We start from the raw sequence: 72,089 nt of genomic DNA, 5'->3' as shown, positions 1-72,089 counted from the left end.
TAACCCTACCGGAATGCTAGAGTAGTAGTCAATAGCATAGACATGGTGTCTAGGCTAGAGGCTACCTTCATTTGCCTCGTACTCTCCGGTTGAGGGGTAGGTGGCAGGTGGTGATAGCCCTATCTATCCCTTGTAATGCCCCACATTCTGGTACGGCATAGAGCTAATAGCCGGTATCGCCTGGCATACTAGGTGCACTCTGGTGCCCAAAGTAACCAAGTAGAAGTAAAGTTTATCTATCCTTAGGTCCTAGAACCATAGGAATCCATCACTATCCTCATCAACTCTACCCTTGTGTACATTAGGATGCCTACTCCTGTTTAGGTTTTATTCTTTATTCGTTATTCTTTATTCCTTATTCTGAGATTGGCTTGTGTGTATCACACTATCCATATATCTATCCTGGTTTACCCCTGCTATTAACTTTGGTATACTATATGACATGTCATCTTGTTCATGTACCTAATAGAGTCTTTTACACCTATGCCTTCCCTGTGGAAAATACGATACCCTGAATACTTTCGGGTGAAATGCTACAATGATATATTCGTGTGCTTGCGGAATATTTCTACAAATGTTTAAAAATATCATCAAGGTATTTCTTAGCGGCATCGCTAGGACTTACAATCCTGGTTATGACATTAAGAAATGCCATCAACTAGGTCTCATAGTCTCGGTGTGCCGTTGTTTGATCCGAGGTGCCTCAGGGATGAGTGGCTAGATGGTATCATTCCTAGCTTAGAAAGCAAGCACAGAGTTAGCCTAGACGCCCTGGAACATCAATGATGGTAAGAACTAGTGGTAGTGTAAAGCTCTATAGAGTTTTTGGTTGATCGATCGATACATATGCTGCCTTTTTATGGCTATGGACCTTTCCTATGTTACTACTTCACTTGACTAGAGAGAGGAGTCCTTTCTTCTTCCCCCTGGGTTTGTTGGTTTCTGGCATGGGCCGTTGAGGCAAGCACGAGCAAGAGTTGTTCTTGCCGCTAGAGAGTGAGAGTGTGGTGAGATGTGTGTGATGGGATGGGTGAATGTGTGGATGAGATGGGTTAAAACTTGATGAGTAATTATAAAATATGGATGAACCTACATAGCAAGAGGACAGCCATATCTACCCCTTTTGCTCTACCCTTGCATGCCACTTACCACAAAGCAAACACAAAGCATAGGGTGGGAGCTAGTGGCTAGTATAAATCATATTGAAAGATATTTGGCAGGTTTGGATGTCGTCAATGATGACAATGTAGATTAGAAGGACTGTGTGGTCTCATTCCTATGCTCAAGTTTGGTTGAAGAGATGAAGATGAAGTCTATGCTCGCTGATGATGTACGCTTGCTCTGATGATTGCCCATGAAGGAGGAGCCTTCACCCGCCAACGCACTATGTCTACTCTGATGAAGCCCCATGTGCGTTTCCACCAATACAATGATGTAATGAGGTGTGTTGCCAAGTGTTGTAATACTTTGTAAACTTGTACTTCTGTTATGTATGAATTGTGATATCAGTTGTTATTTGATAATATGATGGCTAGACCTTCTGGACTATCATATTATAATTTGTATCTATGGATTTCCCCATCATGGAAACTTAGAAACATTACAAGTACCTTGGCTAGTTTCTTGACCATTGATGGTGTTTGGAGTTGGCCCTAATCTGATGTTTGCATCTAGAAAAAGAAGAAGTTTGAGGTCAAGGGACATGTGAATAAGAGCCAAAAGGTGTAGTCAAGAATTAACCTTTGGCTTCCTAGTGAGTAGCTTGAAAATCTTCGGCAAGAGCGTCAACTTGGCTTCTATGAGCGCTCCTAGCATCTTCCTCTTCTTGATCATCAACCAGCTAAATAACAAGTAGTTAGTAAATAGGCAACTGGATTTAACATTCAGGAGATTGGCATACCCCGTTTGCCGATTTGCTTGGAGAACCTCCCTTATGATCTAACCTCTAGTTTGGAGCTATAGAAAATCAATTTTAAAAATATAATGAATCAAGCATTCATATGGCTAGTTCCTAGAAGATACCTTAGTTCCTCTTGATGATGAGACATGTGGAACCCCTTCTTCGATTTCTCCCTCAATGATTGGCGAAGAAATTGCCTAAAATGAAGATGGTTAGTCAAATGCAGGGCATTCAATAGAAGGAGCATAGAAACTCACTCTAGTAACGACATTAGCAAGGATCAACAAGGGATGCTCATCAGCTGTTTCTTCGATGGTAGCCGATGACATACCAACCCCTATCGCTCCAAAGGCCTGGACCAACGAATTTTCCATGAGAAATACGCAACGATCATTGGCTTCAGAAGGCCTAAAGTCAACAAACTTGGGCAAGGTAGTTTTGGGGCGTGTGATAAAGTCACCTGGGTAGTTGATGGTGTCGTTTTTGAAACCTTTCATGCCTTCTTGTGATTTGAGGATGAAGACTTGTCACACCCAATTTTAAGAACAAAAGAGGATGTATAAAAGTCTTATGTGCACCCCAGGAACGGTCGCACACATAAGTAGACAAATTGTAAATTGTACCATCACAATGTTTATTACATAGCGAATAAATATTCAACACATAGTCTCAAACATAAATATAATAACTACTAAGATAACTCTCTTGCGGAAGCTCCAACAGGGACGTCAACTGGTGAACACCAAGCCTAATACTCATCACGGTAATCTTCAATCCATTCCTGATCTGTTACCCATCCGGGATTTTTCCAACATAAAAGGTAAAGCAAGGCATAAGTACATGTCATACTTAACAAGATAACTGAGGGTTCATGAGGCTCAAGTAGCTGACACTGGTTTACTGCGGTTAGCATTTAAGTAATCATCAAGTTTAGCAATTATTAACAACAAGGTAGTACCATAATTCCCATAACACATGAACATTATACTGAGACATCAATTTGCTTAAAGACAACTTAGTTAAGCACAATTAATCAAGAGCTCATTTATGGTGTAAGAATCCCTTGGCCGCTCGTGACCGTGAGCACGGCTAGTATACCAGTTATTAACTCTGCGCAGAGGTGTACACTTTCACTGTGAGTCATGTTGTTCAAATGTATGGGTTAATTACGTCCAAACACCGAACACCATATAAAGCTACTCAGAAGTTCGTCTAACCGGGAAGGGCCGCAGGGTCATCGGATATAGGAACCCCCCTTCCAAAAAAAAAGGCCGCTTCCATAGCAAAGCACAACAGGATAGAGGCTGTCCTATACCCAACTCGCAGTATCCTCTAAGCCTGCTAGAAAAGGTCTCCCGAGCAACTAAAGCCAGAGCCATGTAGCCCTCACAGCTGTACTTTAAGTCCCGGATGATCACTTACAAACAAGTCCTTAAGGAGAGGGAATTAAACCCTCCTGTCATTGCTAGCAAGTCATCTTAAATTGTTTAAAGCTCAATTATCCGTCAAGTATCAAGATCATGGTTATTATTTAGCGCTAGCGTAACACTACCCAAATGCATAAATCCAGGTTTTCAAGGTATTCAAGATCAAATTCTAGGAAATCCTACCATAGGTAGCAAGGAAGACACATGCATATGTATTTTAGTGAGCATCATGAATAGGACAACAAGGAAGGTCCTTAGCTATACTTGCCTTGATCAAAGTTCTCCTAAAGGTCTTGCTGGTCTTGCTGGTCGTAGAAGTTCTCTTGTTCACCAACGTAAACCTCACCGTCTGAACTCGATCAACAACACCAAGCAGCAACATACAATCATCCGAGCAATCATACATGAGGCAAACAAATAGATTTAATTAGAACAGTACACCACCAGCAAGAAAAACAGTTTGAAAAGTGTATGAAAACATTCTACACGTCGCTACGATCACATAGACGCGAAGATCAAGAAAAACGGGGCTAAAACATACAAGATATGGATTTTCTAAGTTTTCCTATAGAGAAATAATTAATTAAACATAAGCTCGAAATTTAAAAGTTTCAAACTGTACCAACGGTGATACTAACACATAGACTATGAGATTATGAATCCAACGCAACTTGAACGGATAAAATCGGAGTTAAAATGAGCATTTTATAGGCATTTGAAAACCAGTGGCAAAACTGTGAATAATGAAAACGTATTTTGAATCTGTTAAAGGAGAAACTACGCTTTCCCAGGATGAAAACGGAGAATCTAGAATACACAAAGGACTGCGGGTTCTATAATAAAGTCTTCCAGGGTCTCTTTAACAAAATTACCCCGCGAAGGGGTATCAGCCGATCAGGACCGTTAGATCTAGAATAGGTGGCCCAGATCAGAAGGGCGCGTCGGCTGGCCGGAGAAGAAACCCCCGACGGCGACGCCATGGCCGGAAAAGACAGGATCCCGCCGGCGTTACGGGTCCGGGCGACTCCGGCCATCATTTGGCTCGGAACCGGGACCAAACGGAAACGGAGCTCGACGCGAGCTTACCTAGGTAGAAGATGGAGGCGATGGCGGTTCGTGGACGGCGGAAGGCACGTGACGGCGGACGGCGGCGGCTGTGCACGCTAAAGCCGAGAAATAAGCAAGATTAAACCCTAGAAAAGGTTGTGGGAGATGCTCGGGGTCATGGGGAACACGTTAACAAACCTTTCGGGACGTAGAGGAGGTCGTCTAGGGCAAATTGAAGCTTGGGGCGGCGATTTAGGGCTACGGCTCGCGGGGTGCACGAGCGAGGACGGCGCGAGCGACTAGGGCTACGGAAAACGGATCATGGGCGCGGAGACTCGGTATTTATAGAGGCAAGGCGTGGCGCGGACGCCCAGGCGCGTGGACTGCGATTCGGTCAGACTCGAGTTAGACACCGAGCCGGAGGAGGAAGATGAGGTGTGGGCCCCAGCTGTCGGCGGCACACAGAGGAAGGAGGCGGCTGCTGCTGCTACGCTCGCGTCTAGGTTGGCATGCGGCCCAAGAAGGAAGGGAAGGCCGGCTACTGCGCTGGGCCTGGATTGCGCTGGACCGAAGGGGAGGGAGCAGGCCGACTGGGCCAGAAACCAGGCAGAGAGAAAATTTCCCTTTTCTTTTTTTTTCTAAGTTTTTGAATCCTTTTTCAGATGAATTTGAATTCCCTTTTTAAACTAGAACAAAATCCAAACCAAGTCAACACAAAATATGCACCAGCATGAATGCTCAAGCATGTATTTAACTTTGATATTGATTTCATTGTTATAAACTTAATGTGGTTTAAATGCTCACATAAATAAAAATAAACCAATTTAGCCAATTTAAATTTATTCAAATTCTAGGGTGTTACAATTCTACCCCCCTTAAGAGAATCTCGTCCTCGAGATTAGGCTGTGCTTACTCAAACAACTGCGGGTATGTCTTCCTCAACTCATCTTCTCTTTCCCAAGTTGCCTCTGCTTCTGAATACCGATTCCACTGAACCTTGCACATTCTAATTGTCCTGCTTCTCGTAACTTTCTCAGCTATATCCAAAATCTTAATTGGAAACTCCTCATATGTTAGATCATCTTTAACAGCAAGTTCCTCTAATGGTATTTGCTCCTCAGGCACACGCAAACACTTCTTAAGTTGAGAAACATGGAACACATCATGCACTCCTGATAAACTTTCAGGCAATTCCAACTGATACGCCACTTCTCCACGTCTCTTTAGAATTTTGAAAGGACCAACATACCTTGGTGCTAACTTTCCTTTCATGTTAAACCTTTTTACACTCCTCATTGGTGATACTTTTAAATAGACATAATCTCCTTCTTCAAATACCAAGTCTCTTCTTCGATTATCTGCATAGCTCTTCTGACGGGTTTGTGCCACTCTCAGATTCTCTCTAATCTTTCTTACCTGCTCTTCCGCGTTTCTAAGCACATCTGGTCCAAACACTTGACTTTCACCAGTCTGATTCCAAAATAAGGGTGTCCTGCACTTACGCCCATACAAAGCTTCAAATGGTGACATCTTGAGACTCTGTTGATAGCTGTTGTTGTATGAGAACTCTGCATAAGACAAACTCTTATCCCAACTAGTACCATACTGCAACGTACATGCTCTCAACATGTCTTCTAGTATCTGATTAAGTCTTTCTATTTGCCCATCTGTCTGAGGGTGATAAGCAGTACTGAAGTTCAACTCTATACCCAAAGAACTGTGGATTTGCTTCCAAAAGTGAGAGGTAAACTGTGATCCTCTATCAGACACAATTTTCTTTGGAACCCCATGCAGACACACTATTCTTTCCATGTATAGCTCTGCTAATTTTGGCCCATCGTAAGTAGTCTTAACAGGTAGAAAGTGAGCAACTTTAGTCAATCGATCCACAATTACCCATATCGAATCATAACCTTTCTGGGTACGGGGTAATCCTACTATGAAGTCCATACCAACTTCTTCCCACTTCCACTCTGGGATCTTCATCGGTTGCAACAATCCTGCAGGTCTCTGGTGCTCAGCTTTCACTCTCTGACATGTGTCACACAAAGCTACGTACTCAGCCACATCTCTCTTTAATCCGTACCACCAGTACTTTTCCTTAAGATCTAGATACATCTTAGTACTTCCAGGATGAATAGAGTAAGCTGACTCATGTGCCTCCCGCAGAATTGCATTACGAATAGATTTCACTTCAGGCACACAAATCCTCTTCCCAAACCACAAAGTACCATTCTCATCTATAGTGAATCCGGGTGCTTTCCCAATCACTACGTTCTCTGCGATCTCTTTTAACTTCTCATCCTCTAACTGACCTTTACGTATCTCCTGCTCTAACGTAGGAGTCACTTCTACCTCCATAATGTTTGCAACTATACCAAGATTCAAGTGTTTCAACTCTTCACATAACTTCTCTGACTCAGGTCCCTTGATACAACTATTGTCATATCTCTTCCTACTAAGAGCATCGGCCACCACGTTTGCCTTACCAGGATGATAGTGCACTTCTAGATCATAATCCTTGATTAGTTCCAACCAACGACGTTGTCTCAAATTCAGATCTGTCTGAGTGAATATGTACTTCAAACTCTTATGATCGGTAAAGATATCACTCTTATGCCCAATCAGATAGTGTCTCCAGATTTTTAAGGCATGAACCACAGCCGCCAACTCCAAATCATGAGTAGGATAATTCAACTCATGTTTCCTCAGCTGTCTAGATGCATAAGCAACAACTCTACCCTCTTGCATAAGAACACATCCCAATCCTTGACGAGATGCATCACAATAGATAGAGAACTTCTTATTTAGATCAGGCAAAATCAGCACTGGAGCTGTTGTCAATCGCTTCTTTAATTCTTCAAAACTAGCTTGACACTTACTAGACCACTCAAACTTAGCATTCTTCTCTAACAGGGCTGTCATGGGTTTAGCAAGCTTGGAGAAACCTTCAATGAATCTTCGATAATAACCAGCTAAACCAAGAAAGCTACGGATCTCACTTACATCAGTAGGTGGCTTCCAATTCAGTACATCCTTCACCTTGCCTGGATCCACTGCTATACCACCATTAGAAACAACATGTCCAAGAAAAGAGACTTCTCTTAACCAGAATTCACACTTACCACGCTTAGCATATAACTTTTGCTCTCTAAGCTTCTGCAGCACCAATCTCAGATGTTCAGCATGATCATCTTCAGTTTTAGAGAATACCAATATATCGTCAATGAATACTACCACAAACTTATCAAGATACTCCATAAACACCTTATTCATCATGTACATAAAGTAGGCAGGTGCGTTGGTCAAACCAAACGACATAACTGTATACTCATATAACCCATACCTTGTAGTAAAAGCTGTTTTTGGTATATCAGTATTCCGAATCTTCAACTGATGATAACCAGAACGCAGATCAATCTTAGAAAACACACAAGCACCTCTCAACTGGTCAAACAAGTCATCAATTCTAGGCAATGGGTACTTGTTCTTGATAGTTACCTCATTAAGAGATCGATAATCCACACACATACGCTGTGTTCCATCCTTCTTGTCAACAAAGATCACAGGCGCTCCCCAAGGTGATGCACTAGGATGTATGAAACCTTTCTCTGACAACTCTTTCAATTGTTTCTTAAGTTCTTCTAATTCATTAACCCCCATTCTATATGGTCTCTTAGCTATAGGTGCAGTACCAGGTAATAATTCAATTATAAACTCAATGTCACGGTCAGGTGGCATACCTGGCAAATCATCGGGGAAGACATCTGGAAACTCCTCCACAACACGGTCCTGGGGATTAGCATCATCATCTAGTTGATTCACTGTAGCTGTTGGCGGTGGTTGCACTGTCACACCAACACTGATTCGATCCCCCTTTGGTGTTGTCACTGCTACAACTCTCTCCTGACACTGAATCACAGCTCGGTGTTCTTTCATCCAATCCATACCCAGAATCACATCGATCCCGAAAGTTCTCAACACAATAGGACTGACTGAGAAGTCTACCCCCCTTAAGGTAAGACTTGCAGAAGGGCAACAATGTGCAGCAGGTATTGATCCCCCCGGTGAGTTTACTAGCATTTGGGTCTTCATTGCAATTAAAGGTAGGCTATGTGTTCTAACAAATGCTTGTGAAATAAAGGAATGCGAAGCTCCAGAGTCAAAAAGAACATTAGCGGGGATAGAGTTAATGTTGAACGTACCCATCATAACTTCTGGTGCTCCAACCACAGTCTCAGGCGCCACATGATTCACTCTTCCAGTGTTGTACGCGGGCTTCTGGTTGCTATTTTACTTCTGAGGTGTCTGTTGATTCGGCTTCTGAGGGCATTGGTTAGCATAATGTCCCACATCCCCACATCGAAAACACTTATTGGGAGTACTAGGTGCACTGCCCTTCATCGGGGTGGTGTTGGGCGTTCCCTGGCGTGGAGTCTGATTGCCCATTTGCTGCGGTGTACGCTGGTTCCAATTCTGCTGTTGGTTCTGAGAGCGTTGTGGAAACTGACCACGGTTCCATTGACTGACTGGACCTTGATACCTCTGCTGATTATTATAGCGCGGGCGTGTGTTGCTTCCTGAGACCTGTCCCTTCATCTTTCTCTTCCTGTCCCTCTCCAATCGCATATTGTCAAGCACAATAGCGCGATTCACCAACTGCTGGAAATTAGCATATGTGTTACCAGCCAACTGCAACCTGAGATCATAGTAAATTCCCTTGAGGAAGAGACGTTGCTTGTCTGCATCCTCCCTCACGTCATTAGGAGCATAGCGAGCCAACTGAGCAAACTTGTCGTGATACTCACTGACAGACATAGAACCCATCCTGAGAGATCTGAATTCCTCCTGCTTGAGCTCTATCAAACCATCTGGGATATGGTGTGCCTTGAAATCCCTCACAAATTCTAGCCATGTGATAGCAGGAGCATTGTTGGGACGAGCAGACTGATACGACTCCCACCAAGTCTGAGCTGCTCCCTGAAGCTGTCCCGATGCATACAACACCTTTTGTTGATCATCACACTGAGCGATGTTGAGTTGTTTCTCCACTGCGCGTAGCCAATCATCTGCCTCCAAGGGGTCAGCGGCATGAGAGAAAACCGGAGGATGTCCTTGCATGAATTCCCTTCGCTTGTCTCTTGGTGGTGGAGGTGCTGGTGCTCCCATAGGTTGGTTCTGAAAGAACTGCATCATGGACTGCATAAACTATCCTTGCATTGCCAACACCTCTGCTGCGGTCATGGGTGGTGGTGGGGGTGGTGGAGCACCTCTCCCACGTCCCCTATTTCCTCCACGGCCAGACATCTGCAATCCAACACGAAACATCACCAATATGTAAGATATAGGCAATTCTGAAAATTTCTGGACGTGATGCAGAATCAGCAGGTCAGAAAAACTGTCATAACTCGAGTTCCAGTCATCCAAATAAGATGATCTTTATACGGTTAGAAAGCTTAAGAACTTATCTACAACTTTCATTTAGACCACATTTTCTGATTCTGACGTTACGTAAATCAAAAACAGACCACAACAGAAACTGTCCTCAGATTCCAGACAGCACCAAAGTTCATATTGTGACAGTCGTAACTCTCAGATACGAATAGAATAAAAGGTGATTCTTGTGCCATTGGAAAAACACAGCAGTCTATGTACTCTCCGTAAAATTTCATGACCAATGCTCGAGCAGGTGAAAAGTTATAACCAAAACATCACTGACTGTTCCAGAAAACAACAAGCAAGGAGACAGGATAGACCAACCCGAATTATTTATTAAAGCACTTTTATCCTTAATATTTTAGCTAAGGAACTCATGGACATGCCCACAAAGTTCCCGCACTCATCACAAAGATCCAAATCACACATAAATCACAATAATAATCCATCTAGCACACCATTAGTTCACAAACACTTAAAAGACTCGACTCGACTCACGATACTAAATACGTGCCTATTACAATGGTTTCATAAACTTAAGGGGCGGCATTCTTCTTGGTGGAGGGCTCATCTAACTTCTCAAACAGCTTAGGATGACCTAATTCAGCGTTAAGGCCATCAATCTCTTTCTGGTATTCTTTGATCATATCTTGTGCCTCCTTCAGCTCTTCTTTTAACGCTCCCACCTTATTTGTGAGTTCACGGTTTAACTCAACGGTGGCCTCAAGAGTCTTCGATCCTTTTACCACGACCTCTATGGTCCAACTATTTTCCTTCGGAAGATAACATGGGTAATACAAGAGTCCATCGTCCTTCTTATCATCAGAGAGTCGACCACGGTAGTAGGCAAGTGCAATGGAAGCAGCATCCTCCATGCTTCTTTCCGCGGTAGCTCGACTGACATGGTGGGTGACAACTGCATCAATCTTGCGAATATTCGGGGTCTTGATCAGTAACCGAGTATCCCAAGATGAACCAATCAAAGGATGGCTGTGCTCCGTAGTATGATACTCCAGAGTGGCCTGCAGGTCTGGATAATAGTACTCCAACATCATTGTCAGCAAGTCATGGTAGAAGGCATTGTCATCAGGCTTCTTGATGCTTAGCTTGTCAGTCCAACCTATACATGGCAGTGGCTGGAGTACTTCATCTTCATCATCATTGGTCAAGTCTATGGCCTCCACACGTGCTGGGGATTGAGCTATCGGAGTTGGCGAAGAATGGACCTCTTCACCAACCTCATTCTTCCAGTTCTTCCTCTGGACGTCCTCTCTAGGCTCCATTGGCTCATACACAGCACGCTGTGGTTGAAAGCATCCAACGTACAAGCGGGCAGACTTACGGTCATGTGTCATCTACAGAAGTTTCAAATTAATTAGAATAGAATCAATTGATTTTATAATAGAATAAGACAAAAGAAGCACAAAACTTAGCAAATAACAAGATGGAGGTGGAAAGCATGAAACAAGTGAAGCAAAGGAACCAAAAACGACCATTCTAACTAGGCTTGCGTCCTACAGTCAACATGGCTCTGATACCAATCTGTCACACCCAATTTTAAGAACAAAAGAGGATGTATAAAAGTCTTATGTGCACCCCAGGAACAGTCGCACACATAAGTAGACAAATTGTAAATTGTACCATCACAATGTTTATTACATAGCGAATAAATATTCAACACATAGTCTCAAACATAAATATAATAACTACTAAGATAACTCTCTTGCGGAAGCTCCAACAGGGACGTCAACTGGTGAACACCAAGCCTAATACTCATCACGGTAATCTTCAATCCATTCCTGATCTGTTACCCATCCGGGATTTTTCCAACATAAAAGGTAAAGCAAGGCATAAGTACATGTCGTACTTAACAAGATAACTGAGGGTTCATGAGGCTCAAGTAGCTGACACTGGTTTACTGCGGTTAGCATTTAAGTAATCATCAAGTTTAGCAATTATTAACAACAAGGTAGTACCATAATTCCCATAACACATGAACATTATACTGAGACATCAATTTGCTTAAAGACAACTTAGTTAAGCACAATTAATCAAGAGCTCATTTATGGTGTAAGAATCCCTTGGCCGCTCGTGACCGTGAGCACGGCTAGTATACCAGTTATTAACTCTGCGCAGAGGTGTACACTTTCACTGTGAGTCATGTTGTTCAAATGTATGGGTTAATTACGTCCAAACACCGAACACCATATAAAGCTACTCAGAAGTTCGTCTAACCGGGAAGGGCCGCAGGGTCATCGGATATAGGAACCCCCCTTCCAAAAAAAAGGCCGCTTCCATAGCAAAGCACAACAGGATAGAGGCTGTCCTATACCCAACTCGCAGTATCCTCTAAGCCTGCTAGAAAAGGTCTCCCGAGCAACTAAAGCCAGAGCCATGTAGCCCTCACAGCTGTACTTTAAGTCCCGGATGATCACTTACAAACAAGTCCTTGAGGAGAGGGAATTAAACCCTCCTGTCATTGCTAGCAAGTCATCTTAAATTGTTTAAAGCTCAATTATCCGTCAAGTATCAAGATCATGGTTATTATTTAGCGCTAGCGTAACACTACCCAAATGCATAAATCCAGGTTTTCAAGGTATTCAAGATCAAATTCTAGGAAATCCTACCATAGGTAGCAAGGAAGACACATGCATATGTATTTTAGTGAGCATCATGAATAGGACAACAAGGAAGGTCCTTAGCTATACTTGCCTTGATCAAAGTTCTCCTGAAGGTCTTGCTGGTCTTGCTGGTCGTAGAAGTTCTCTTGTTCACCAACGTAAACCTCACCGTCTGAACTCGATCAACAACACCAAGCAGCAACATACAATCATCCGAGCAATCATACACGAGGCAAACAAATAGATTTAATTAGAACAGTACACCACCAGCAAGAAAAACAGTTTGAAAAGTGTATGAAAACATTCTACACATCGCTACGATCACATAGACGCGAAGATCAAGAAAAACGGGGCTAAAACATACAAGATATGGATTTTCTAAGTTTTCCTATAGAGAAATAATTAATTAAACATAAGCTCGAAATTTAAAAGTTTCAAACTGTACCAACGGTGATACTAACACATAGACTATGAGATTATGAATCCAACGCAACTTGAACGGATAAAATCGGAGTTAAAATGAGCATTTTATAGGCATTTGAAAACCAGTGGCAAAACTGTGAATAATGAAAACGTATTTTGAATCTGTTAAAGGAGAAACTATGCTTTCCCAGGATGAAAACGGAGAATCTAGAATACACAAAGGACTGCGGGTTCTATAATAAAGTCTTCCAGGGTCTCTTTAACAAAATTACCCCGCGAAGGGGTATCAGCCGATCAGGACCGTTAGATCTAGAATAGGTGGCCCAGATCAGAAGGGCGCGTCGGCTGGCCGGAGAAGAAACCCCCGACGGCGACGCCATGGCCGGAAAAGACGGGATCCCGCCGGCGTTACGGGTCTAGGCGACTCCGGCCATCATTTGGCTCGGAACCGGGACCAAACGGAAACGGAGCTCGACGCGAGCTTACCTAGGTAGAAGATGGAGGCGATGGCGGTTCGTGGACGGCGGAAGGCACGCGACGGCGGACGGCGGCGGCTGTGCACGCTAAAGCCAAGAAATAAGCAAGATTAAACCCTAGAAAAGGTTGTGGGAGATGCTCGGGGTCATGGGGAACACGTTAACAAACCTTTCGGGACGTAGAGGAGGTCGTCTAGGGCAAATTGAAGCTTGGGGCGGCGATTTAGGGCTACGGCTCGTGGGGTGCACGAGCGAGGACGGCGCGAGCGACTAGGGCTACGGAAAACGGATCATGGGCACGGAGACTCGGTATTTATAGAGGCAAGGCGTGGCGCGGACGCCCAGGCGCATGGACTGCGATTCGGTCAGACTCGAGTTAGACACCGAGCCGGAGGAGGAAGATGAGGTGTGGGCCCTAGCTGTCGGCGGCACACAGAGGAAGGAGGCGGCTGCTGCTGCTACGCTCACGTCTAGGTTGGCATGCGGCCCAAGAAGGAAGGGAAGGCCGGCTACTGCGCTGGGCCTGGATTGCGCTGGACCGAAGGGGAGGGAGCAGGCCGACTGGGCCAGAAACCAGGCAGAGAGAAAATTTCCCTTTTCTTTTTTTTCTAAGTTTTTGAATCCTTTTTCAGATGAATTTGAATTCCCTTTTTAAACTAGAACAAAATCCAAACCAAGTCAACACAAAATATGCACCAGCATGAATGCTCAAGCATGTATTTAACTTTGATATTGATTTCATTGTTATAAACTTAATGTGGTTTAAATGCTCACATAAATAAAAATAAACCAATTTAGCCAATTTAAATTTATTCAAATTCTAGGGTGTTACAAGACTCCTGTAGGATAGCAGGGGCTACTACAGTCCTCTTCACAGCTATTAGTGAAGGAGCATTACTTCCCATTCTTAGGCTTGGACACTAGACGAGGTATTTGAATGACTAGTTGCTTCTACTGATGGTTGAGGGAATAGAATCAATGTCCTATAGAAGAAAGTGAAGATGAATGGGTTTGCCAGCCAAAATAGGAATCGACTAACGACATGAAAGTTTGCTTACCTCAGCATCAAATGGAAAATTTGGATTCAGTGTTAGGCAATAGGGAATGGCTGATTGGTAGAACAAGTGTTGAGTCCATTCTTGCCACCATTCGTTGAATAGGTTAGAAGCAAAGGGGGCATACTTCCATATAGATAGATCTATCCGAGGCAGAGCTTCTTCAAATTTGAGAATCCATATGAATTCGAGACCCTCAGTTTGGTCCTCTCTCGGCTTTAGTTTATTAGCGAAAAATAGCCCGGGAGGTAGTTGACCAAGGCCAAGTTGACGAGCCATAATCACTGGATTATAAAATTCATGAGTTCAGCGGCTTCTCTCGGCCATGCCTAAATTCTGTTGGAAGCAGTCCTGGCTCTATTATACATTGGAAGATGGCCATGGAGGATGGATCTCTGCAAGCCAACTCAAACCTGAACTTATAAGGGTTCATGAATTCATCGATTAGGGAGTAAGTGAACCAAGTTAAGACATTAGCAGAAAATCCCTTGTAGAATCTTTTAAAAAATTCATCGATGTCAAGAGGGATGCTGATTGCCAATGTTGTCTCACTGAAAGATGAATATCCACGAAATCTTTGCCTTGGTCTAATAACTTCTCCTGATCTTCTAAATAGTTGAAGGAAGGGAAGCTCAGGTTTCTCAGGTCAACAGCCACCATCTTGTGCATGTATAGGTTAAGCCACAACTGTAATAACCACTAGGGTCCATTGATTGTACCAGTTGGCTTATTCTCTAGCAGACTCTTGGATACCTAGTCGATCAGATGATAAAAAGACCCTAGCAGATATTTTTCCACGAGGAATGTCAACACCATTCGCTAAACACTCTGCTAGATAAAGGTTATTGCTGGTTGGTGCACAAGATGACCCATAGAAGACATGCTTCTCCAGCCACATGTTCAAGAATGCTACATGCTCTTTTTTGCTAACGTTGCCGGGTTTCTTATGAATGGCCATATAGCCAGTCCATCCTCCTCCTTTCAAATTTCCCAGTTTGTGGGACAGTTTATTAAGAAGATTTAAAGGTTGGAGAGGGCCAGTGATCCTAAGGCCAATCAGCATGAAGATGTCAGCTAATGTAATTGTCATTGGGCCTTGACCAAAGATGAAAGCATTAAAAGCATTGGACCAAAAATAAGATACTGCTTTTAGTAGTGGTTCGTTTCTCTTCATGGGAGATAATGATAAGGTAATACATTGATCCAAATCATAAAGAACCTAGCTGGCTCATTCTGCATCTGCTATCCTATGGTACCAATCTCTCCATCCTTTAAGGGGAAGCGGCCAGGCTCTAAAAGTATAATCACAGGCTAAAGAATTCATGACCCATTTTTGAATGGGAGTCTATTGGTTTCTAGATTGATTATTTTAGTTGGGTCAAGGTTACCTATCGATCCAAGGTAATAGGTATGGAGAACATCAGCTGACGGGATTAAAATTTTGTTCCTAAGCTCCTAAGAACATATCGAAAAGTAAAATCGGAATCAAGAGGCAGTTGAAAGTCATGGAAAATTAGAAATTATTAATCCATACCTCTAGAACGCTGTTGACGGTGGCCGCTTCCTCAAACAAGTTGTCGCTTTCGAGAATATGCAAAGAACAGTGGAGCGCTTCAGTGATGAAGTTCTGATTTGCTAGGGTTTAAGGCTCAAAGAGACTGTGGCGGTTAGCAAGCGAAATAAGGAGGAACAGAAGCAGAATGGCCAAATAAAGGAGACAAGGGCAATTTGGAAATTTATGACAAGTTTTAGCCTACATTGAGAAATCAGAATGAATGATTGGAAGTGCGGCGTGTGCAACGGTCATAAGAGATAATTATGGAATAAAATCATTTTATCCTAAAATTGGGGGCATGTGTTGACACCAAATTCATTGAGAGAAGCCAAGACGTTCACAAAATTGGCTAAGCAAAAGTTACCATCAGGATTGGCCAAGTGGCATAACATCGTCATTTCAAGAATGGGCCTTATCGATGGAAGATGGCGGTAACCCGAAGCAAGAAGACACATTGGACTTTGTAGAAGGAAAAGATTAGAATTCAAATTATCTTAATTTACAATGTTTGTTTTCTTTTTCTAATTTTGTAACTGGTCTTGTTCGACTAGGACTCATAGTCAAGTCTCGGATATAAATATTGAACCCTGGCTAATATAATAGACATCTCTATGATCAATCACAAACACATACCTTTCCTTTTTGGCTTATGCCAACCCTAGGAGTAGGAGTAGTGTAGATCTCGGCGAGTTCTTCAGGCAAGCAGGCCTGCATTAGTTCGGTCGATCTCCAGTTTGTTTGTGAGTACCATCACGACTTATACTTTTATTTATAAGGCTGCATCGGTCTAGCCGACCTCTTGTAAGCTTTGGTATAAGTTAATTATCAACTTTTATCAGTAATTGTAAGGCTATATCAGTCCGGCCGACCTCTTGCGACTCCTGGTACAAGTTACTTATCGATTCTTATCAATATTTGTTTGGCTGCATCGGTCCGGCCGACCTCTTACAAATCTTGAAACGAATTAGTTATCGAGGTTGAAATGGATCGGCTTTATATCTTATCAAACTACCGTCTCGTCGCTTTATCTCGTTTAGATCTCACTTTGACGATGGTTTTAGCTAAATTAGTCATTTTATTCCAATCTTGATCAAAGGTAGCATGTGGCCAGGGCATGTTTGATCTTAAGTAAGCTTGCTAGTTGATAAAATCTAGTCTAGAACTACTATTATGGCTGCCATCGATCCGGTCGACCCCCACTATTAGCACTATAGATAAAAAATTATCAATCAACAAGTTCGCTTATGGTCAAACATAGCCTCTGACTACATGCTATGTTTGCATCGGCTATTTAGCCGATCACTTGTGCCTTCACGTGTATAACGCGCTTTCACGATCCCATTAAATATGAGTAGATCTATCAATTGCTAGTCTTTGATCTAGGGTCCTACCGTCAATGCTGCAACAGCTGATTTGATTTGTTGGCGATACAATAGATTGGGTTTAGTTAGTTTGTAGATTTATTTATATCCAATGGATGAATGTTTGCACGTCGTACAATATAAACCACTGCAATCTGCTATTTAGCCGATAGCCTGCTCATTGAAGAAACATTAGTTGTTTTAATGCTTGTATTTGTTTTTATCCTGATTAAAAGCTAGCATGATCCTCAATTAATGTTAAATGCTTTCACACCTATCTTTTATACTTTTGCATGTTTTCATGATCATCGGCTGTTAGGATGTACACAATTAATACCTGATAATCGCTGATAATGCTCATTTTATTTGCATTACATCATGAACTTGCTAGATATCGACTCTTTAGTCCATAACCTCACCTCGCCGGCTACTCAGCCACATATTTGGAACTATCTAGAATAAACATCAGCATGTTCCACCTTAAATTACTAATCAATCTTTTGTCCTTATCAATTGTAGGGTCAAATTAACTAGCACGCCTTAGGTCATGACCATATGGTCCTGTGTTACCCAAGCCCTAGGAGATCTCAAGATCTGCTGCGTGCGGCTTCTCCTGGCTTGCTGCATGTGCGACGACGAGGCGACTGTTTTTGCCGTCAACACAAGGTAACAATGTAAATGCGGAAGATTAACTGAGGTAGAGATGCAAACTCCTATTGGTGACTCTAGGTATTTTTACCGAGGTATCAAGAAGAGTGTAAGCTTTCCCCTAGTTCTCGTTGGAGCCCCTCGCAAGGGTCAAACTTCCGATCGAGTAACTCCATAGATAGCCCGAGGCCATTCCTATGCGCAAGTAGGTCTTCGATGTGCCTTGCGGCAAGACTCTCACGGATGTTCTCCGTCGTCTCCACTATCAAGCTTTCGACCGAAATGTCGTGGGCCTTGTTTCCTCTGGTACACGGTGGCAGCCACACTACAAATGTGATTGGTGTGGTCTCACAAGACTACAAGCCCCACCAAGTAGAAACACGGTGCGCAAAAAGCACCTTCTTCTTCCGAGGTATGAAAACCTGACTAACTACTAAACCTAAGCCTAGGCAAGTGCATAAGCATAGTCTAACTAGCCTAAGCACTTTGCAAAGTACCTATGCTAATCACCGAGTGATTCTTTAAGCACTTATATGAGAAAGAGCACTAGAATGGAGTAGCACCTCCCTTTGATATGATTCTCAGCTCCTACACACTTCATTTGTCCTATTTGAGCATATTTTTATAGCCCCAAGCAATGAGCTAGCTAGCTTGGAATACTCCACTGCGCACCATCGGACCAGACCAGAACAAACCATCGAACCAATGCCTGTTAGTGTTCGACGCTTTCTACAGGTGGCCGTTGAAGCTAGCCGTTGCTGCTCCTAGCTGATCGTTGCCGTCTCGGTCTCACTAATGGCCGGGCCCTTATCCTTGGACGGTCCGACACCTTCCTCTAGACTCGGTCCGATGCCCAACCCCTCTCGAGAGCTCTCTAGAACCCGTCGGACTGTGCACCCTGTTGGTTCGACACTGGCACTGTTGCTAGGGTCCGAAGCCTCTATTTCCTCTCTACCCCGTGAATAGTGGGACCATTTGGTTTGACACCCTGTCCACCTTGGGTCTGATGCTTTTGTCGATGCTAGATCTAGGAATTGGTGACCCGTTGAACTCTGCCTCTGATGGTCCGATGACCATGGTCCGACGCTCATAAAACCCCTTTTTCACTTGTTTCTTCACGATTCATGTGTCTGGCTTAGTTTCATTCTCGTGTCTTAGACTTTGCTTGATCTTTTAGGTCTTTGACAAGTCTTCTAATGTTTTGCTTCAAGTATTAATCATCCGGATCATCAGTTTGCCTATGTCCAAGCCACTTTTATATCCTTTGAACTATAACTTAAAACACTAGTAAATGATATTAGTCCAACGATCATGCTAATCATCAAACACCAAAATCTAAACTAAATGGGCGAAGGGTTCATTTTTCTTACAAGAGCTAAAGTCGACCATATGGCTATGGATCGCCCATAAGCATAAACAAATATTTATTTCTCTATCTTCCTCCTTCGCCTTCGGCACTTCTGTTGCTTCCGGCGAGATAGATGAGCAACTGATCCACACACACAAAATTGACCCGCAAGCCCTCAATCCAACCCGGATCTTACCTCCATGAGCTCAGGGAAATTCATTTGCGCAGAGAAGGAGAGAGGAGGGCATGGAGTCTCCCATCGTTTCCCCTTGCGGCGGCGACCATCCACTCGTGAAAGGGAGGCCACCGCCCTTGAAGTTTGTGCGGGTAGGGAGGCCACCGTCCCCGCTGTCCGCGTGGGTAGGGAGGCCACTATGTGGTAGCGAGGTCGTCATCCCGTCCGTCCGTGAGTAGGGTGATTCGAGATGGCGCAGATGCTGATTCGAGATGAAAAATATCGATTTTGGGTGGAGGCAGGTCGCTATGGTGCGGAGGAGACAGGCGGCGGCGGCGTAGAAAAAAGGATGGCGGAGACGGAAGACTGAACGTGTGCTCGAGATAGGAGTATTTCTCAAGATGCGTGACAGTTGGTTTTGACGATTTTTTTTATTTGCTGTTGGGTCCTTTATATCTATATAATCCCACGTTGTGTATCAAAAAATTAACTATAGTCATATTGTCCACTGTCCATTTATCCATGTATATTGCTCTTGGTGGAACAGTGGGGCCTGAATCATGTGTTTTACCACACTCACACCATGGCACACCGCGCAGCTGGCGCTCGCTCCCGTCCCCACCGGCGCTCGCTCCCGTCCCCACCCTCACCACGGGGACCACCCACTCCCCCGTCTCACGTGTCACGGGTACCAAACCATCGACGACGCGAAAAGGGGGGAGCCCACCCAACGAGGAGAGGGGGAAAAACAAGTAGCCTTCGCAAGCTGGCCAGCTAGCTCCCTATCGACTATCCAGATAGAAAGTCACCACGCTCAGTGGGCGAATAAGCGAGAGAGATACCGAGGAGGGACGGATCGGGATGGGAGGGGTGACCTCGAGTGTGGCGGCGAAAATGGCCTTCTTCCCGCCGACACCGCCGTCGTACGCGCTGGTGGAGGACGCCGGTGCGGGGGTCACCACGCTCAGCGGCCAGCCGCACCGGGAGAACGTCGAGTTGCTGCGCCTCCGCACCCGCAAGGGGAACACGCTGGCGGCGATGTACGTACGCCACCCGGACGCCGCGTCCACGGTGCTCTATTCCCACGGCAACGCCGCTGACCTGGGCCACCTCTACCAGCTCTTCGTGCACCTGTCCTTCAACCTCCGCGTTAACATCCTCGGGTGAGGATTGGCCCGCCTATCGCCTGATTGCTTTCCCTCCTAGTGTAAATAGCTTCACGTAGCTTGCTTCTCCTTTTCTGTTTGGCGTGATCCCGTGGTCCATGGATGCTCTTGGGCATGCGTGTCTTGGCGGCTAGTCCTGGGCTCAGGCGTTCCTCGATTTGTCACCGTCGATGTGTGAAATCTTGTGTTATGACGCCAAATTCTTTCCTCATTCTCCCTAGTGTGTTCAGATTTTACTAAGTTTGGGCGGAATTCCATGTTTTTGGTATGCTTGCCTAACTTTCCTTTGCTTTGTCCCCGTTTGTTTCCCGTGATCTTCTTTGAGTGTGGGAATATCCATTTCCTTGTTCTTTTTTTTTCTTGCGCAGATTTCCTTGTTCATAATAGGATTGGGTCTTGCTTTCGCGTAACTGGGGATATACATATACATGGCGTGATATCTCGTTCGATGCCTCGATTTTTGTGTTATTTGTGAGTGAAGTTGCTGAAATTCTTTTATATTTCGGAATCTGTATTTGGGATTTCTTATATATGAGATGGAAACGAATTTTTTAAGGAGTTCGTCTTCTTTCTATTTCTTTTTCTAGAATTACAGCATGGGATGTTGAGCTACTGGGCTGAAACTTCTGCACAGCGAAGATCCTGCCTGTCTGTCTTGGGGTTTGGTATTGCAGCTTTTCTTGAAGAAGAAGATGAAGAAAAAAAAAAATCTTGCGCAGGGCAGTCGGACTGATATGATGATACTAGTTTCTGCTTTGTTAGCTTTTCTCAAATGTGTGCTATACTGCGATGTACTACTACCTCCTTCCTGAAAAGACGTAAGATCTAGTTCTAATTCTGTCTATACTCAACTTTTGAAAGTTACCAAATTTATAGAAAATAGTACCACTATTTAAGACATCAAACAGTATTCTATGAAAATATATTCCATGACGAATACAATGACACTTATTTGGTATAAAATATTGATGCTTTCTTTTTTCTAAACTCGATCAAATTCGAAATGGTTTCACTTGTTACTATGCTAGATAGAATTGCACTCTTTTCAGGATGGAGGGAGTGGCTTTTTTCTTAGGATTTTTTTTTTTTGGTCAGTGGTGTAGGATGCCTGCAATCTGATACTTCTCTTCCATTCCACAATTCTTGTTGTGGTTGACCAGTTGATCCTGTGCATTTATGAGGAAGTTTACTTATCCTATCCAAGGGAAATCACTGATGGTTTGTTTGATATGAAATAGATGTAGTTTCTCGTGGTGAATGAAAAGGAACTCATTCTTGTAGACTTGGCTCATCGGTTACTGTGTGGTGCATTACTGGTGTATATTCAGGGTTCTCTTTGCACTTGATCGAGATTCTAGATGTGCTAGGCTGTGTTTCTATAAGGATAAAATTTGGGCAGTGATTCAATCATAGGGCAAAAGGGCCAAAGTTGATTTATAGTGTATTCTTTTGAGTGGTTGGGCCTTCACTTTTTGGTAGGACAGAAAGAAGCTATCAGCTGTGTCCTTGTTACCCTGCACTTACAGATTCAATGGCGCTCTAGAGAGGTTTTTGTCATTGCTAAATTGATCCCTTTTATATTAATTAAACATTTCAAAAGCTTTATCTCAGACTGCATTTCTTGTCCAGAGGACTTCTTGCCAAAACATAACCACAATATGGATGATGGAGACCCATATACTAATTTCATGGCAAATCATTGTCTGGATATGTCTCCATTATTGAATCATCTTCATGGGGCTCAAAATAGATTTCATTTATGCTGTGTCTAAAACTACATTCTTTTACATTATGGGTTGGACTGTTTGATAGAGTTTTGTTTCGGCATCTTATGCCTTGGTAGTGCTTGCTTGCTCATTGAGATAGTTCTGTGGTGCGTCATTATTTCCTTTCTGGGAAGTTCATTGATGAATGATTATTGATCTGTAAAGTCCTTCATGTTTAGGAAAGTTTGGTGCCTCTGTTTATCTCATTTATCTCTAGATACTAAAGGAACTTGAACACAGTCATATTGTCTTATAATGACTTCCTAAAATTGAAAGGTTGTTGATGGACAAACTTGTATGTGTGTTTCTTTTGCATGCATAAAATAAAGTTAGGAAAATAAAGTATTTACGCGTAGCTGGAGCTCAAGCTATGACTTCATTTGCATGATGATCGTATGTGATAGAGAGCACATGCTGGCTGTGCTTAATCGATGTTGGACCATGGATAGATTTTCAGGCATGGCTTGCCTTGCCTCACCTAGCATCCTGTCCCCGCTGTGGTCAAGCCAATGAATTCAGCGTTTTCTTGTCTCTTGTGTGGTGGCTCGACAAGTGTGGTTAGTCATCTTCAAGAAAATTGGGTTGCAGGGAATGTGGCTGCAGTTGGACATGGGACTCCAGATTGTGGTGTTGCATGACCAATCTTATTGAAAAGGTTTACAGGAAAAGGCTCAACAGTTTGATCATGGTAGCTTAGTAAATTGGAAACATCTTAAATGACTTAGTGTTCCACTGTTAGTCGCTGAATTCTCACTCTTGGAAGGAGCAGAATTCTTACTCTCATCGAGAGAGGATGACACTAGGAGTTGGGACAATTTTCTGGTTTATTTCTCAATGCCATGCCAACCTGAGGGGTTGGGGATACATATTTATAGGCTGCTAGCCAGCCAAGCATATGCCAAGATGCTGTCCTAGATGCTAGTCCTAGATGTTGTCCTAGGTGCTAGTCCTAGATGCTATCCTAGATGCTAGTCCTAGATGCTAATATGCTGTCCTCTAGTCAAGGATGTCCTCTAGTCAAGGATGCTGTCCTATGGGCAGCAAGACTCATGCTGCTGTCTGCTGCTGCAGCCCCCCCACAAAAACCACAGAGACTTATCCATCATTCTCTCCTTAAGTCTTGTGCGTCGTCTTGTGGGAAAGTTGAACCATCCCGGTTCTGGAGCAGAGCTTAAGGAACTTGATCCTCCCAAGGGGCTTGGTGAGCAGGTCCGCAAGCTGGTCCTTGGTGTTGATGTAGCTTGCCTTGATGCTCCCTTCCTCCAAACAGCCTCGGATGAAGTGGTACCTCACCCGAATGTGCTTGTTGCGTTCATGGAAGACGGGGTTCTTTGCCAGGGCCAGAGCGGACTTGCTGTCTACCCTGAGCTCCACCGCTCTAGTGTCTCTGCCGAGGAGATCACCAAACAGTCGAGCGAGCCAGAGCGCCTGAGTCGAAGCGGTGGAGGCCGCTATGTACTCGGCCTCGCAGCTGGACAGAGCCACCACCTGCTGCTTGACCGACTGCCAGCTAACGAGGCACTTGCCGAGGAAGAAGAGGATCCCGCTCGTGCTCTTGCTGGTGTCGATGTCGCCGGCGTGGTCGCTGTCGCTGTACCCGACGAAGTGTGCCGCCCCAGGGTACCTAGGGTAGTAGAGGCCGTGGTCGAGAGTCCCCGCAACGTAGCGGATGATCCTCTTCACAGCCTGCTAATGCTCCGTTGTCGGTCGCTGCATGAACCGACTAACATAGCCGACGGAGAATGCCAAGTCCGGCCGTGTGTGGGAGAGGTAGCGAAGGCTCCCCACAAGACATCGGTACTGCGTAGCGTCCACCTCCTTCGTCGTGCTGTCGCGGTTCAGCTTCAGCCTCTCCTCCATCGGAGTGAGAGCTGGGTTGTAGTCGGTGAGCCTAGCTAGCTCAACGACGCGCTTGGCGTAGGCGGTCTGTCGAAGCGTGATCCTGGAGTCATCCTGGTGCACCTCGATTCCCAGGTAGAAGGAGAGAGGCCCCAGGTCACTCATCTGGAAGGTGGCCTTCATCTCTTCCTTGAATGCCGCCACCTTCGCATCCTTGATGCCGGTGATCACCAAGTCATCGACGTAGACACCCATCAGCAGAGCATTTCCTCCACTTGCCCCGTCAGTAGATGGCCGCCTCGTGCGGGCTTTGCTCGAAGTCCATCCCCTTTAGCGTGGAATCCAGCTTGGCATTCTACGCCCTCGATGCCTGCCACAAGCCATAGAGGGCCTTGCGCAGGCAGAGCACCTTGCCCTCCTTGCCGGGGATCGCAAATCCCGACGGCTGGTGCACGTAGGCCTCCTCCTTCAAGTCGCCGTTAAGGAACGTTGACTTGACGTCCATGTGATGAACACGCCAGCCCTCCTGGGCAGCTAGCGCAAGGAGTCGCAAGGACTCCATCCGTGCCACGGGAGCAAAGGCGTCGTCGAAGTCGACCCCCTCCTGCTGCACGAAACCTCGTGCCACCAAGCGAGCCTTGTGCTTGACGATGGCACCGGCTTCATCCCTCTTCAGCTTGTACACCCACTTAAGGGTGATAGCGCGGTGACCACGAGGAAGGTCAGCAAGCTCCCAGGTGCGGTTCTTCTCAACCGCATCCATCTCCAACTGCATCGCGGCGCGCCATGCTGCGTGTCTCTCGGCCTCTGCAAACGACCGAGGTTCGCCATCATCACACGCAAGGTGCAACTGCGCCTCCAGGTCGTGAGGCACCGGTCCCGGCACCGGCTGGTCGCCAAGAAGGTTCTCCATTGTACGGTACCGCAACGGCTCACCGTCGTGGTACGCGTCGACGCGCTCCTCGTCGTGAGAGAGCGGAGTAGCGAGCTCAATCGGGCCGTGCTCGACACGAGCTGGTGGTGGAGTAGACGCGCCTGGAGTGGTGCCTGTCGGTGCTGGAGTGCGTGGCGTTGCCGGCTGTGGTGGAGCTGGCAAAGAACTCATCGCAGCCGAGGTCCTGGCTGGAGAGCGTGGTGCTGTCGGAGTAGCAGGCGCCGGGGTCGGTGGAGGCTCAGGGACGGGGGTAGACGCGCTCGCCGAAGAAGAGCTGCCTACTCCCCCAGCTCCCTCGAAGTGGACGTACTCGACAGTGAAGTCGTCGTACGTCGGAGTCGAGCCGTCGTCCACCGCCTTGTCCCACGCCCATCCTCGCCCTTCGTCGAACACAACGTCGCGCGCCGTGCGCACACGTTGTGTCTTCGGGTCAAGGATGCGGTAGGCCTTTGAGCCCTCCGCGTAGCCGATGAACACTTCCGGAGTGCTTCCTGTCGTCGAGCTTGCTGATGTGGCCAAGCTCCTTGGCGAATGCGAGGCAGCCGAAGACCCACAAGTGGGAGACCACCGGCTTGCGCCCATGCCAAGCCTCGTACGGTGTCCTGCCGTCGAGCGCCTTGGTAGGCGAGCGGTTGAGGATGTAGACGGCCGTCACCACAGCCTCTCCCCAGAAGACAGCCGGCATCCCCCTCTGCTTGAGGAGGGCCCGAGCCATCCCCACAACCGTTTGGTTGCGCCGCTCGACGACGCCGTTCTGCTGCGGGCTGTACGGCGCGGAGTAGTGGCGCTGAATGCCCTCGTCAGCGTAGTACGACGCGAATTCAGTCGCCGTGAATTCGCCGCCGTTGTCGGTGCGCAGCACGCACAGCTTGCGGCCGCACTCCGCCTCCGCAGCAGCCTGCGCGCGCCTGATGGCGTCCGCAGCCTCTCCCTTGCTGCCGAGGACCATCACCCACATGTAGCGGGAGAGGTCGTCGACGAGCAGCAGGAAGTAGCGTCGTCCTCCCGGTGTGGCCGGTGTCACCGGGCCACACAAGTCCCCGTGCACAAGCTCGAGCCTCTCCTTGGCTCGAAAGCTAGCCTGCTGTGGAAAGGGGAGTCGCCCCTGCTTCGTCAACACGCAGATGTCGCAGAGCTGCTCCACATGGTCGAGGCACGGCAGGCCTCGCACCATCTCCGTGGCACTGAGCCGCTTCAAGGCCTCAAAGTGAAGGTGCCCGAAACGCTCGTGCCACTGCCACGCCTCGTCGTCCCGACGAGCAGCGAGACAGAGGGGTTGTGCCACCTGCACGTTAAGGACGTAGAGTCGATTTGCGCTTCTGGATACCTTGGCAAGAAGGCGACGACGACGATCCCAAATCCTCAACTTCATCCTCAACCACCACACGCGAACCGTTCTCATCCAGCTGTCCCAAGCTGATGATGGAGTTCCTCAACGCGGGGATGTAGTAGACTCTGGTGAGCAGCCTGTGCTCACCAGACACGGTGGTGAAGATGACGGAGCCGACGCCCTTGATCTCCACGCCGGAGGCATCCCCAAACTTGACGGAGCCTCGGACGCTAGAGTCAGGCTCGGTGAAGAACTCCCGTCGACCGGTCATGTGATGGGTGGCGCCGGTGTCGAGGCACCACCCGTCCGTCTTGTCGTTGCCGGAGCTGTCGCCGAGGAGGGCGTGTGCTTTTGGCTCGTCGAGGTGGAGAGCCGCTGCGGCCGGTGCCGCTGGAGGTAGCTCAATGCTTGCATGTGCCATGAACAGAGCCGGCTCCTCCTCCGCCTGTGTGACATGGGCCTGGCCGCGTCGTGGCTGTCGGCAGTCCTTGGCCCAATGGCCGAGCTGGCCGCAATTGTGGCAGGCGTCGTCTCGTGCCGGCTTGTGCCTGACGGCGGCGTCGCCCTGGGCGCCTCCGCGGGCATCACCCTCGGCACGTCCTCGCGCCCCGGCCTGAGCGTCTCTGCGTGCCTTGCGTGGCTTGCCACGCTTGCGGCCGCCTGTCGCGGAAGAAGGCTCCCTCTTCTTCCGGTCACCTTGGTTGGCAAGCCACTGCTCCCGAGTGAGAAGGAGCTTCCCGCCAGTGGAGATGTGCCCCAAGAGAGACTGTGGCTCATCGCTGTCGACGACCTTGAGGCGACCTATTGCCTCCTCGATCGACATCGTGGAGAGATCCAGCAGGGACTCGATCAAGCGAGCCATCTGCTTGTACTTCTCGGGGACGCAGCGAAAGAGCTTTTCGACAGCTCTCTCCTCGCCGTAGGTGTCATCGCCGAACTGCACCATCTTCTGCAACAGAGTGTTGAGACGGAGAGCAAAGTCATCAACGTCCTCACCTGGCTTGAAGGCTAGGTTCTCCCACTCCTTGCGAAGTGCCTGCAGTGTGGACTTGCGGGCGCGGTCGCTGTCGATGCGTGCCGCAGCGATGGTGTCCCAAGCCTCCTTGGCAGTCCGCTTGTTGGTAAGCGAGAACTGCATCTCGGGCGGGACTGCAGCGATGAGGGCATCCAGCACCCGTCGATCTAGGTCGTAGTCGACGTCGCCGTATTGGACTGCCTTCCACATGTGCCGCACCTAGAGCTTTACCCTCATCACCGCAGCCCACTCGACGTAGTTGGCCTTGGTGAGGGTAGGCCACCCACCGCCGGGACCGACGTCCCTGACAACAGCCTGGAGCCCGTGGTAACCACGGTACCAATCCGGGGAGGGAGAGCCACGCTGCCTGTGAAGGCCGCGCTCTCCATCGACCCGTCGGTACCGATCCGGGGAGAGAGAGCCACGCTGCCTGTGAAGGCCGCGCTCTCCATCGACCCGTCCACCACCGTTGCCATGCGCGCCTCCTCCAGGAGCGCCGCCACCTGTGCGCGCCTCCAGGAGCGCCATCGGCGCGTCTGCGCCTGTCTGGGCTGCCGCCGCACTCGTGGGCGTGCGCGGCTACCCCAGGAGCGCCACCGCCGTGCGCGCCTCCTCCAGGAGCGCCGCCAGCGCGTCCGCGCCTGTCTGGGCTGCGGCCACGCTCGTGGGCGTGTGCGGCTGCCCACTGCGTCGCCCGCGCTCGCGCTGCCTCCCTCTCTAGCAGCTCGTGGTCCGCGTCGGCGGTGTCGTCAGCGGAAATGGAGCTACCGATGCTGCCGCGCAGAGCCTCGACCTCCGCCGCCGCCGCACGCGCTGCATTCGCCGCCGCCGCTGCTTCCGCCTCCGCTCTGGCTGCTGCTAGCTCTGCCGCTGCCAGCCTCGACGCCCTTGCCGCCGCCGCTCGCTCGCGTTCCTCTACCGCGGCAAGTTCGGCCTCCTGCCGACGCCGCGTGCTCGAGGCGACCGAGCAGCTGAGACTTGCCCTGCGGACATGTCGCGCTACCGGGGGGCTGCTGTGTGGGGAGAGGGCTGGGGAGGAGTGAGCAGGAGCGGCCGGAGCTGCTGCTCGCAGCTGGGGCTGTTGTGTAGCTGGGAGAGGAGATGAGCAGAAGATGCTTAGGCTACAGGATAGTACGGCTCTGATACCACTTGTTAGTTGCTGAATTCTCACTCTTGGAAGTAGCAGAATTCTTACTCTCATCGAGAGAGTATGACACTAGGAGTTGGGACAATTTTCTGGTTTATTTCTCAATGCCATGCCACCCTGAGGGGTTGCGGATACATATTTATAGGCTGCTAGCCAGCCAAGCATATGCCAAGATGCTGTCCTAGATGCTAGTCCTAATGCTGTCCTAGATGCTAATATGCTGTCCTCTAGTCAAGGATGTCCTCTAGTCAAGGATGCTGTCCTATGGGCAGCAAGACCCATGCTGTTGCCTGCTGCTGCAGCCCCCCCCCCCCCCCCCCCCCCCCCCACACAAAAACCACAGAGACTTATCCATCATTCTCCCCCTAAGTCTTGTTCGTCGTCTTGTGGGAAAGTTGAACCGAGCTCAAGGAACTTGATCCTCCCAAGGGGCTTGGTGAGCAGGTCCGCAAGCTGGTCCTTGGTGTTGATGTAGCTTGCCTTGATGCTCCCTTCCTTCAAACAGCCTCAGATGAAGTGGTACCTCACCCGGATGTGCTTGCTGCGTTCATGGAAGACGGGGTTCTTTGCCAGGGCCAGAGCGGACTTGCTGTCCACCCTGAGCTCCACCGCTCTAGTGTCTCTGCCGAGGAGATCACCAAGCAGTCGAGCGAGCCAGAGCGCCTGAGTCGAAGCGGTGGAGGCCGCTATGTACTCGGCCTCGCAGCTGGACAGAGCCACCACCTGCTGCTTGACCGACTGCCAGCTAACGAGGCACTTGCCGAGGAAGAAGAGGATCCTGCTCGTGCTCTTGCTGGTGTCGACACTCTAAGCGTGAGCATGATTGTGAGGAGGCGGTTTTGCGGTGTGCTGCCATGGCTTGCCAGTTTGGCATCCTCTGGATGCCATTTTAGGAACCCCACTGCACAGATTTTGGTGATCGTTTCTTTTCTTTTGTGATGTGTGTTGCTGTTAGCACAGTGTGGTGTGTGTTAGGTGTATGTGTGTGGGTTTGTAATCTTCATTCTTCTCTAATGGAATGACATGCAGCTCTCCTGTGCATTTGAGGGGAAAAAGTTTTACTTTGTAAACAATGCAGCATGCTTTTGAGGAAAAAATGTTACTTTGTAAACAATACAGCATATGCAACTTGTTACTTGATTTTCCTGTAATCAGTGGCTAATAGTAACTTTGAAACTACGCAGGTATGACTATTCAGGATATGGGCAATCGTCAGGAAAGGTATGTTGAAGTCTTGAAGATGAGCAATGTTATTTTTCATAACGAAACTAAGTGTCTGCTTTGCTAAGTGTTTGCGCTGTCCCATTTTAGCCGAGTGAACACAATACTTATGCTGACATAGAGGCAGCTTACAAGTGCCTCTTAGAGAACTTTGGTGCCAAGGAAGAAGAAATAATTCTTTATGGACAATCTGTTGGAAGTGGGCCTACTGTAGATTTGGCCAGTCGTTTGCCTCAGCTGCGAGCTGTTGTCCTGCATAGTCCTATATTGTCAGGGCTGAGAGTTATGTATCCTGTGAAGCGCACATATTGGTTTGACATCTACAAGGTTTGTTGTCATCTGTTAATTGCGTCATTCAACATTGAGTTATCTTATCCGCTTCTATATCTTAGGTGCCTGATTTTTTGTTGTTGTTCAGGCAACATGCAATTTTGTCATTGTTTGGCTATAGAAAAAAAAGTAAATTGTCTCTTGTGAGTTGTTATTCACGTGCCTGAACCTTGATTGTTTCTGCTGGGTTTCAACTCTAGCATACCCCAACTTGTTTGGGACTTAAAGGCTTTGTTGTTGTTGTTGTTGTTGTTGTTGTTGTCTCTTGTGAGTTGTCCTTTTAGTTGTACTAGTTGTTTGTGTAAGAGTGTTGCCTGAAAATTTCTAAAAATTCAGGAACTTGAAATATAACTACTCCTGTCCTGCTATATCTCTATTTTATACTGACAGTTCTCTGTTGTTCATTTGCTTCCAGAATATTGATAAAATCCCTCAAGTTACATGTCCTGTGCTCATTATACATGTAAGTGTATCTTCATCTTACATTTTTCTCTCTTTCTGAAATTTTATTTGACAATTCATAGCCAGTTGTGGTGTTGTGTTCCATATGTATGTGTGCTTCTCAATTGTTTCTTTTTGCTATATGAGAATTATTTCAATTATGTTTTATAAAAGCAGACATAAAACCTTAAAGTCGGATTACATGAATAAAGTTGTTAGCTTGTGCATCAGCTTGCATTCCCACCAATTTGGATTACTCACAAGTGCTGAAGTATCTAAGTTTATTGTATACCATTCCTCAATAGTTTTAAGCTTTGGTGAATATGATTTCTGAATTTTGCTTATAAAAAAACATGTTTAAGAATTTTTATATTATTTGATTGTAGTTTATGAGCCCCTGTTCGCTTGAACTTATCAGCCATGGTACAATGTTTTTCTCTCACAACAAATCAGCAAACCAATAAATCAGCGAACAGTACTTTTCAAGCCTGGCTTTTTAGCGAAACGAATAGGGCTGCAATGATTACATCCCTATTTGTTGCTCTGTTTTGTGTGATTCAACTAAATGCTACATACTACATAGTATCATGCAATACACTACTTGTTACTTTGGTCTATCATGTACTTTTAATTTGTCAGACTTAAAGCACTATTTTCAGGTTTGGTATATTGTCATCCATGTAGTTCTTACTTTCAATATCTAGGTGTCTTCTTGATAACTGGATAAGTTATGGATAATAGCTATATGTGCATCATTATATTAAGAAGTAAAAATGGGAAATAACCCATACAACACACCCAGACCAGCCAAAAAGGCAAGCCCTCACACTCACACCAACTCACACAAAAACTCCCCCAAACTCTCTGATCCTTAGGATACAAGCGCGCCCTGTGTCTGTTTCAAAGGGCGACCAACAGCAGCATTAGGATCCTAACTTTCTGAATGGGGGGCAGTCAGGAGGGAAATTCCTCAAGCCCCAGCCAACGACCATAGTTTTCTCTCTTCTCCAGCATTGGTCAGAGCTCTTGCAATATCAGGGGCTGCTCCATCAAAAACACAGCTGTTGCGATGAGTCCATACAGTCCATGCTCCAAGAATTATGAGAGAATTGATTCCTTGCAATATTATGTCACTAGTAGCACTACTCACTCTATCCCACCAATCTAAAAAAGAGAGTTCAGTGTGCTGAGGGGATGTAATTCTTATCTATTGAAAGCCTCATTATATATGAAGGCCATGAATTTGTTAAATTTGCTGTTCTCTTGAATTTTTTTATTGTTAAATAAGCCTCATCTGTCTCCTATCTTAATGAAATGACACGCAGCTCTCCCGCGTCACAAGAAAAAAAGCCTCATCTGGATGTTAGGACAAGTGCAAATGATTTGTTAAATTTGATGTTTTATTGAATATCTAGATTGTTATGCTAGACACAAGATATTATTTGATATAAGTAGATAGCAATAACTGCACACTAAAATATTGGAAGTTTATTATCTCAGTGCTCTCACTTTCAATTTGTGGCCTTGCCATTTCTTTTTTCTGAAACCCTTTTGCTTCACCTGTATACCCTTGAGATGCTTTGGTCCCGTGTTGCATTGAATGTATCAACTAGTGGTCTTCTGGTGTTAACAGTGCAAGTAAATGCCCTAGCTATCGTCATTGACTCATGCAAAACAACAACATGCACTCATTGAGTTGTTTTGTAGTCTCTACTAGTCTGTAGATTGAGTTTAAGAGTGTGTTTATGTGAGCGTGGTTGGTTTGTTGTGATTTATTTGCTATCTCCTTAATGCAATGATACGCAGCTCTCTTGCGTATTCTACAAAAAAGTTATGATTATGTTGCATTCCAGCAGTGCAGTTTGTGGAGTTGAAGTAGCGCGATATCAAACTTAGTATCTGAATCTTGGATCAAGCCAAACAAGACATTTAATAGAATGTTGAATAAAATTTTGGTCCTAAATCAGTACTTACATTGATTGTCCCCTAGCATTAACTTCACAGAAATGAGAATCATTTAAGAAAACGTTGTAATTTTCTTCAATCTGGAATCTGTGGCTTGAATATATTTTTCCTTCAAAATTTGTTAGAACATAAACCACTGGACCAACCATGACCTTAACATGTGAACTATCTGAACACATATAGGCAATGTGATACACGATGCATAACCCTTTTGGGTTCACATGTCCTCTGCATGCTTCTAGGCACTGGAGGTCACCTTTGTTGGGCAAGTGATGAAAGTATCTGTTGTCATCACAAATAGTTTGATGCTATACCCCCTCCATCCCAGAATGATGGGTGTATTTTGTCAAGGGAAATGTCAAATTTTACAAACTTTGACCAACAAGTAATCAAATTATATACAAGTTTAGGACATTAAAACTTGCATCAATAGATTTGTATCCAAAGTGCCTTTGAGATAAAATTGATTCTTTTGCAAATGACAACACATTGTAAGAGATTAAGGGCCCAAATCTACTTTGTATGACTTTTCTTTGTTGCCAAAATACACTTATCTTTCCGAGACGGAGGGAGCAATCCACAGATTTTCTGATATTAAAGTTTGACATACTTTTGTGTGCATTTTGTGGTTGGAGTGTGAGGTTTTGCCCCTCAGCGCTCACGGTTTGTTGGAGAAGAGGGGAGAGAGTTTAGGGATGTAATTCTTCTTCCCTTCAAATGATTGATTACAAATATTCTTATAGGCTCATGGCCCGGCTAATCTGAGCTAATTGCTCCTAAATTGGAGGCTCCCTGCATGGCTCTCCTCTAATTTAGGCTGTTTCCAAAACAACCTCTCCATGCGGTGTGGTGATCGCGCTCCCAGCCCGCGCATGCGCTCCCTCAGCCGCCCGGTGGATGTCACGGGCTCGCCGTCTCCTGGAATAGGCGCGGCCCCACATGACATCTCTCCCCCCCTCGACGACCAGCTCGTCCTCGAGCTGGAAGGTAGGATACTTGGCGCGGAACGTGTCGACGTCCTCCCAGGTGGCCGCTGCTGGAGGTTCCCCCTTCCAATGCACCAAGACCTGGCGGATGCCGCGCGCCAGACGAGTGCGGACAGCCCGTTCAGGCTCGGGTGATGTCGCGCCATGGTGGATTGCCGGGAGTGGTGGTGATGCGTCCGGTGGCTGCCCCACGAACTTATTGAGAACGCCCACATGAAACACGTCGTGCACGCGAGCACGCGGAGGCAGCTCCAAGCGGACGGCGACGTCGTCGATCAGTTCGATGACACGGTAGGGGCCGAAATATCGTGGCTTGAGCTTCCCCGAGTTGGACAGCGACAGCGAGGATGCCGCGCGCTGGCGGAGGCGAAGTAGGGCCCAATCGCCCACCTGGTAGGAGACGGAACGATGAAGCTTGTTGTAGTGGTGCTTCTGGACCTGCTGGGCCTGCCCGAGCCGATAGCGGACGTCGGCTAAGAACGCGTCCCGCTGCTCCATGTTCTTGGCGACGGCGGCCACCCTTGTCTCTCCCGGCTCATACAAGCGGATGGTGGGGGCGTCCCGGCCGTAGACAACGCGGAAGGGTGTCTCCTTCAACGACGTCTGGTACACCGTATTGTAGATGTACTCGGCCCAGGGTAGCCAGCGGAGCCATTGGCGCGGCCTGTCGCCCGTGAAGCAGCGCAAATACATGACGATGACCCGGTTGGCGGCCTCCGACTGTCCGTCGGACTGGGGGTGAAAGGCCGTCGTCATATGCAGCCGGGTGCCCACCAGACGCATCAGCTCGCGCCAAAAGGTGGAGGTGAAAACCGGATTCCGATCGGACACCATGGATTGAGGCACGCCGTGAAGACGAACAATGTCGCGGAAGAACGGCTGGGCGACCGATTCGGCAGAGTAGGGGTGCGCCAGAGGTATGAAGTGGCAGTACTTGCTGAACCTGTCAACCACCGTCAGGATGACTGACTTTCCCCCGACGCGCGGCAGTGCCTCGACAAAGTCTAGGGCGATGTCGGTCCAGACACCCGTCGGAATGGGCAGTGGCATGAGGAGGCCCGCTGGGTGGAGGTGTTCCGACTTGTTCCTTTGGCATGTGGAGCACGCGTGCACCATATCCTGCACGAGTTGCCGCATGTTGGGAAAATGGAAATCGCGGCGAAGCTGGTGTAGTGTGCGTTGGACGCCTTCGTGGCCATCCTCGTGCACGGTCGTCATGATCTCGAGCAGCAGTGGAGAGGCCGGTGCGATGTAGAGGCGGCGGTCGAAGGTCACCATGTCGTCGACGAGTGTCCAAGGCGCCCCGCGGGTGCCCGTGCGGAGCTCATCCCGGATGGCCACCAGAGTTGGATCGGTGGACTGGGCCTGGCGGAGGTGCTTCACGAAGTCGAACCGCGGCACTGAGATGGCCGAGAGGGAACCCGCGTCGGTGAGGGAGCCCGCGTCGGTGTCACGGCGGGACAAGGCGTCCGCCACGGTGTTCGCCGCGCCGGGCTTATACTCGACGGAGAAATCGAACCCAGAAGCTTCCCGACCCAATGATGTTGCGGGATCGTCGCCAACTGTTGGTCCAAAAGAAACTTGAGGCTGAAGTGGTCCGTCCGGACAAGGAAACGACGGCCCCAGTGGTACGGACGCCAGTGACGGATGGCGTGAACTAGCCCGATGAGCTCGCGCTCATAAGCGGCGAGGGAGCGGTGACGCGGAGCGATGGGGCGGCTGAAATACGCCACCGGGTGCTTGTCTTGGATGAGCACTGCCCCAAACCCCTGGGAGGACGCGTCGCACTCGACGATGAAGTCCTTGGCGAAGTCCGGCAGTGCCAGAACGGGGGCGGATGTGACCGCCCTCTTGAGCGCGTCGAAGGCGTTCGCCGCGGCGTCGTTCCAGGAAAAGCCCTCCTTTTTGAGGAGCGCCGTCAGTGGTGCTGCTATTGCGCCGTAGTCGTAGACGAATTTACGGTAGTAGCCCGCAAGGCCGAGGAAACCGCGGACCGCGCGTGCGGAGCGAGGCACCGGCCAGTCATGGACGGCCTGCACCTTGGCCGGGTCCATGGCTACGCCTGCCGTGGATATGACGTGGCCGAGGTAGGAGACAGAGGACACCCTGAAGGCGCACTTCGATCGCTTGACGAAGAGCCGATGATGGCGCAGTAGCGTGAGCACGGCGCGCAGGTGCCGGAGGTGGTCCGCCCATGAATTGCTGTAGATTAAAATGTTGTCAAAGAAAACAAGCACGAAGCGGCGGAGGAAGGACCGCAGAACATCGTTCATGAGCGCTCGGAACGTCGCCGGGGCGTTGCACAGCCCGAACGACATGACCAAGAACTCATACAAGCCGTCGTGGGTGCGGAACGCGGTCTTGTCGATGTCGCTTGGTCGCATCCGCACTTGGTGGTAGCCGGAGTGCAGGTCCAACTTGGAGAAGAATTTGGCGCCGTGAAGTTCGTCGAGGTGCTCATCCACCACCGGATTGGGAAACGCGTCCTTGACCGTGAGGGCGTTCAATGCGCGGTAATCCACGCAAAATCGCCACGTGCCATCCGCCTTCTTGACCAGCAGGACCGGCGATGAGAACACGGAGGAACTGCGGCGGATGATGCCCTGGTGCATCATGGCCGCGCACTGCCTTTCCAATTCATCTTTGTGAGACGCCAGGTAGCGGTAGGGCTGTACCGCCACGGGCTGCGCGCCTGGCTTGAGGACGATGGCGTGGTCGCGGCCCCGTGGCGGAGGCAGCCCTTGTGGTTCGCCGAAGACGTCGTCGAAGGCAGCTAGGAGCTCCTCCAGCAATGACTCGCTGGCCGTTGTGGCGCGGAGGCGCGGCGTGTCGGGGCGTCACCACGCCTGTCCAACATATGGCGCGCCCGTGCCTCGTGAACGTCATCGTCCGCGCGCTGAAGTCCCAGAGCACTGGGCGGTGCGGGTGCCGGAAAGAGGCCCCGATCGCGCTGGGGAACGCACGCTGGCAGAGCGAAGTAGCTGTTCCGGAGCTCCAGCTTGCGGGCGAGGCTCATGGCCGCTACCAGCGACTGCGGGTGATGGATCTCGACGTCGTGGCTGAGTGGCGGCTGGAGGCCTGCGATGAACAGCTGGACGCGCTGCACCTCATCCAGGCGGCCCGCACGCGGCAGCAACGCCTGGAACCGGTCCTGGTACTCCTCCACGGTCCCCGTGCGATGGCACGCCGCAAGTTCGCCGAGGGGGTTGGAGCGAAGAGGCGGACCGTAACATAGGTGGAGCAGCTCCTTGAAATGGCGCCAGGAGGGGGTCCCTTCATCTTGCTGGACCTGGAAGTACCACAGCTGGGCACCCTCCTCAAGGTTGTAAGACGCCATCCACACCTTCTCCTCCCCCATAATTCGCTGCTGATGGAAGTACGACTCACATCGATTGAGAAAGATCAGTGGATTCGGACTTGCCGTCGTAGCGCGGGAAATCCATCTCCTCCTCCATAATTCGCTGCTGATACCAGGTTGTCAAGGGCGTCGGGGCCTAGGGTAGCTGGACCTCGACTCCGGAGTTCGTAGTCTCGATCCGTGGTTGGAGTGCAAGGTTTTGCCCCTCGGCGCTCACGGTTTGTTGGAGAAGAGGGGAGAGAGTTTAGGAATGTAATTCTTCTTCCCTTCAAATGATTGATTACAAATATTCTTATAGGCTCATGGCCCGGCTAATCTGAGCTAACTGCTCCTAAATTGGAGGCTCCCTGCATGGCTCTCTAATTTAGGCTGTTTCCAAAACAGCCTCTGCATGCGGCGTGGTGATTGCGCTCCCAGCCCACGCATGCGCTCCCTCAGCCGCCCAGCGGATGTCACGGGCTCGCCGTCTCCTGGAATAGGCGCGGCCCCACATGACAGTACTCCCTCCGGTTCCACTATATTTGTGCATCGCATGCCATGTGCACTAACCAATGAAAAACTAGTTCCAAGTAAAAGTCCCTGTGAAATAACGATCCATGCCATATTAAATAATATGATACAAATACTACTCTTCTTTTGAAACATTTAATTAGGGATCATGATCGAAATGTCATGATAACTACACTTTTGATATCTTCATGGACATTGTGAAATGTCTTCTACTGAGGCTATAGACAAACATACTGGTATGGAGGGAGTAATGGCTGAATAGATGTGTATGTAATCTGTGTGAAGTTCTGTGGGTTAGGAACCCATATCCACATAGTCTTTATTTGTGTTATGGAGTGTGTTTTCTCAATCACATAATCTGTACTCTTGAAACCAGGTGGGTGTTGCTTGGAGCATAATAATTGGTTACACAAGTCATAATGCCTAATATACATAGCCACACAGCCTTTTTTTTCATTTGCAATCAACTGCATCAGACCCTTGCAAGTCATGCCATTTGAATGGCACATTCAATAATATATGTAATGACCTTTATGTGGTCTGAGCTTGTGCGCTGGAGCACACAACTAATTGCAGGTACTGCTGTGCATGTGGAATATATGGGAACTTTACAGGGAATCAAATTGTAATTTACCCTTGATGGAGCGGTGCAATTTAATTGTGGGCGAATTTAGTGCAACATTTTTTTCACATTAACTTGAACATTTCTTGGTTTAATTTGTTCAAACTATGCATGTTATTTGATTCAATACTGGTGTTGATACCTCTTGCTGAATTGTAGGGAACTGCTGATGAAGTGGTGGATTGGTCTCATGGTAAACAACTTTGGGAACTTTGCAAAGAGAAATATGAGCCCTTATGGCTCAGGGGAGGGAAGCACTGTGATTTGGAGCTTTTCCCGGAATACATCCAGCACCTCAAGAATTTTTTCTACACAGTAGAGAAATCGCCATCCCATAGGCAAGCCAGGAGGGAAAGTGGGGACCGGATTGAACCCTCACAGAAGAACACCGATTTCTTTGAACCCTCGCGAAAGAGCACAGACCAAAGGGAAAAATCAAGGTCAACTCGAGATAGGACGAGAAACACTGAACATAGATATAGCAACGTCGAGAAGGTAGACAAGCTAAAGATATCATTTGATCAGTTTGAGAAATCTAGGAGAAGTGTTGACATCTTCGAGAGGCCAAAGAGGAACATTGAGCAGCTGGACTGTGGTCGGAAGAGTGTTGACAGATTGGACAGGATTTGGGCTAGTTAAATTTCTTTTTTTACATGATATACAGGTTATACATGGGGTTCGGTTGTTTTGGGGGATTTTACAGGTGTGGCATAAGAGTTGATTCACCGACACAAAAGGAGCGAAGCATCGTTTACGAGGTTTCGTGTTGAGATGTAATGGCTTATGTGGAGAAGTGTATGTTGGTCTTCAAAGAAATTGTTGCTCTCTTCTGTTAGGGGTGTTAAACTAAATGACATTTGGGAGTAGTACATCGCAGCATTGTGTATAATCTGATGCTTTGTATCAACAATGCTTTTCTTCTATTTCATTGAATTGAACTTTTCCTTCGATGGGTCTTGGCTGTGTATGGTATGGCTGATAGGGACTGAGTTAGCATGGTTGAGCATTTGCATATTTAAAACAACATGTGAGTTGTATCTTTTTGATTTTATGTGATGTAATAAAATCAACTAAACCTTTTTACCAAACTTGTTGTGTGTGTGTGTTGCTGACCCTTGGCTTTGACCCTAATAACCTAGTTGACCCCTAGTGGACCCCATAAGGATGTGTATATTCTTGGCAACACATGTATACATGCATAGAAGTCCAAGGTATAGCATAGAAATAGAAATGGAAATAGAAAAGGAATTAGAAAAGGGGAAATAAATAGAAAGACCAAAGCAGCCCAGCTAGCGCTGCGGCCAAGCCCTGCTCTTGCGTGCGCATCGCCACCTACCTAGCAACGTGGCCTAGCTCTCTCCCGCGGGCGCCTTTGCTCGAGTGTGGCCGAGCTGGCCCAGCAGTGGCCCACGCTGTGCCTGCCTGCGTCGCGACGCGTCGTTGTCGTCTTCTCCCCTGTCGCTGACAGCCAGGCCTCGCCTGTCATCCCCAACCCCCGCCCTTCCTCTGGTTTTCCAAAAGTAGAGCACCGGCAACTTGAGAGGATCTCGCGGTCCCTCGTATGCCCTGGTTGTCCACGCCCCTGGTCGTTGCGCTCCAACGCGAGGATGCGCGCGACGTCTGCAGCCCCAGCGTGCCTCGCCTCCACTAGCCGGCGTCATGATGTGCATGACGTCGTGCGTGGACCTGTGCCCCTTGACACTATCCGTCCTTGCCTTGACCACCTGGGATTCAAAATTGGAGGTGCCTGTGCCCGCGCAACCACCCCGCGCTCCCAAAAACCTAAGACGAAGCCCTTGATCACCCTCCACGTACCCCCATCCCCTCCATCTGTCGTTCACTGGCCACCATGGCCGAGCTCGGACTATAAATGCCCTGAGCCGGTGGCCTAGCCCTTCCCTATCCACCCTGTGGCCACTGGTGGCTTCACCAACCACACGCCAATCCAGAGAAGAGAAGGGAGAAGGAAGGAGGAGGGAGGGAGGAGCCCGAGCCGCCAGAACAGAGGACATCGCCTCGATCGGCTACACCGATGTCGTGGTTCTCCCTGCACTGTCCCGACTTGCCACTGCCTCGACTCACGACCGCACCCCCAGCCTATCTACCCCGCCATTGTCGGTGAGCACCCGAAGCACCCATGCTCACCGCCATGGACACGCCATGCCGCGCCGCCGTGTTCCCCCCCTTGGGAGGGTTAAATGCTGGCCTTTTTCGCCGTTGTGTTGCTGTACACACGTGCACACATGCACACGAGCCAAGGCCTAGCCTTGTCGAGCCACTGGTGCTCGGGAACATCGATGCCAACACAGCGCATCTATCGTGGTCATCATGGCCAGCGTCCGCCGCGTCGCCGCCTTGTTCCAGCCACCTCGCACCGGTAGAGTCAAGAGGGATACCTCGGCAAGCTTCGCCTTGCCGAGGGACACGCCATGCACTAGATAGAAGAAGAGAAGCCCTGAGGGCCGCTGGTCATGTCCACCTCGCTAGACCGCCACACGCCCATGTCACCGTCATGCCGGGGACAATCCGGCCAACTCTGGCCGCCTCGCGTGATGAGATTTGGCCATTGATGTTCGTCGTGACCCCGTGCACCTTGTCATGTAGCTAGTTGAATGGAAAGCCCCGCCTTGCCATGTTTGGCCATAGCCACAAGCTCACTGGAGCTCCACCGCGCACCTCATCATGGTGTGGACTCTGCCTGCGCTTTTTGGTCATCGTCGGTAGGCTGATTAGCCTTCCCATGACCCAATTGAAGGAAAAGAGCCACTTTTGGTTCCGATCATGGCTGCAACCACCTCACCACAGCCCACTGTCGTCGCCGAGCCACTGCCGCCGTGGTCAACCTCACCAAAGCCCCTAGAGCTTCATCTAGTGCCCTAGCCGTGCTCACTAGAGCACCAGGAAGCTGAAGGACCCCCACTAGAGCCTTGCCAAGCCCTAGACACCATCACCACCATTCCCACATCGTCGTTCGCCACCACAGCATCCTTGTCGCCCCCCTAGGATCCCAAACCAGTTCCTTTAGCCCCTTGGCGAGTTTGTCATGAGCTCGCGTTGCCAAAGCCTTCTAGCAGCCTCGTTGAGTCACCCTAGCATAAGAACATGTGAGCTCGCCGCCGGTGAGGAGCACCACCACGAGACAAAGAGAGAGGGAGCCGCTGCGCCGCTGCCGCCCATGCACTCGATGCACTGTGAGCTAGAGAGAGGAGAGGAGTGGACGTAGTCCACCACGGTCCATGGACCCACACCGCATTGCACACCGTGGACCAGCCCCATGGGCCCAAGCCTAGCAGCAGGCCACATGCGCCATGTGGCCGCCTGCCTGCGTGACACGTGTCTGGGCCAGGCCGACCCAACCCGGCCTAACTCTGCCCATTATCCGACCCGCTAAGCCCAGTCCGAGCCCGGTCAATGTTTGACTGTTGACCAGTCAACGCTGACTGTTGACCCGATCCCACCTGTTAGTGGCCCACGCCACTTCAACCAATCCTGTGCTGCCACGTGTCAAGCCCTGGATTTTCCATTTCTTTTTCTTTTTCAAAATATGATTTAAACTTGGAAAATTTATAGAAAATTCATACGACTTCAGAAAATATGAAACCAAAGTCCAATTTTTTCTAAAAATGAGCTCTATGTTTGAGTGCATTTGGATTTTTTGAATTTATGTTGCTTCTTTGTGATCATCTATAGGAGTCGCTTATTACGGCTATATGTCTCGTTTGACAGTCCCAGAGGAGTCGTAGACTGAGGAGCACTGACCCTGACTACACGAAGGAGCTTGGAGATGACCTGCCAGGTGCCACGTCCCACCCAACATCATAGAATCCTATTAGACATGCTATAATGTAGATGCTAGTGCTTTATTTTATGTAAATGATCTGTGATAGGTAGCATGGTAGAATTGCTTGTGAGTCATTACCTTGTCGCAACCTATACCCCTGCACACCCGTTATTAGGCTAGATGCTCGCTTACTTACTTGCTACTACTTCTACTATGCATTATATCTATGATGTGATGCTTGGTGGAGGGTTGTTTGTGAGTGGTTAAGGCACTTGGTGCCGATAATGTGGTAACAACTGGGGAGATCTTGGCATATGTCTTGGGTGTGTGGTGAGGGTAGAGTCGATTAGGTAGGATCTTACGACGAGTCGTTGGACGAGTCTTGCCGGGGGTGCGACTTGGGCATCCCCTATGAGAGGTACCTATGGTGGGTGCATGCGAGATGAGATCTTGGGGTGGAGTGTCTTTGTGGGATGAAGCCCTAGGATGGAGGTGCCATCGAGGCATGGGGCATTGGTTTTCCCCTTGTGAAGATATCCTATCCGATGCCCCTAAGGACTAGTATGTCAAGAGAACCAGATCATAGAACCCTACGTGCACGCCACTCGTTCCTGAATAGGTGGGGGACGGATGCTGAACAACTAGGATGGTGCCACTACTACTAGGTTGGAAGTGGATAGTGTAGGGAGGTACGGGTGTGAGACCCATGCCCTCCTAAGATAGCGTAGTGACCTATGGGGCCCAACACTATGTCTCACAGTCTCAACATTTTGGTGGACTCTAGGGTGGCCTAGGGCTAAGTGGTAGGGTGGCATCGCACCGATTGGAAGGTAGCCCGGTATCAGCCTAGGCGGGGCATCACCGATGGTGGTGATCTTGTGGTTCTAGGTGTACATGCTCTGCAGAGTTGATCGATCACGTATAGCTGCGTCCTCGGATATGGACATTCCTATGACCTACACTTCCCTTGATTAGTGAGTGGAGTCCTTTCTTCTCTCCCCCTTGGTTCTTGTGTTGGATTCTAGCTTTGGCCGATGAGGCAAGGCACGAGAGGGAGTCATCCTTGTCGCCTAGAGAGTGTGAGAGTGGTGAGATGTGTGATGGGGATGGGAGAACATGTGGATGAGATGAGTTAAAACTTGATGTATTATTATTAAAAACTTGACATACTCGCAGAGGAAACTACAACCACAAAATAGGTCTTTTGCTCTACCCTTGCATTCCACTACCACAAAGCAAATGCAAAGCATAGGGTGGGAGCCAGTGGCCAGTACAAATCGTACTGATAATTGTTTGGTAGGTTCTAAGTTTGAGTATGACTACCAGGGAGACGGTTGGGAGGATTAGAGATCTTGTTCATGCGCTCAAGTTTGGTTCGTGTAGTTGGAGTTGACACCTGCTGCTGTTGTACTTGATGTTGTTCTAGTTGCTGCATGCTCTGTGTGATTCTACCAAGTGGTGATGTAATAATGATTAAACCTTGCTATTTGTACTCTCTTTAAGACATGTATTCGATGTATGACTATGGTATCGACTATTATTGGATAATGTGATGGAATGGTCGTCTAAGACTATCATGTTATACTTTGAATCTGTGGATTTCCCTTCGAGGAAATTAGGATCATTTCAGTTGGTATCAGAGCCATACTTGACCCTAGGATGAGACCCATAGGTTTGGATGATAGAATTAGGAGTGGAACTTGTCTTTTTTAGTTATATGTACCGACCTTGCATCTTTTTATGCATGGCTTACCTCTTTTTTCTAATCTGCTGATCCCCTTTTTGGACTGATTTGCAGATGGCACCCGTAGTTGAGTTTCCTGTCGATGGTCTAAGCTACAAGGGTTTTGCTTAGGTGCTCTATGACGTCCTTGAGGAGCTTGGTGTTCCTACCGAGCAGGTCGAGTATGCCGTCGTGGCAAGCCAGGACCCGATGGACTGGAGGGCCACATCGTCGTCCACCTTAGGGTTCCTACAAGTGAGACACTGCAAGAGCTGCACACCTTCCAGGAGCTACAGGTGGAGACCTCCATTGCAGCTTGTGTCTAGTCCATTTTGCGTTTGGCCCTTCGCCACGTGATGCGTGACGCGCATGAGCACCTCAGGAGGGGACTATACCACTTGCTTCCCTGAGCCCTAGACCTCACCTAGAGTACCAGGAGGTAGGTCTTGGCCATTGAGCAGACTGTCTATGCTGAGGAGGGCCCTTGCTTTTAGGTGTCTGGACAGTATATCCTCTGCCAGGATAGGTACATTATGGAGGTCGCGTCGTAGAACCGTTGATATCGGGACATGCTGTTCCTAGGCTGATGAGGCCTTCCTAGAGGATGAGAATAACAAAGGAGGTACTCAAGGAGACCATCCATGTGGAGTGTGAGGTTACTGACCGCATGGAGGCCTACTATAAGGCACATGAGAGCAAGCTAGAGGAGGAGATTGCAGATTTGAGAGATAAGGCTGTAGACTTTGGGCTCCGCAATGACTACTTAGACTACAAGGTGTATGAGCTTGAGGATGCCCTCGAGCATAAGAAGAGGTGCCTGAGGGATCACACTGAGAGGGAGAAGAGGTATGGCTTTAGAAAGATGATGCTGGAGAGCCATTGCAACATGATGGAGAGGGAGGTGGTTTAGTTGAGCATTAACATCGCTCACAACCAGCATCACCTCATTGAGTACATGAAGTACATAGAGTTCTAGAAGGATAGGGCAGACAAGATAAGCCAGGCATGGGTTGATGTCGACATCAAGTGGGTCAAGGAGTTTAAGGAGATGCAGAAGTTCCTACCACCTAAGCACGCAAGAGGCCACACAAGGAGTCCTTCTGGGTTGAGCCCACTAAGCTCGGGTTGAGCCCACTAAGCTCAATCTAAAGGCATGCCCGTCTGAGGACTATCCCAAGGCCCCAAAGATCGAGTAGTTGGAGAAGGCCCTAGAGTACATCTCTAGGATGCACCGTACCGATGCATAGCTCCTAGGATATGGATGCTAGCACTTCACCACCACCTAGTCAGAGTTAGCTTCCTGGTGTTGCTCTAATAATGTAGTAGTCATAGTGTTGATGATGAGCCCTGCATGGCTATGAGACATGACTCACTTTTAGGAGTAGAGTAGAATGTCCCTCTTTTGGAGCCTACCTGCGTGTAGTGTGATTTCCCACGAGTCTTCTAGTGTAGCTGCTGGAGACATTGCCATATAATAGCCTCATGTAATGAATGCTTGGATCTTAATGCTTCTTATAGTTGTTCTTGCTTCTTTGTTTGAGTGTATGGCTAGAATTAAATTGCTAATGAATCACCTAACCACTTGATAATAACTTGTGACCTAACGTTTGTAGCAAAGATGTCGTGTCGCCGTTCAGAACGTCTGAACCATTGCTCCCCATCCCCCATGCCTACTAGCCGTGGTCATGGTCGTGGTGGTTGTGGAGGAGGATGAGCTGCCGCCCACACTGCCCTCAACCTTAGGGAGGAGGTACCGCCTGCTGGAGAGCAGCACGTGGAGGAGCCCATCCTAGAGGTGCTAGGCTGCAACCCAGCCTAGGGGCAAGGACGCTCCACCTGGGGACGACAATGCTCCACCACCACCACCTCTTTAGTTTGTGGTGATGGACCGCCAGATGCGTCTCATGGAGACACAGGCTGAGGGGCTACTGCGCCGCAATGGAGGTCCGCCCAACTGACTTCTAGAGGATGCTGGAGGGTTTCCTTAAGCTGAGGCCACCTACCTTCGATAGCTCCGACTGATGACCCCATCATCGCTGAAGACTGGCTACGTGATGTGACAAAACCACCCAATTTATACAAGATCTAGTACGGCTATCCCTGTTTAACACATTGACGTGCGCATACTTTCCCTTATATAAACCCGGTAGTCCGCTGAGTGTCACGAAGGACCTCGGTAAATCAATATCATAACCAAGATCACCTGATTAAGCAAATACACATCACATGCACATAGTTGTAGCGGAAATAATATTACAAATGGGCTAACAAATAATAGTACATTAGGTTTCAAAACTGATTAAAGGAAAACAACATAGCTTTTAAATGATTACATTAATATAAGTTCCAAATACATTACTAGCATAAGTGACATCCTTTGATAAAAGCATATAGATTAGAATTAAATATAGAGTCACCGAGCCCACCAGTGGTTAGCCACCATCTTCCTCAGGCTGAGAATTTCATCTACAACATGGTGGTATAAACCTTGAGTACTCGAATGTACTCAGCTAGACTTACCCATTATAAACCAGAAATAAAGTGACACCAAGGATCATGCAAGGCTTTATAAGTGGAGCTAGCTTAACAAAATTTTGTATAAAAAGCCACTAATTCAGCTATACATTTTATAATTCGGTCCTCAAGTTAATTACAGCTGTTCATGTCTAGATTAGCAAGTAACCTGTGCTAAACATGTGGTATATCATTTAGTAGCATACCAATAATAACCATAGCCAGTGTAGTAATTCCATGTTCTTCATAACCATCATTCCATAATACACTTACTACGGTGTTGGAGCTAGCCAAGTTTCTCACTGTCCGGGAGAGACGACGGTTCGAATCGATTTCAACCAGCTAGGAATTTATTCCTAACACAAACCTAGGCAGACCAGATCAATGGTCACCTTTGGTACAACTTAGGTCCATATTCTGTGGGTTTGATCAATGCTGCACAATTAGGGATGAGCAGCTGCCAGGATGTTTCAGGCCTGGCCTGCCCTTGGGCTCACGTCTAGCTCCTTGCACATCCTTACTACCATCCAGAGTGCGCACTCTTATAGAATGGGGCCTAGCCTGGGTTAAGCTACTCAGCTTCGTGGTTAGAATGAGTTATTCGGCCAGCTAAGTGAGAGACATGCGTTCAATCTCAATAGAAGTGCCAACAATGGTACGGTGTTTAACCGGCATAGATGAAATCACATGAGTCAACCTACACATAGACTCCACCCGGCCTCAAGTTACATTACCCCATGGTTTTGTGATAGCAAATATAGCCAATTGTGCTTCGATATCCACCTATATCTCGTAGGTGATAGGAAATCACCCAACTTCTATCAGTCTAAGCATGGCTAAGCATATATTTGATCCTGTACCTACACAGGGTTAAAGGTATATTTATCTGGACAAGGTAGTTCTATGCATCATGTGTTTCCAATTCAACTCTTATAACCTAATGCATCAAACATAAAGGATGCAAATGATATTTGTAAAAACATTGGAGGCTTAGAATGCTTTGAGGCTTGCTTGGGATCCAACACTAGGTTAGTGTTTGTTAGACGACACTCTCTTGGCGAGCATCTCCCATCTCGGCACTTGCTTAGTCCTTCCGTCTTCTGGATAGATTCACCAAACTCCATATTCGGGTTTAGCTCCAACATCATGTGCTTCACGTAGTGCATCTAGCATACCTAGATGAGATGTAACAATGCATGTGCATGAATGCGAAGAATGGCAATATGAGATGCTTCACATAAAAGAATTCAAGATGAGCACAAGGTTACACTGAACATATATAAGCACTCCACGTTACTTAATTAAGCATCACACAACCTATCATGCTAGGATAGCAAGGAAGGCATCACCAAGCATAACACAAGTTTCGCAAGGTTTTATGTATATTAACTTAACACCATCACATGCATGAGCCACACTTAGTAACACACAAAGCAAAGCAAGGTGAAGCAAACAATTTTAGGTATAAACATAAATTCTAAACAGCAACACCATAGTCACTTGTATTAACCATACCCAGAGTTATAGGCTTGCAAAAAGTGTAATCCTAGACTTTTTGGAAAGATAATAAAATTATATAAAACTTTATTATTAATACCAAAAGCTGATTCAACAAATAACAAGGTCGAAATAAATCATGAAGCAGAGCTTATACAACTAAGGATAAAAAACAGATAGTAAATTCAGAAATGCATATCTCAAGTTATATTCATCCAACAAGCATGATCCTTAACTTTATAGAAAGATTATTAAGTTATATATAACTTTCTTATTATCATCTTAAGATGATTCTACAGCTAACAAGGTTAAACAACATCAAGAAGGCATCTCTATCCACATTTGGACAGAATCTGCCATTCCACTTTGAATAGCAATCACTAGAGTTCTAGACCACCAAAAATAGTGATCTTAGATATTTTAGAAAGATTAGGAAAAGCAATACAACTCTAATATTATCACAAATACATGATTCCATGTTTACATAAGCCAAACAATACAATCATTCAGATCTGTCCAAAGGACATGCAAAACCTAATAGCAAACTTCTAAAATCTATTACTCCTAAACCATAAGGCCTAAAATCATGAAATTGTAGTAGAAGCAAGATAAGGAAATTATATAAAACTTTTATATTCAACACATCCACTAGAAATCATCATTATCATCACGAAATTAATTTCTTAACCAAAACTGTACAAACAGCCCAAACAGCAGAGGCATATTGCATTCATCTATCATTTAGTTGCTACAAACTAACATATTCTTGACATATATGCTACCCCAAATATCTTGGAATCCTATTCAAACAATCATAGTATGTAGGAATAGCTACTAGAAGTATCACATGACAATAAATACATGTATATGCTCACAACATTCATCCTCTACTTTAATAATGCAACATCTGTATTATTTTTAGTACTATATGAGAACAACTAGTTTGGGGCTAAGACTTTTATGAGTGGTAGATGTTATTAAAACATGTCTATTGCACAAATTTCACATGCTCAAGTTTTATAGATTAATTATTACAAAAAAGACAAATTGCTAATGCAAGAAAACATGTGAGAGCAAGATAAATCTAAAACACACTACTTTATGCAAACACATGACCATACTATATGTTATTATGGTAGAATAACATCATACAAAGGTAGTGGAACCATATTTTCCATTTTTACACCTACATAAAAATTATAACTTATTTAAAACCATTTATCAAGTAATAAATAAGTAAAATCAATAAATCAATCATACTGCATCCAATGAACCTGAAATTTTTACCACAGCACAAATATAGGATCAGTAGCCTACCATAAATTTTTCACAGCAATTGGACCACCACAACTTTAGATATGAATTTATTCCTAGAAAACCCTAATTAACATAGATAAATCAAAATAGCTCAAAATAGCAGAGTGAACACTGGAAAAACATTTTTGCAAAGTGAACACTGGACTTTCCTCTAATTAATTAAGCCCATATATGTAAACTAATGTCTCTAAGCATTTTGCATCTGGAACCAAGAAAGGGTTTTTATTTCCACTTTCACCCTTCTTCTTCTTTAACGAGCAGAGCATGGGCAGAGAGAAGGCCAAGATCGGCTGGCTTCGACCAGTGGTGGGGCAGTGACGGTGGCTGTGGGGCCATGGTTGGCCTAGCGGAGGGCGCACCTACCAGTGCCCCTGGCTCACCTCGCAACGGCTCGATGCTGCCTAGCCACGTGTACAAGCAACACTAGTGGCAGACGCTGCAGCAGCAACGAGCTGTAGGCGGTGGCGCGGTCGAGCAACCGGTGTAGGGCGAAGGAGAAAGCGAAGGTGGAGGTGGTAGTGGTCTTGCCTTGTGCCTCAAAGGAGTGGACCAGCAGGATGCGGCGGTGGCAAAGATCTACCAGCCCTTCATGGTGGACGCGACCGTGCCTAGTGTGTGCAAGCACCAGAGAGTGAGGGAGAGCGAGGACGAGCGCTTGGGAGGGAGAGAGAGAGAGAGTGAGGGAGGCCGAGAGAGGGCTTGGGCGTTCCACATCAAGGTGGTAGTGCCTATAGAGGAGGTGAGGGTGCGTGTCATCCATGGTGGGGCGCACTCTCGCTGTATGGAGGATGCAGTGGGCATTTCATCGAGCATATGACGGGTGATGGTGTGGGTAAGGTGGGCACTGATTTTTGGCCAGCTATGGGCCGATTTGGGCCTTGGACCTTAAACGAAGTTTGTTGTACTGATGGTCTACATGTTTGCTTAAGTGGCCATGGTTGTTAGGGCTCTAGATCAGCAAGGAATTAGGCCCTCAGTTGACACTATCAATAGTTTAAACTGAATTAAGCTTTCCCTGGTTGGATCCCAATTTAACTAGTCAAACTTGGTCAAACTGAGTCCAAAATTTTTTGAGCTCTTCTTTAATGAATTATCTCCAACTTTTATTTTGGTATCAAGTCAAGTTGCTTAACGAAATCGTGAGAACGTGGCATGACAACCTAATGAGGTCGGTTGACATCTCCTTGACTTAGAATATTTTAAGGGGTGGAAAACAACAGAGGCTCTGTTTGACTTATTTCCAAGCTGGTTTGGTTCTTGATCCAAAAACAAAGTTTGCTATGCATAACTTAAACTTCAATTTCTATTGAAGGTCAAACTTCATATCTAGTCCCTAAAATCATAGTCTCATCTTGGTCAAAGCAGCATCCTGATAAACCCTAAAATAGAGTTTTAGACCGATTGAGGCATTTTCTTGATATTTGCTCAACATGAACCTTTCATGACTTTTGTTATAGAGTTCAATTAGAGTCATTTGGGCAAGGTAGCAATGTTTGGTCAACATCCCATATTCCCATTCACCTGATGAAGCAATTCAAGAAAGGTTATAACTATCATTTCATGTGACTTCTTGGCACTAAACTTCATGAAAGTTTTCCAATGGTCAAGATGGCCTGATACTAAGGTGATACTCATAAAAGAGGCATGTTGAACACTACTCAAGCCTATATTTGAAAAGGGTCAACATGTAAGCAAGGTGTATTGCCCAAGTTCAAGCGGGGCTCATTTTCATAGATTTGACCTCAGCACCTTCATCACCATTTCAAAAAATTTAGACTAGAGCTCTCAATCATCACTTGACATAACATACTTGAAGTCCAAACTTGTTGTTTAACTTGTGACTAACACCTAGGGTGTTACAACCCTCCCCCCTTATGTAAATCTCACCCCAAGATTCGATGTGAAAGACTTTTAAGGGAAGAGCAGCATGTCATCCATTTTCCAACATCAGTGATAGCATTAGGCTACTTAACTTTGGAGCATCAGAGAGGCTAATTTGGTCAAGACAACTTTCTAATATTTGCTCTTCATAGTAAATTTTGTCTGAAGAATTTCTTTCATTGACTTCCCTGAAGCATTGTTACTTTGGGAGGAATCCAAGACAACACAACACTTCATTCTCAGGATACAAAGAGTACTATGGAGCATAAACTAACTACCCATAATATCTATTTCTCTAGTGAATATAGCATGTAACATGTGAACTTTGAACTAGACTGCAAGCTTCTAAAAGCTACTCATTACAATGGTTCCATGTTCATTCACAAAGTTTGAAAAGCAGTCCTCTACCAAAGGAGCTTGAGTACAACCTTTCATAAGGGATGAGATCATAGAGGGGGTAAACATCCCCTAAGGTTGTGAGAAACCGAGTAACCAACAGATTATATCTATGCTGGTCGTAACTTTGAATCACTCAGATGCCAACCGATGGAAAAACTACATAATGTTCCATGTGTGTAGTTCTCTTTCTCTAATGATAACACTTTATTATCTAAGTCCGTTGAGTGAGCGGTGAATGTGATAGCTAACTCTGTTGACTCAGTGTTTTCTATGATCATTATTTGAGGGAATCTCGTATCCAAGCAGGCATAGTTATCTAGGTTGAATCTGATGCAACCTCTTGGGTAAAAACACATGGAAGGTACCAAATTAGCTAGGAAGACAACTGAGCATGAGACTCTTGCTTAAATTTCCATGCACACCTTGTGTCCACCTAGGTGATTACCAGATAAAGATTAACATGAGATTTGGTCTTATGGGGCAGCAACATGAGGTCAAGACTAATAAACATTTAGAGACTTAAGATATTTGGAGATAAAACAAACAAGATTCGAGGGATAGAGCCAATACACTACTCAGAGATTAAGTTGATAAAGCAATGAAATGATTTGTAAGGAAAAGACTCTGAGTTTCATGCAGCGAGAGGTTAACGTTGCACCAGATCATCGGTAGGATAAAGGGGCAGAGGTGTTCGGCAAGGATTTTTGAGCAGGGTCTTCATGCATAGGAGCAAGACATCCATGACATATGCAAGCATTTAAGGGAGTTAAGCTTGGGCTCATGAGTCAAACAAGGCAAGGATACACAAACATTCAAGGGCTAACAATCACACATACTGGCTTAAGCTCCGAAGCAAATGGAATCAACTAGGAGACAACCATGAGATTAACATAACTTGAGTGCGGTTCTAGGATTAGGCCCTTCAACACTTGTATGCTCACCATGGACAAAAGAGGTAACGATTATGATACTACCTAGGTAACAAAGCATCCACATATACATCATGGTGTTAAGAAAGCATTTGAGAAATTCAATCAAATTAGCTTAAGCAACTAATACCAAGCACAAAGCTCGCACATAACAAGCAGTCACCTATAGCAACACCACTACACATAAACATGCGAACATGGTGGTAAGGTACTATTATCTTTTATTTCCTTTTTACCGAGTAGGTGGATATCTCTTCAAAACAAATTTTACATACATTTAGCAATTTAGTTTTCGGTGATGCACAACATGACCATGTGGTTACAACAAGGTGTCCATTAATAGAATAAGGGTGAGAGGGGCATGTTTATGCACAAGCAACAATCATGATGTATGCTCATCCTATTCGTCCTCATAAAATTACCAGCTTAAGGTGGCAATCACGTTCTATGTTGGTGGCATAACACGTACTCTCTTGATATATAGCTAGTCATTAGCTACATTCAATCTACGCATTCGTGGTTAGCGTACCTGCAGAAGGATTTCATTTCTGCCCAACCCCACAATTATATATATGTGGAAATGAAAATCTAGTCTCTAAGCTACAAGCTAAATACTTCCATATATACTTCTATATATACAGGTAATGATTATGATACTACCTAGGTAACAAAGCATCCACACATACATCGTGGTGTTAAGAAAGCATTTGAGAAATTCAATCAAATTAGCTTAAGCAACTAATACCAAGCACAAAGCTCGCACATAACAAGCAGTCACCTATAGCAACACCACTACACATAAACATGCGAACATGGTGGTAAGGTACTATTATCTTTTATTTCCTTTTTACCGAGTAGGTGGATATCTCTTCAAAACAAATTTTACATACATTTAGCAATTTAGTTTTCGGTGATGCACAACATGACCATGTGGTTACAACAAGGTGTCCATTAATAGAATAAGGGTGAGAGGGGCATGTTTATGCACAAGCAACAATCATGATGTATGCTCATCCTATTCGTCCTCACAAAATTATCAGCTTAAGGTGGCAATCACGTTCTATGTTGGTGGCATAACATGTACTCTCTCGATATATAGCTAGTCATCAGCTACATTCAATCTACGCATTCGTGGTTAGCATACCTGTAGAAGGATTTCATTTTTGTCCAACCCCACAATTATATATATGCGGAAATGAAAATCTGGTCTCTAAGCTGCAATCTAAATACTTCCATATATATACTTCCATATATATACAGAGTTGTTGCGGAATTGCTAGCATAAGCTATGTTGTAAATCAATATCATAACCAAGATCGCATGATTAAGCAAATACACATCACATATACAGAGTTGTTGCGGAAATAATATTACAAATGGGTTCATAAATAATAGTACAAGTTTGGGTTTCAAAATCGGTTAAAGGAAAACAACATAGCTTTCAAATGATTACATTAATATAAGTTCCAAATACATTGCTAGCATAAGTGACCTCCTCTGATAAAAGCATATATATGAGAATTAAATATAGAGTCACCGAGCCTACCAGCGGTTAGCCACTATCTTACTCAGGCTAAGAATTTCACCTGCAACATTGTGGGATAAACCATGAGTACTCGAATGTACTCAGCTAGACTTACCCGTCATAAACCAGAAATAAAGTGACACCAAGGATCATGCAAGGCTTTATAAGTGGAGCTAGCTTGACAACATTTTGTATAAAAAGCCACTAATTCAGCTATACATTTTATAATTCACTCCTCAAGTTAATTACAACTATTCATCTCTAGATTAGTAAGTAACCTATGCCGAACATGTGGTATATCATTTAGTAGCATACCAATAATAACCATAGCCGGTGTAGTAATTCCATGTTCTTCATAACCATCATTCCATAATACACTTACTACGATGTTGGAGCTAGCCAAGTTTCTCACTGGTCAGGAGAGACGATGATTCGAATCGATTTCAACCAGCTGGGAATTTATTCCGAACACAAACCCAAGCAGACTAGATCAACGGTCACCTTTGGTACAACTCAGGTTCACATTCTACAGGTTTGATCAGCGCTGCATAATCAAGGATGACCAGCTGCTAGGACGTTCAGGCCCAACATGCCCTTGGGCTCATGTCTGGCTCCCCACACATCCTTACTACCATCTAGAGTGCACACTCTTATAGAAGAGGGCCCGACCTGAGTTGAGCTACTCGGCTTCACGGTGGAATGAGTTATCTAGCCAGCTAAGTGCGAGGCATGTGTTCAATCTTGACAGAAGTGCCAACAATGGTATGGTCCTTAATCGACATAGACGAAATCACATGTGTCAACCTACACATAGACTCTACCTGTCTTCAAGTTACATTACCCCATGGTTCTGTTCCATGATAGCAAATATAGCGAACCGTGCTTCGGTATCCACCTATATCTCATAAGTGATAAGAAATCACTTGACTTCTACTGGTCTAAGCATGGCTAAGCATATATTCTATGCTGGACCTACACAGGGTTAAAGGTATATTTATCTGGACAAGGTGGTTCCATGCATCAAGTGTTTCCAATTCAACTCTTATAACCTAATGCATCAAACATAAAGGACGCAAGTGATATTGATAAAAATATAGGAGGCTTAGAATGCTCTGGGGCTTGCCTAGGATCCAACACTAGGTTAGTGTTTGTTAGATGACACTCGCTTGGTGAGGATCTCCCATCTTGGCCTTGCTTAGTCCTTCCGTCTTCTGGATGGATTCACCAAACTCCATCTTTGGGTTCGGCTCCAACATCACATCCTTCATGTGGTGCATCTAGCGTATCTAGATGAGATGCAATAATGCAAGGGCATGAATGTGAAGAATGGCATTATGAGATTGTGGCACTGCTGTTTAGAAAACACCTAAGGACAGAATACTAATAGTAATACATCATGAAGTAGAGCTTATACAACTAAGGATAGAAAACTGATAGTAACTTCAAAAATGCATATCTCAAGTTATATTCATCCAACAAGCATGATCCTTAACTTTATAGAAATATTATTAAGTTATATATTACTTTCTTATTATCATCTTAAGCTGATTCTATAGCTAACAAGGTTAAACAACATCAAGAAGGCATCTCTATCCATATTTGGACAGAATCTGTCATTCCAATTTGAATAGCAATAACTAGAGTTCTAGACCACCAAAAACAGTGATATTAGACATTTTAGAAATCTTAGGAAAAGCACTACAACTATCATTTTATCACCAATACATGATTCCATGTTTACATGAGCCAAACAACATAATCATTTAGATCTATCCAGAGGACATGCAAAACCTGACAGCAAACTTCTAAAATCTATAACTCCTAAACCATCAGGCCTAAACTCAAGAAATTTTTGGAAAAGGAAGACAAGGAAATTATCTACAACTTTTGTATTTACCACATCCATAGAAATCCTCATTATCACCACAAAATTAATTGCTTAACCAAAACTATACAAGCAGCCCAAACAGTAGAGGCATACTGCATTCATCTATCATTTAGTTGCTACAAACTAACATATTCTTGACATATATGCTATCCCAAACATCTTGGAATCTTATTCAAACAATCATAGCATGTAGCAATAGCTACTAGAAGTATCACATGACAATAAATACATGTATATGCTCACAACATTCATCCTCTACTTTAATAATGCAACATAATTATTATTTTTTGTACTATATGAGAACAACTAATTTGGAGCTGAGACTTTTATGAGTGGTAGATGTTATAAAAATATGTCTACTACACAAATTTCACATGCTCAGGTTTTATAGATTAATTGTTACAAAAAAGACAAATTGCTTATGCAAGAAAACATGTGAGAGCAAGATAAATCTAAAACACACTACTTTCTGCAAATACATGGCCATATTATTTGTTATTTTGGTAGCACAACATCATACAAAGGTAGTGGAACCACATTTTCCATTTTTACACCAACATAAAATTATAACTTATTTAAAACCATTTATCAAGCAATAAAAAAGTTAAATCAATAAATCAATCATACTGCATCTAATGAACCTAAAATTTTTAACATAGCACAAAAATGGCATCAGTAGCCTACCATAAAATTTTCACAGCAATTGCAGCAACACAACTTTAGATATAAATTTATTTTTAGAAAACCCTAATTAACATAGATAAATAAAAACAGCAAAAACCTTCTACTAACACATATCATATTTTTACTCTACTGCATAGATCTACTCCCAAGGATTCCAAAAAGTCTTCATTTGCTATGTTTTGATTTTTCTATGATTTATTATGATTTTCCAAATTTTCAACCGATTAAAAGCACTAATCTAAAAAAGAAAAGGAAAAACATTTTTGCAAAGTGAACATTGGACTTTTAATTTACCCCATATATGTAAACTGATGTCTCTGGGCATTTTGCATCTAGAACCAAGAAAGAGTTTCTATTTCCACTTTCACCCTTCTTCTTTAACGATCAGAGCACGGGCAGAGAGAAGGTCGAGACCGACTGGCTCCGGCTAGTGGTGGGGCAGCGACGATGGCTGTGGGGCCATGGTGGGCCTAGCGGAGGGCGCACCTATCAGTGCCCTTGACTCACCTCATGATGGCTCAACACTGCCTAGCCACGCGTACAGGCAACGCCGGTGGCAGGCGCTGCGGCAGCAGTGAGCTATAGGCGGTGGCGCGGTCGAGCAATTGGCACGAGGCAAAGGAGAAAGCGAAGGCAGAGGTGGTAGCGCTCTTGGCTTGTGCCTTAGAGGAGTGAAGAGGTAGGATGCAATGGTGGCAGAGCTCTACCAGCCGTCAATGGCAAACGTGGCCGTGCCCAGCGCGTGCAAGCGCTAGAGAGCTAGGGAGAGCGAGGACGAGTGTCTGGGAGGGAGAGTGAGTGAGGGAGGCCGAGAAAGGGCTTGGGTGTTCCAAGGCGGTAGTGTCGGTAGAGGAGGTGGGGGCATGTGGCATCCATGGTGGGGTGCGCTGTTGTGCATGGAGGACACATGGGCATTTCATCGAGCACGTGGCGGGTGACGGTGTGGGTAAGGTCGGCACTGATTTTGGGCTAGCTATGGGCTGATTTGGGCCTTAGACCTTAGACGAAGTTTGTTGTACTCCTGAAGGTTTATAGGTTTCCTTAAGTGGCCATGGTTGTTAGGGCTCTAGATCAATGGGGAATTAGGCCCTAAGTTGACACTGTCAGCAGTTTTAAATGAAATTAAGCTTTGCACGGTTGAATCCCAATTTAACTGGTTAGACTTGGTCAAACTGAGTCCAAATTCTTCTAAGCTCTTCTTCAATGAATTATCTCCAACTTTTATTTTGGTATCAACTCAAGTTGCTTAACAAAATCGCGAGAACTTGGCATGCCAACCTAATGACATCGGTTGACATCTCCATGACTTAGAATATTTTTAAGGGGTTGAAAACAGCAACAGATTCAATCTTTGAGCCTCTATTTGACTTAATTCCAAGCTGATTTGGCTCTTGATCCAAAAACAAAGTTTGCTACACATAACTTAAACTTCAACTTCTGTTGAAGGTCAAACTTCATATCTAGTCCCAAAATCATAGTTTTATCTTGGTCAAAGCAACATCACAATAAACCCTAAATTAGAGTTTTAGACCGATTGAGGCATTTTCTTGATATTTGCTCAACATGAACCTTTCATGACTTTTGTTGTAGAGTTCAATTAGAGTCATTTGGGTAAGGTAGCAAGGTTTGGTCAACATCCCATATTCCCATTCACCTGATGAAGCAATTCAAGAAAGGTTATAACTTATCATTTCATGTGACTTCTTGGCACCAAACTTCATGAAACTTTTCCAATGGTCAAGATGGCCTGGTACTAAGGTCATACTAACAAAAGAGGCACATTGAACACTACTCCAGCCTACATTTGAAAAGGGTCAACATGTAAGCAAGGTGTATTGCCCGAGTTCAAGCTAGGGCTCATTTTCATAGATTTGACCTTAGCACCTTCATCACCACTTCAAAAATTTTAGACTAGAGATCTCAATCATCACTTGACATAACTTACTTGAGTTCAAACTCGTTGTTTAACTTGTGACTAACACTTGGTCTATTACAGCCGTCCCCCCTTATGGGAATCTTGCCTCGAGATTCAGTGTGAAAGACTTTTATGGGAAGAGAAGCATGTCATCCATTTTCCAACATCAGTGATAGCATTAGGCTACTTAACTTTGAAGCATCAGAGAGGCTAATTTGGTCAAGACAACTTTCTAATATTTGCTCTTCGTAGTAAATTTTGTCTAAAGAATTTCTTTCATTGACTTCCATGAAGCATTGTTACTTTGGGAGGAATCCAAGATAGCACAACACTTCGTTCATTGGGATATGGAGAGTACTACGGAGCATAAACTAACTACCCATAATATCTATTTCCCTAGTGAATATAGCATGGACTATGTGAACTTTGAACTAGATTGCAAGCATCTAAAAGCTACTCATTACAATGGTTCCATGTTCATTCACAAGGTTCGAAAAGCAGTCCTCTACCAAAGTAGCTTGAGTACAACCTTTCATAAGGGATGAGATCATAGACGGGGTAAACATCCTCTAAGGTTGTGAGAAACCAAGTAACCAACAGACAATATCTATGCTAGTTGTAACTGTTCAATCTCTCAGATGCCAACTGATGGAAAAATTACATAATGTTCCATGAGTGCAATTCTCTTTCTCTAATGATAACACTTTATTATATGAGTCCGTTGAGTGAGCGGTGAATGTGATAGCTAACTCTATTGACTCAGTGTTTTCTACGATCATTATTTGCGGGAATCCTCATATCCAAGCGGCACAGTTATCTGGGTTGAATCTGATGCAACCTCTTGGGTAAAAACACATGGAAGGTACCAAAGGACAAGTCCACCTTGGAAATCCTTGCTAAAGAAGGATGATAGAGAGGTCTAGAGGACAACAAAAGTTGCAAGTATGCACCAATTGGAAAAATAGTACGCTACCAAGCAGGTTGATCACAACTTGCCTTCATGGTGCAGTGGCACAGTAAGTTGGGTTGACTTGCACTGTAGCAAAATTAGCCTTGTTGGACTACTTTTGACATTGAGGCTTCTTTCGAATGTCAATCAACAACTCAAAATCATAATCTGAAATCTATTGTTTGATGCTTTTCAAATTGTTTTTAACTCGTAATGGTACAAATTGACTTGTAAAACACCTTGACTGCTCAACATTACTGATATGAGAGGGCAAAAGCAAGGCACAAATGGGTGCAAGGAGTCTTCTCTAGGGCATCTAAAGCATTATCTAATGGCAAAACATTGACCATGTTGCAAACCTTGGCATCAATTACAAACACAACTTTCTAATACGAGGGATGATAGTAGTAAAGAGAGAAATTATAGATTCTATGCACCTTGGTTTTTAGTTCATATCTCACAAACTACAGCTCCATTGTGCACAAACTTTGGTATGCATTTAGATCCAAGAGTCCTCTAACTACTGACCAAAATTCAGCTCAAACAACACCATTTGACTATCCACATAAATCATCTACCAAAACTACTTTGTCTTGAAATTGCTGTGACCTGAATTGTCAAAACATCTGTCAAATCTGATGCTTTACTCATCCAATACTCAAACCAACTTAAGACATTGAGGTATCCTTAGTGAAGAATGAGCTCATCAGGTTTTGTGACAATCCAACCATGTTTGATCCTCTAATCACCGGCTTAAAGATAACCGATTGAGTGCCATGAAACCTAGATAGATTTCTCGCTCTTCTTTTCCTTTGCTTCACACATTGGAGAGTGTGTTCTACACTCTTTAACTTTTCTTATAGAAGCAACAGTAGCTTTCTCACTAAGGAGAGAGACTAGGGTTTGTCCTTGCATGCCTCTTAAGAAACAACCTCAACCATTGAGTTAGACACCAACTCAACGATGCACAAGCATTGGACTAGTGGGCTGTTTTTGCAGGGCACAATACATACTTCATGTGGAGTGACAATCCTACAAGATAAGGTACTATTTCTAACTACCCTTCTGTGCCTTATCCAATAGAGTCCTGAACAAATTCTTTGATAGCACCATATACATAATGATGCTGACTGAAACTTGGGACGTGCTTTCTCTAGCTGTTTACTTAGCTGAGATAGCGTCTTACATTATCTGTGTGATTGTCCAAGATGGATTTGACTTGACGACATAGGGCTTGGAGTAGAAAGCAGTACTTGCATTGTTGACTGACTTTGTTGTTTCTTCACTTAACATTATTCTATGAGACATAGCCTTTGGAGCTACCAAAGAGTTATTACCTAGCTGTAATTGAACTTTCCTATTGGTAACTAATTAGTTGTCTCTCAACATTTAAAAGCTTGAAAACATCCTTTTTGACGGCAACAATTGTATTTGATGTGCAAATAGGCAGTCACCATGGAAGTCAGCAGAAAAGGGGTCATTGAAGGAAGTCAATTTTTGACAGTAGGACCACCTTGCACATAAAAATCAAGACTTGGACAGAAAGCTCATAAGCACCAGGTGACCTATTATAGGACATAATATCCTAGTCCATTTATCATCCGATTGATAACTTGTCCAAATTTAAGTGTTATTTACCTTTCTGGTCCAATGGGGATGCCATATGTTGCTCACTAGATGACTAATGTCATTGCCATGATAGTCAAGTAGAGTCACTTGTCTACCATCCCTTGTAGTCGGTTAATGTTTATGTTAGTGATGTATTCTTCAAAGGTTATCCTCTAGATGACTTCAGAAGGAAGTCCTATTGCATCTGGTCCAACATACAGATCTTTTGCACAAGATACAGTGAGATAACCAAGGAAGAGCTCATATGAAAATAACACATCGGTGCAGTTTTGTAATGGGTCATGACTAGAAACCTTGATACCAGCGTGTGCCGAGCAGCACAGCCTTGTGTGTGCACCCACAGGGGCTCTTGGTTTCATCACGGCACCATAGATCGCTAATTGTGGCACCATTACTAAACATACAACCTACAAGAATTCTCACATGGCACAAATTTGGTTGCATAGAAGCAAGCACCATGCGAAGGAGGGATAGCAAGCAAAGGTAGTCACAAGGTTAAGAGTCAACAAGGGTGGCCCAATGTAAAGACATAGCACAAGACAACACAAATTAGCTAATGAAGACAACTGAGCATGAGACTCTTGCTTAAATTTCCATGCACAACTTGTGTCCACCAAGGTGATTACTAGATAAAGATTAATATGAGATTTGGTCTTGTGGGGCAGCAACATGAGATCAAGACTGATAAACATTTAGAGACTTGAGATAGTTGGAGATAAAACAAACGAGATTCAAGGGATAGAGCCAATACACTACTTAGAGATTAAGTTGATAAGGCAACAAAATGATTTGTAAGGAAAACACTCTGAGGTTCATGTAGCAAGAGGTTAACATTGCACCAAATCATCGGTAGGATAAAGGGGCAGAGATGCCCGATAAGGATTTTTGAGCAGGGTCTTCACGCATAGGAGCGAGACATCCATGACATATGCAAGGATTTAAGGGAGTTAAGCTTGGGCTCACGAGTCAAGCAAGGCATGGATACACAAACATTCAAGGGATAACAATCACACATATAGGCTCAAGCTCATAAGCAAAGGGAATGTACTAGGAGACAACCATGAGATTAACGTAACTTGAGTGCAGTTCTAGGATTAGGCCCTTCAACACTTGTATGCTCACCGTGGACAAAAGAGGTAACAATTATGATACTACCTAGGTAACAAAGCATCCACACATACATCATGGTCTTAACCAAGCATTTGAGAAATTCAATCAAATTAGCTTAAGCAACTAATACCAAGCACAAAGCTCCCACATAACAAGAATTCACCTACAAGAACACCACTACACATAAACATGCAAACATGGTGGTAAGGTACTGTTATCTTTTATTTCCTTTTTACTGAGTAGGTGGATATCTCTTCAAAACAAAATTTACTTACATTTAGCAATTTAGTTTTTGGTCATGCACAACATGACCATATGGTTACAACAAGTTATCCATTAATAGAACAAGGGTGAGAGGAGCATGTTTATGCACAAGCAATAAACATGATGTATGCTCATCCTATTCGTCCTCACAAAATTGCCAGCCTAAGGTGGCAATCATGTTCTATGTCAGTGGCATAACACGTACTCTCTCGATATATAGCTAGTCGTCAGCTACATTCAATCTACGCATTCGTGGTTAGCGTACCTACAGAAGGATTTCATTTCAGCCCAACCCCACAATTATATATATATGCGGAAATGAAAATCTAGTCTCTAAGTTGCAAGCTAAATACTTCTATATATATACCCAACATATATATACTTCTGTACGAAGGCTACCCATCAGTAAATACATCTATACATACATATAGAATATGCATATATAGCCGTACCAAAGCCAACCCACAATTAAATTCTTCTATATATATATGAGATATATATACTTAAGTATCAAAACTACCTCTCCCCTTTGACCGCACGCTCACATCTTGCGGTCATGCCACTCACCAACTTACCTGGGCATTGAGGTATATTGATCCATACATTACCATTCAAGCGAATGGCATCCATACAATAGCACGTTGTATGGACGATGAAATAAAAATTACAATAAAGTAAATCCCCCATAGTTAGTATTAGTTTACTTATTGCCATCTAAAGGTCCTTAATTGGGCTTAACTGGAGGTTGTCGCTAGCATAGTATTGCAAATTAGTTTTGACAAATTTTTCCATAGCTAAAGTTTTAGTCAAAATAGGCTTTTTAAAACCAAAACTTTGTTTTTAAAACTATGTACATGATAGTATTATGCTTAATCTTGCTCTGATACCAGCTGTGACAGAACCGCCCAATTTATACAAGATCAAGTACAGTTGTCCCCATTTAACACGTTGATGTACACATACTTCCACTTATATAAACCTGGTAGTCTACCGAGTGTCACTAAGGACCTTGGTAAATCAATATTGAAAGTGTAAGCAAGCCCTAATTATGGGTTTTGGTGATAATGACCATGCAATTATAGAACTAATGAGATTTATTGAGATGGCAAGCAGGGAATTCATGTTCGAGGATGCTAAACGAAATGGAGGAGCCCCCAATTACAAATGTAGATGGCTTCAAACTCAAAGGAGGTTTAAATTCTTTTATATTTTGAATTTGAGTATAGGAAATGTCGTACTATAAAGGGGGACACAATGCTTAAGATAATATGTGCTACCAAGTGTTCAAACAAACACATGCATCCTCAGATTCATAGCTAAGACAGTCTACACTTCACTCTTACCCTTGCTATCTTACGTGGTGCGGCACTGCCACACTTGAAGAGAGGCACTGCTACAGTGCGGCACTGCCACGACTTAAGTGACCATTGGGGCTGAGGGGGTCTTTATACCCATCCTCTTCCTCCCCAACGTCTCTCTTCTGGCTCCTGCTCATTCCAGCTCATCCAAAATAGAAAAGGAGCTCTCTCTCTCCCTCCATTGTTGACCTCAAGCCTCTAAGCAAATCCATTGATTTCCCCATCAATCCTTGAGAGAAAAGAGTCCAAAACTCGATTAGAGAGTAGCTCCATTAATTCCCCAACTCTAAAGAGCACTCGGTTCATGTTTTGGCTGGCGGTTGTATTTGTTACTCTTGGAGCTTGGCTCCTAGCCGGTTAGAGTATCGCCCGTGGATCTTGCCAACTTGTGTGGCAGCCTCGGGAGGTTTGTAACCATCTCTTGAAGCTAGTAAACTCACCCCTTATCTCAAGAGTTAAGTCTCTTGACTTGAGAACGAGGAAGGGTTGGAAAGCCCTAAGCCTTAGTGGCTAACCTCAACAACATGGAGGTAGGCAAGCCTTGGTGGCGAGCCAAACCACGGGATAAATCATTGTGCCACTTGTGCTTGATTTATATTACTTGCATGACATATTGTGGTTGAGGTGTTTTTAGGGTTTCTAGTCAATCTACTTGTGTGTGATGTTCCTACTACTTCTAGCTCTTGATCTGTGATTGTCATACCTGGAGTAAGCTAGTAAATTTCTCTAATCTAAGTTTTCATTCACGCATTTTGAACCATGACTTGAAGTTGTCTGCAAGTATGGTAGTGCCATTGTTCTGGCCCAGTAGTGCCATAGTCCGATAGTGCCATCCTCTAGAGCGGCAGTGCCATAGGGTGAATCTGATAAAAGTTTGAGTGTTTGTTTTGATAGGCCTATTCACCCCCCTCTAGGCCAACTAGAGATCCTACAAGTGATATCAGAGCAGGTTACCTCATATACGCTTCACCGCGTGAGGTATGGAGGCTGGAGGAGGAACTAGTAGCGTGAAGTGGGTGGTTGTCGACACAGACAGTAGTGAGCTGAGCGCATCAACAACGAGCAACACCACAATACCACATTTTGAGGCTACCGACGCCAAAAGAGCTCTCAATGATAATGAGAGAAGAAGAAGGTAGGAGGCAAGAAAGCTAAAAAGAGAAGAAAGAGAGAAGAAGAAGGTGGAGTAGTGGTTTGAGGAGAAGAAGCAAAGGAAAGAAGAAAGAAGGTTTAAGAGAGAAGCAAGAAGAAAAAGAAGAGAAGCTAGGACGAAGAAGGAAGAAGGCAACAATTTCATCATCAAGCATATCAAGTAGTTCCAAAGATGTAGATGATGATGAGTCATACCAAGTGTCACAGGGGAACAAGAAATAGAAGAAAGGAAAGGGCAAGGCCAACAACAACAAATATGCCGCCATATCCTTTAACTACTCTTCTATTCCTATGACTAACCATGATGGGAGGTCTTTCATCAATGTGCCCATGGGCAAGTTACCTCATTTCAATGGGACTAACTTTGCCAAGTGGAAGCACTTGATGAGAGCTTATCTTATAGGTGTTCACCCCGGCATTTGGGAGATTGTTTGTAATGGATTTGAGCCACCGGTTGATCCCAAGAACCCAACACTAGAAGAGATAAGAATCATTCACCTCAATGGTCAAGCCACAAGTGTGTTGCTTAGTGCCTTGGATGGTGATGAGTGTAATAGAGTGATTGGAGTTGATGTTGCCAAGCAATTATGGGACACTTTGCACCTAGCACATGAAGGGGTTGACAAAGTGAGAAAGGCAAGAATTGACTTGTTAATGTCAAAGCTCAACCGGTTTGTAATCTTGGATGGAGAGGGGTCATAAGAGATGTTTGATAGGTTGATGATGATGGTGGGCAAGATTAGAGGCTATGGTTGTGATGAGCTAGATGATCACAAAGTTGTCAAAATTATGTTGGAAGCTTATTCACCTAGAAATGAGACCGTAGTCACTCTAATTAGAGATAAGAAGAAGTTTGAGTACTTCACACCAAATGATGTACTTGGGAGGATCTTGACCTTTGACATGCAAAGAGAAGAAGCAAATGAGAGGAAGAAACTTGGAGAATTGCAAGCAAAGTTAGAGGGCATCAAGATCAAAGATGTAGCTCTCAAGGCCAACAAATCAAGCAAGCAAGGCTCTACAAGCAAGTCCAAGATCAACCAACAAGCTTCAACTAGCAAGCCCAAAGCAAGCAAGCAAGTTCAAGAAAGAGTAGAGACCACATCATCTTCAAGTGAAAGTGAAAATGATGATGATCAATATGAGAATGTTGATGATGTTGCTCTCTTTATGAAGATGTATCACAAGGGGCTAAAGAAGCAAGGCTACAAGGTAGTGAAGAGAAGCTTTCCAAACAAGAAAAAGAGGACATGCTACAATTATGGAAGCACCGATCACTTTATTTCCAAGTGTCTATATGAGATCAAGGACAACAAATACAAGAAGGACAAGAAAGAGGAGAAGGCCGACCATAAAAAGAGCAAGAAGTACATGGGATAGGCTCACATTGGGCATGAATGGGACTCAACTAAAGAGAGCACAAGTGAAGAGGATGAGAAGGTTGCAACTATTGCTATTCACAAGTCATCCCCTACACCAAGGCTCTTCAATGACATGTTTGATGATGACTACTACTTCCCTCATATTTGTCTCATGGCAAAGGCTGAGAAGGTAAAATCCAAATCGAAGGCCAAATCTCCTCCACCTCCTAGTGATATCTCTAGTAGTGATATTAGTGATAGCTCTAGTGATGATGAATCTAGTGATGAAGAAATAAACATGATAACTAAAAATTTGGATGGGAAGACCAAATTATTCATCACTAAGCTAATGGAGGATTTAGAGAGTGTCCAAGCCAAACTAGAATCTAGAGAAGAGACTCTTATCCAACAAGAGGATCTCTACATTGCTAGCAAAGAAGCTCTTGCATTAGAGAGAAGTGAGATGGAATCCTTGCGCAAGGCTTTAGCCAAAGAGCAAGAGGACCATGCTATTACAAAGAAAGCAAATAAAGCTCTCAAGAAAAAAGTATTGTGACTTGGATGAAAAACACAAAGAACTTGAGATGCAATATGGCATTCTTTGGGATAGCAACACATCTCCCTAAGGCAAAGGAAACCTCTACTCCCTCCACTAGTCAAGGTTGTGGAAAATGTTTTAATCTTGATTTGAATGTCTATTCCACTAACCTTGCAAACATGGAGGCTATGAGAAAGGAAATTGCTAGGCTCAATGAAGTCATTGAAAAAGGGTGGATAGGTAAGACCCAATCCAATGACAAGAAGAATGATGAATCAAAAGTGCCACAATTCAATCAAGGAAGGCATCCTTCAATCAAGCATGGGCTTGGACACACAAAAGGAGCCAAGACAAATGGAAGAAGGATAGTGAATGACTATGAGTGTGTACAGTTTGAAAGGAAGGGCAAAATTGGTACACATCAGCCTACACAGACCATGGCAGTGCCATGGTGAAGGGCAATAGTGCCATGCCCCACAAAATTGGGAAGGCAACCAATTTTGCTCCTGATCAAACTAAGCCCAAGAAGAAGGTGTACCAGGAGAAATAGGTTTTCAGAAGCCTAAGGAATCAGTGTGGGCCACCAAAAATAAGTATGCCTATCAACCAAAGACCTATGCACCTCGACAAAGCTTGACATCATGCTTTGTTTTGAGGAACAACAGCAGTGGGAAAGTGGTGGCAAAATATGTTGGAAAGGAAACCAACATATATAGAATACTTCTATTTGGGTTCCTAAGATTCTTGTGACTAACATGCAAGGCCCCAAGTCAAATTGGGGACCTAAATCTAGTAACTAAACTTGTTTTGTAGGCATACTCCTCTAGTGGATCAAGTTGGGTGCTTGATAGTGGATGTACAAATCATATGATCAGAGAAAGGAGTATGTTCTCATCATATTCCTGATGATGCACTCAAATGAAAATATTCTCTTTAGAGACAATTCAAAAGGGGATGTGATTGGTCTTGGTAAAGTTGCTATAACCCCTAAGCATTCAATTATAAATGTATTACATGTTGATTCGTTGAGTTACAATTTGTTGTCTGTTTCTCAATTGTGTAAGGTGGGCTACAATTGTCTCTTTTTGAATAAGGGTGTGGAAGTCTTTAGAAGGGAGGATTCCTCTATTGTCTTTATGGGTCAATTAAAGAACAAGCTTTATTTAGTTGATTTCAACAAAAGTAAAGCTAAGTTTGAGACTTGTTTAGTGGCAAAATCTAGCATGGGTTGGCTTTGGCATCACCGACTAGGCCATGTTGGGATGAGGAACTTGGTCAAACTTCTAAAAGATGAACATATTCTTGGACTAACAAATGTTCACTTTGAGAAAGATAGGTTTTGTAGCGCTTGTCAATCTAGAAAGAAAGTTGGAGCACCTCACCCACCAAAGAGCATCATGGCCACCAAGCAACCATTGGAGCTAATACATATGGTCTTGTTATTATTGATGACTATTCCCATTTCACTTGGGTATTTTTCTTGCATGACAAGTGCCAAGTTCAAGAGAAGGTGAAGATATTTGTTAGAAGAGCTCAAAAGGTGTTCGGTCTTCCCATCAAGAAAGTGAGAAGCGACAATGGGACCGAATTCAAGAATACTCTAGTTGAGGAGTTTCTTGATGAAGAGGGCATCAAGCATGAGTTTTCAACTCCATACACCTCTCAACAAAATGGTGTAGTAGAGAGGAAGAACCATACACTCATTGCCATGGCAAGGACAATGCTAGATGAGTATAAGACACTGAACATCTTTTGGTGTGATGTCATCAACACTGCTTGCCATGCCATCAATCGCCTCTACCTACACAAGAAGTTGAAGAAAACTTCATATGAGCTTCTAACATGTAACAAGCATAAGGTGTCTTACTTTAGAGTGTTTGGGTACAAGTGTTTCATACTTAACAAGAAACCCAAAATCTCTAAGTTTGCACCTAAAGTTGATGAAGGTTTTCTTCTTGGTTATGGATCAAATGAGCATGCCTATCGTGTCTTCAACAAAACCTCTGAGAGAGTTGAGATTGCGATACATGTGATATTTGATGAATCTAACGACTCTCAAGTGGAGAAAGTTGATTCAAGTGTTGTAGGAAAGGAGGATCCACCATGTGAAGCAATCAAGAAATTGGCTATTGGTGATATTAGACCACAAGAAGAAGAAGTCACTGAAGTGGAGGTTCCTCATGTTGCTGTTGCACCTATTTCCACTAATGTACCTGATGCTACACTGTAGCAAGCATCTAATGTAACTCCAAAGCGCAGTAGTGCCACACTTGAGGGTGGTAGTGCCGCACCTACACAGTCAGTAGCAGCTAATTCAACTCCAACTCGAGGACAAAACCTACAACCCATATTTGAGCAAGATGATGATGAAGATCTAGAAGATGAACTAGAGGCCATTGAGCATCCAAGGTTAAGGCAAACAATTCAATGGGATCATCCCATTGGCAACATCCTTGGGAGTCTTTGAAAGGGGGTAACAACTCATTCACATTTAGCAAACTTTTGATAATTTTACTCATTTGTTTCCTCTTTGAAGCCTCTTAAGGTAGAACAAGCACTTGGAGACCTGGATTGATGAGGACATGACACCCATGCATATGACCATGTTTGGCACATGGTATAGAGGGGTAGGAGGCCAGCAAGGGTGTCTAAGTTAAGAAGGAGGCCCAAGGCTAATTTGGTTCGAGTCCCCAAGGTGGAGGCCCAAAGCAACTTAAGTTCGAGTCTGCCTCAGCCTCTAGGACCAGTCTGCCTTAAACTAGTCACCCAGGACACATCCGGACTCTGTTTTCGACGATCCATATATGGTTCCAAAGCTAATTTGATAAGGAAGCTAATCCAAGTGGTCTCATGTTAAAATCCCTTCAGAATCAATAGGAATCGTCGAAACAAGTTAGTGTCCAGAATCTGCCAGGGTGCTACGATACCGTCTTTTGGTCTGTTGGACCGTGTATCGTGTTTGGGCCCATTAGGGGGGGTGTCCAGGGTAGGCAACGACCCTAAGACCTTTATAATCATATGCCACCACCATCATTAGGTTTTGGGGTTTTGCTTAGATTATTCTGTCAAGAAGAGTTTTGCCGTTCATCGGTTTGTGAGGCCCCAACTTCATGAGATTAATCATTCATCTGCAATTTGGTTGTGTTCTTTCTTGTTCTTGCTTGTGTTCTTCATTGTGCAGGCAGGGATTAGCCTTCTTGGCGAGGTCAACCTGGTCCATGACTTGGTTGATAACCAGAGGAGTTGTGGTGCTAAGATTGCAGGGTTCGATCTTTTGATCTGAAGCCAGATCAGTGTGTCATTCTCTGCCATAACGATAGTTACCTCTACCTGACAGAAGATCTGCCACATATTTCCTATCCTATAGCCTCATTGTGCTATGCAATTTCACCTCTGTTTCACATTGTTGAGTTTGTGCCCTAGGTCAAGTTCTGGTTGTTGGTTTTAGATCGTTTTTAGTCCAATTTGTATTTTCCCTTTGTTTTTCATCATAATCCCTGAACACCTTCAAGTCTTGTTGTGATTCCTTTGTATTTATCAAACCCTAGTCCACACCATCTTATTTGTTACACTTGTCTTCACTGTTTGCATCAAATCCTTGCTGCCGTGATCAATTTTGCACGCATTGTTCCCGTTTTGTCCTCTAATTCGGAGTGCGTTCGTAAAACTAGTCTAGTTTTCGCATACGAACTTGGATTTTGACGTTCCATATATCAAAATCGATCAGAAAAAAATCTGGATCTGTCCATCCTAGCACGTCCAAGGTTGGAGATTTTTATTTTGGTCAAAAAGTGGTCGCAAGATCCTCTTTTCGTGGTCATAAGGTTTTTGTCAATTTCGAGCACGTCTTCTGGAAATTCCACAGGCCGCGTCTTTCACTTGTTAAAATCATATTTTCTGTGGTTACTTCTTTTATGCTCCTAAGTGAAGAAAAATATCAAAAAAATAAAAAGAAGAAGTCAAAATTTCTCAAAAAAAACAACGACAGCCCAAAAAAAATAGAAAAAAGAGGGGCAAAAGAGGAACAATATCTAGAGGAGCACATAGAGAGCGCCATTTGAGCTATGTTTGCGTGTGTTGATTTCTACCTTGTTCCTAATCATATTCTTGCTATTCACATCACTTGATACATCTGGTACTTGGAACGTGAGTAGGCCAGCAACTAAGAAAAGTACTTGGGATACTTATTCAGCTTTGCTATTTCGTTGTGAATTTTGCTATTCCTTGCTACTATATTGTGCCTGTCCAAGCTCCACTTCTTCTAACCAAGTACATGTTCGCCTTGCAACTGTTACACTCAAGCTACAATGGTATCACAGTCACCGACCGATTGCACTATCTGTTGCTTTGGTAAGAACTCTTGTAAGACTGTGGTAAGACGCTTGAGAGTTGAGTGCCTTATTTTTTCTTGTCCACAACCTAAGTAGTTGGTAGGGATAATACTATTTGTGTTGTCTTTTCCTTTCTACTAACCATGTCAGGAAAAGCCGGAGGCAGCGGCCAAGGAAACAAGGACGCACCTACAGATTTCAGTGACTATGTTTCTAAGAATGAGCTTCATGCCATTCTTGATGACAAGTTCAATGAGATCCTTCAAAAAATCACCAATTTGGCCAAGAGGATTGAAGATGTTGAACAACGACATCCTGAACCACGTCCAGAAGATAATGATGATGATCTCTCTAAGGAGGACGATGGTGACGTGGAGGCTGAAGCCGAAGCTCAATGACATGCTGAGGATGCACGTAACCGTAATCGGTTGAACTTTAACTGACGTGGTATGGGAGGTAACAACCAAGGTAATAATGATCATTTCTCTAAAACTAAGTTTAAGATACCTCCTTTTTCTGGTTCTGTTGATCCTGAAGCATATTTAGATTGGGAGATGGCTGTAGATAAAAAATTTAGCTCCCATCAAGTACCTGAAGAATATAGAGTTAGACTTGCTACTAGTGAGTTTACTAGTTTTGCTCTTTTCTGGTGGAATGATATTTGCAATAATGCTATTGCTAATGCTCAAATACCTCAAACCTGGACTATACTTAAACGACAAATGAAATCGAGATTTGTTCCTCCATACTATCAGCGTGATCTACGATTCAAACTGCAATATTTAAATCAAGGTAGTAAAACTGTTGAGGAATATTATTAGGAGCTTTTAATTGGTCTAGCACATAGTAACATACAAGAGGATGAAATGGATAAGTGTTCTAGATTTTTTGGAGGTTTGCGTCGTGAAATACAGGATGTTTTTGACTATAAAGAATGGACTAGATTTTTCCAATTATATCATTATGCTATTAAAGTTGAAAGGGAAGTATAGGGATGACAACCTAGGCGATCCATGACTCCATCTACGACTCCATCCATTCCTTCACGTCCAACCGAGGTGAGTAAATTTTCTAATGTGCAGACACCACCAGCACATGTAAAGAAGAGTTCTCCTATCACACCTTCTTCTAGTGGATCTGCTACACCTTCCTCTAGCAGCTCTTCTAAAGTTGTGTGCCACCGCTACAAGGGCATGGGACATATTGCTAAAGATTGCCCTAGCAAATGCGCATATATTGCTA

General features: G+C 45.1%; 1 protein-coding gene across 1 annotated transcript; it reads left to right on the top strand.

The window, feature by feature from the left end:
- Positions 1–20,231: 20,231 nt before the first annotated feature.
- LOC136509654 (uncharacterized) lies at positions 20,232–39,046 on the top strand. Its single transcript, XM_066504398.1, has 5 exons — positions 20,232–20,635; positions 29,854–29,890; positions 29,981–30,217; positions 30,636–30,683; positions 38,262–39,046. The coding sequence occupies exons 1-5, from the start codon at positions 20,334–20,336 to the stop codon at positions 38,739–38,741; spliced, it is 1,104 nt and encodes a 367-aa protein (XP_066360495.1). The 5' UTR covers positions 20,232–20,333; the 3' UTR covers positions 38,742–39,046.
- The last annotated feature ends 33,043 nt before the right edge of the window (positions 39,047–72,089 follow it).

The sequence above is a fragment of the Miscanthus floridulus genome, chromosome 15 (genome assembly GCF_019320115.1).
Source record: "Miscanthus floridulus cultivar M001 chromosome 15, ASM1932011v1, whole genome shotgun sequence".
Classification (NCBI taxonomy): domain Eukaryota; kingdom Viridiplantae; phylum Streptophyta; class Magnoliopsida; order Poales; family Poaceae; genus Miscanthus; species Miscanthus floridulus.
This window is presented reverse-complemented; position numbering and strand designations above follow the sequence as displayed.

Excerpts from the sequence above, each read along its gene's own strand:
- LOC136509654 (XM_066504398.1), top strand. The coding sequence starts at position 20,334 with ATGGGAGGGGTGACCTCGAGTGTGGCGGCGAAAATGGCCTTCTTCCCG. Across the intron at positions 20,636-29,853 it reads CTCCGCGTTAACATCCTCGG|GTATGACTATTCAGGATATG; the intron begins GTGAGGATTGGC and ends GAAACTACGCAG. Across the intron at positions 30,684-38,261 it reads GTCCTGTGCTCATTATACAT|GGAACTGCTGATGAAGTGGT; the intron begins GTAAGTGTATCT and ends GCTGAATTGTAG.